We start from the raw sequence: 72,089 nt of genomic DNA, 5'->3' as shown, positions 1-72,089 counted from the left end.
TACTATTTAAATTGCTTTCTTCATTGTGGTGCTGAGTATCAATAGCAGGGTCAACTGACTTCCATGTTACAAGCAAGTCAGATATAGCCTATTTTGTAGCATCTTTCAGTTTCCCCAAGTAGATGAATAACAATCTGCTTGTGTCTGTGCAAGGCACAACCAAAAAGCAATTTATTTTAATGCTGAAGGGAGGGGGAAGTGTGGAAAAGGCTTAATAAAGCCTTTCACTCTGGAAGTGAATCACAGAATCTCAAAGTGGTAGCAGTTGAAAGGGAACTCTAGCAACCATAGAATCATAGAATCACAAAATGGTTTTGGTTGGAAGGGATTTTAAAGATTATCTAGGTTCAACTCACCTGACATGACCAGGGACACCATCCTCTAGACCAGGTTGCTCAAGACCCTATCCAACCTGATCTTGAACACCTCCAGGGAAGGGGCATCCACAAACTTCCTGGACAACTTTTTCCAGTGTTTCATCACTCTCACTGTGAAGGATTTCTTTCATATCACCTAGGGCAGGCCACACAGGAACATATCCAGGTGAGTCTTGAAAGTCTCCAGAGAAGGAGATTCCACAACCTATCTGGGCAGCCTGCTCCAGTGTGGATAAGTAAAGATAAAGAGGGGAAATGCATGAAGGGCTGAAAGATCTGTCAACTGGTGTGTTGCATCATTTTCTCTAGGAAGCATAGGCAAAAGTGAAATGAAGGGAAAAAGGAGCTGTGAACCATGCTGAAGATGATTAAAGAGAGTACAGAGCAGCTGTCACAGCAAATATCAAGCAACATTAATAACTTCATACCACACCAGAAAACTGTCTCAAACCTCCCCAAGAAAACAAGAGCTTTTGTTGCTGCACAGGGTAGATGGAACTAATCCTCCAGTGCAGGTGCTAGTCTTTGCCTGTCAGAGTTACCCCTGTGTCAGTCTAGAGATGAACAAGAGATTTTAATGGCATCAATGTGAAATGAGCTACCAATTGAGATTTCAAAACCTATAGTTACATGGGAAGAACTATCTTCAGTTGGGAATTCATACCTTCCCCCCCCCAAAAAAACCCATAAACAAACCCCACACAAAAATGTGTTTTCTTAGTGCCCTTTCTCCTGTACAGAAAAGAAAAACAATGAGTCTTTGCTGCAAAAGGCTTATTTTTGTAGCTATATAGTTGACAGTCTTCTTTCCCTAAAAGCACAGCAAACTTTCATCTCATGCAAATTTATGAAAAAAAAAAATAAGCTTCAGGCCACAGAGTGGAATTTTGCCCATATTTGCCTTCATTTTAGGCAAACAGCTCTTCTCAGACACACAGGGAGGAGCTTGTCAGAGATTCAGAGGTTAATAGAGTGGTTTGGGTTGGAAGGAACATGAGAGATCATCTGGTTCCAACCCTCTTGCAAGGACACCCTCTACTAGATAAGGTCCAACCTGGCCTTGAATACTTCCAGGGAAGTGTTTCAGTGTCTCACTTACCCTCACTGGCATCCAGTCTAAATTGCATGTCACAGAATCATAGAATCAACCAGGTTGGAAGAGACCTCCAAGATCATCCAGGCCAACCTAGCACCCAGCCCTGGCCAATCAACTAGATCATAGAATCATAGAATCAATCATGTTGGAAGAGACCTCAGAGATCATCCAGGCCAACCTAGCACCTAGGCCTATCCAGTCATCTAGACCATGGCACTAAGTGCCTCAGCCAATCTTTTCTTGAACACCTCCAGGGATGGTGACTCCTCCACTCCCTGGGCAGCCCATTCCAATGCCAATCACTCTCTCTGCTAACAACTTCCTCATAACATCCAGCCTGTATCTCCCCCAGCACAACTTGTTCTGTCGCTGGTTGCCTGGGAGAAGAGACCAACCCCCACCTGGCTACAGCCTCCCTTCAGGTAGCTGTAGACAGCAATGAGGTCACCTCTGAGCGTCCTCTTCTCCAGGCTGCACACCCTCAGCTCCCTCAGCCTCTCCTCACAGGGCTGTGTTCCAGGCCTCTCAGCATCTTCATCACTCTTGTCTGGACATGTTCCAGTATCTCAGCATCCCTCTTCCATTCCCTCTCACACTATAACAACAAGCCCTTGTTAATGGTCTGTTGGTGTGGCTGGAACTTAGTAGCCAGCAAGTTAGGAAAATGTCCTTTCACTCAGATTTCCTGTCTCAGAATGAGTCCTGAATGTGGGTTAAGACAACTATCAACACTGGCCACAGACAAGTGAGTAAAATCATTGCCTTACAAGAATTGTACAAATTGTCTTGAGCCTTTGAAGGATGGCATGCTGTCATCAGTTTGTAAACAGGCATCAGAGATACTCCTTCAAGCTCTTGTGTTCTACATCTCCAGTCACTAATCAACAGAGCCACATGATGTTCTGAGGTGTGTCAGATCATTTATCGTCCACAGCTTGAGATTCTTACAGGTTGAAAAATCTCCCAGAAGGCTATGGTTTGATAGCACATGCACTATGAAACTGGAATGCTTCATGGTTCTGCAGCACAACCATTGGAAAGGGATACACTGATCTGAATGGCTCCTCTGAATATTAAAAGATGAACCTCATCCCTGAAGGTGTTCAAGGCCAGACTGGACAAGGCATTGAGCAACATGATCTAGTAGCAGGTGTCTCTGTCCATGACAGGGGGGTTGGAACCAGATGATCTTTAGAATCATAGAATCATAGAATCAACCAGGCTGGAAGAGACCTCCAAGATCATCCAGTCCAACCTAGCACCCAGCCCTAGCCAGTCAACTAGACCATGGCACTAAGTGCCTCATCCAGGCTTTTCTTGAACACCTCCAGGGATGGTGACTCCATCATCTTCCTGGGCAGCCCATTCCAATGCCAATCACTCTCTCTGGCAACAACTTCCTCCTAACATCCAGCCTATACTTTCCCTGGCACAACTTGAGACTGTGTCCCCTTGTTCTGTTGCTGGTTGCCTGGGAAAAGAGACCAACCCCCACCTGGCTACAATGCCCCTTCAGGTAGTTGTAGACAGCAATGAGGTCACCCCTGAGTCTCCTCTTCTGCAGGCTGCACACCCCCAGCTCCCTCAGCCTCTCCTCATAGGATTTGTGCTCCAGGCCCCTCACCAGCATGTCACCCTTCTCTGGACACATTCCAGCACCTCAACATCTCTCTTGAATTGAGGAGCCCAGAACTGGACACAGGACTCAAAGTGTAGCCTGACCAGTGCTGAGCACAGGGGCAGAAGAACCTCCCTTGTCCTGCTGCCCACACTGCTCCTGATGCAGGCCAGGATGCCATTGGCTTTCTTGGCCACCTGGGCACACTGCTGGCTCATCTTCAGCTACTATCTATCAGTACCCCCAGGTCCCTTTCTTCCTGGCTGCTTTCCAGCCACTTTGTCCCCAGCCTGTAGCACTGCTTGGGGTTGTTGTGGCCAAAGTGCAGAACCCTGCACTTGGCCTTCTTCAATCTCATCCCAGGTCCCTCTGCAGGGCTCTCCTACCTTCCAACAGATCAACACCTGCTCCTAGCTTGGTGTCATCTGCAAATTTACTGATGCTGGACTCGATCCCCTCCACCTTATGATTCTATAAACTATAAGGAAGCTATTCCTGACTGTAGTGATGTCTGGTTTTAATCTCCTTTTCATAGTAAAGAATTTGACTCTGACTCAGATTCAGATGGAATTGTTCCAGGTTAGTCCTCAATTGTGATGAACAACTGAATCTGCTTTCAATGCCCTCCTACTTTGACCTGGCCCTTTCTCCTTCACATCTTCTTAAAAGGAAGTGAGTGATGTAGGAATGCCTGGAGCTGAGAGTAAAATATTTCCTTACAGATACTTTTATGAAGTTCCACAAAAATAGGAAAACAGAATTCTGTCTTTTTCTCCTGGAAATGCCATCTACCTTCTTACCCTCCAGTCCCAATTATGTCCTTCAGATCATAGCTCTGCTATTCTACTCTCTCATTCCTCTGTTGTGTAAAATGGGTTTAAGGGCTAAGCATTCATTTCACACAGAAAGCTGGCTCTTTGTTTTTCCATGAAGATAGGAAGACAGGGGGGAAATTCGTGGTTGTGGAGAGCCCTGGGATATTATTACAACACTATGGGATATATTCTATATTTCCTGAAGTCAAGTTCCTCTTTTGCCCAGTATGCTTCTGCTTCAATTACCTGCCCTTGTGCCAGTGGTGCAAATGGTATCCTGGGGTGCACTAAGAAGAGTACAGCCAGCAGAACAAGGGACTTTCTCCTTCCCTTCTACTCTGCCTTGGTGACACCACATCAGGGATATTGTGTCCAGTTCTGGGCTCCCCATTTTGAGGGGAGCAGGGATATATTATAGAGAGTCCAACAGAGCAATACAAGAAAGATTACAGGACTGAAAGATCTGTTTGATGAGGAAAGGCTGAGAGACCTGGGGCTATTTAGCCTGGAGAAGAGCAGTGAGGGGATCTGATCAATACTTGCAATTACTTGAACAGGGGATGTCAAGAAGGGGCCAGTCTCTTTTCAGTGGTGCCCAGAGATAGGAGGAAAAGCAATGGACCAAACTGGAACACAGGTAGTTCCATCTCAACACAAGGAGAAACTTCTTGGTTGTGAGGGAACTGGAGCCCTGAAGCAGGCTATCCAGAGATGTTGTGGAGTGTCCTTCTCTAGAGGCTTTCAAAACTCTTCTAGGACATATTCCTGTGCGTCCTGCCCTAGATGATCCTTCTTTGGTTGGGGCATTTGACTTGGTGATCTCCAGAAGTCCCTTCTAACCCCTACCTTTCTGTGGTTCTATGATTCACACGTACTGATCAGTGAGTACATCAATATAATGATCAAATGCAAGCCTTTTTAATAAAGAAAATAGAATGCAATACTTCAATCTTTCCACTTGGTGAGCAGTATTAAAATTTGTGGGACTAACCACTAAAACCAGTGAAATGTGAATTATTTGCTGGTACCAAATGAGCTTTTAATAGCTTGTCTGGGCCTCGCAGAAAGAAAGCTTTACTGTTTCTCAGTATGCATCTGCCTCAAGGACTTCTGTCTCTGCTATATACATGTATAATGATTACTTAGAAATAATAAGGATGGTGAAAGGAGAGGATGTTCTTCATTAGAACAAAAAGCTGGTAATCAGAGAGAAAAATGACTATCAGAGATGAAATTCTGGCAACATAAAAGATCACATGGGTTACTCATATATAATTACTCTCTTGAGTCCATATGGTCATGGTGCATTATATTATTCCCACTCAGCATGCTAAAAGGCATTTTATTGGTGTCTTTCCTTGTTATCAACCATATCTGCTTCATTAATCCAAAGTCTTGATATTTTACTTGGAGACTTAACATTTTTAGTGTCCTAAATACCTTATTCTGCATTCTCAGACAGCCCAGTTTCTCACTAGTTGCAATGGGAATAGGGAGTAAAGGAGCCCAGAGGACTTTTTTGTAAGTGATGCAGAATTTTCATTTGATGGAAGAGCATGGAGCCCCCTGCAAATGAGATTTGGGAACCTATCATAAAGTCTCCAAATGGGACTTGAACTGCTTTGTGCCCAGGGGACTTTCAGAAATGTTATGCTAATGGTACTTATTTAGAAGTGTTTTAGCACTTCGGTCCTGTTAACTCCTGTGTCCTTTAGGCTCCCAGGAACTTACATCACATTGGAAAATGGGATTTGGCTTTCTGAGTCTTTTGGGCAAAAGCAGTTTGTGTCCATAAGCCAGATGGATAATTTTTTTTATCCTAACTGGAACAGGTTGCCCAGGGATGCAGTTGAGGCTCCATCCCTGGAGGCATTCAAAATCAGACTTGATGTGGCCCTAGGAAGCCTCATCTAGTTGGAGATGTCCCTGCTGACTGCGAGTGCATTGGATAAGATGATCTTTGAGGGTCACTTCCAACACAGTGCAATCTCTGCAGTTGTGAATTGGAAATTGCTTCCTTCTTTCAAGTGTGTGTAAGGGAAAGTCAGAACTTTGACACAAAACTACCCTTCTAACCTCTTTCTCAGAAGTATTTTCTTACCTTATTTTTAATAGTATCATGAAATACTTCAGTTGATTTTGAGGAGTTTTGACATTTTGAGGAGTTTTGACATTCTGAGGAGTTTTGACATTCTTCCATGCCAGTTTGTTTTTGTGGGATGGATATCTCCTCACAGCTTATGTGGGATACTGTAGTGCAATCAAGTCATGAGGCTTTCAATATGGTTTGAAAAGGTTTTGATGAAAACCAATACAACTTCAGGAACGTTTCAGTGATTTACAGGGTCACACAAGAAGCCATCAGACATTTAGCTTATAAAATATGACTTCTCAACCAGTATGTCTTGGGTGTATTTAAAAGCTGTCTAGCTATGGTGCTGAAATATATGGTGTAGTGGTGTCCCTGGTAGAGTTTGGTAATCATAGAATCAAGCAGGTTGGAAGAGACCTCCAAGATCATCCAGTCCAACCTAGCACCCAGCCCTATCCAGTCAACTAGACCATGGCACTGGACCTGATGATCTTCAAGGTCTTTTCCAACCACAGTGATTCTGTGAATCTGTGTTTTCTTCACAAAGTAGCTGAGTATTGGCAATGCCAATGAACTGTGCTGTCTATTCATGCTGCTTCCTTGTATTTACCCATCAAGAATATGTTACACAGACAAGAGAGATCTGAGAGGACAATACATACAAGCATGTGCCTCTTGCACGTTTCTCTATGTGCACACATTTCACAGTCAGCTACCAAAGACTGACCAAAAGCTCTTTGTTGCTTTTCATTAAATGTAGTCTTCGTTTCATAGTGTAGTTTTGATACCCTCAGTGGTTTAAACAGATAAAAGGAAACTTTCACAAGGCAGTGGGGGACAGTCTCAAGTTGTGCCGGGGTAGGTAGAGGCTGGATGTTAGGAGGAAGTTGTTGCCAGAGAGAGTGATTGGCATTGGAATGGGCTGCCCAGGGAGGTGGTGGAGTCACCATCCCTGGAGGTGTTCAAGCAAAGACTGACTGAGGCACTTAGTGGCATGGTCTGGTTGACTGGCTAGGGCTGGGTACTAGGTTGGACTGGATGATCTCTGAGGTCTCTTCCAACCTGCTTGATTCTATGATTCTATGCTTCTCCTCACAATGAAGAAATGCTTCTTATTCTTTTTTTTTTTAATGATTACTCTTTTTGCTAAGAACATTCCTCTGGGTGGAATCCCTGGTCCCCACCAGGCATGTGCAGTAGCTAATCATAGCCCTGAGGTCACCTGAGAAAGAAAGAAACCCAGCTGTGCTTGGCATTCTTTCCTCATCCCAGGGCTGCCACACTCCCGGGTGTGTTTGGTGTTTTATACAAGGGCTATAAAATAAGACACAGCTGAAAACATTCATCTGGGAGCTTGGCCACAGACTTCAGTGGGAGTCAGAGCGAGAACTTGTTTAAAACTCAAATAAAAACCCCAACCCAAACCAGAGAAAATGTCATATTTTCTAAGAAAAAGAAGCAGCAAATGCAAATTCCTTAATTGCTATTCAGACTAGAGTGGGGGGAGAGCATTATTCACACTGCCAGTCAGAATAATTAACACAAACAAAAGTTTGGGGATCAGGAAAAAGACATCTAACTTCTCTTGTTTTGGAAGGGATTACTCCTGAATGTGCTGCTAATCTGACTAATGCATTTATGCCACACTTTGGGGGTAAAGGGGATTAGGTAGGAGGAATTAAAGAGATTTGATATGGATACTGTATTTGGTAGAACTTCTAATGAGATTACTTTAAAAAAAACCACAAAAAACAACAAAGCCAAAACAGAGGGGGAAAAAAAAGCTGCCTTATGCATAGTCTTCACTAAGTCCAGAGACTAATGAGATCATGTATTCTGTCTCCAGTAAGGTAAATGTTGCCAATTCAGAACTGTGGGAATAGAATCCATTGGGCTCTGACTAACTCAAGTATTGTCACAGTACCCAAACTGGCTCTTAGGATTTCATTTCTCTCGGAGGTCATAAGTAAATAGTGAATAAACAGAATAAAGGACTCAGTTCTGTAACAGACATGGAATGGTAGGGTTTGGAAGGGACTTCTGGAGATCCAGTCAAACCCTCATGGCAAGGTAGGGTCAGCTAAAGAAGGTCACACAGGAGCATGTCCAGGCAGGTTTTGAATGTCTCCAGAGATGGAGATTTCACCACGTCTCTGGAAGCCCCTTCCAGTGCTCCAGCACCCTTCAATTAAAGAAGTTGATCTTTAGATGGAACTTTGTGTTCCATTTGTGCCTGTTACCCCCTGTCCTGTCACCAGGCACCAGTGAAAAAAGACTGGTCTCATTGTCCTGACACTTACCCTTTAAGTATTGATCAACATTGATGAGACCCCACCCCCACCTCAGCCTTCTCTTTTACAGACTAAAAAGACCAAATTCTCTTAGTCTTTCCTAATAAGGTAAATATTTCAGTCCCTTCATCATCCTTGTAGTCCTTTTGTGCACTTTCTCCAGCAACTTCCTATTCTTCTTGAACTGGGGAGGCCAGAACTGGACAAAGTATTTTCTAGATGTGGCCTCACCAGAACAGAGTAGAGGGGCAGGATAACCTCCCTTGACCTGCTGGCCACACTCTTCTTGATGAACACCAGGACGCCACTGGTCTTCTTGGGCACAGGAGCACATTGCTGATTCATGGTCATCCTCTTGTCCACCAAGACATCCAAGTCCTTTTTCACACAGCTGCTGTCTAACAGGTCAGCACTCAATCTGTGTGAATCCAGCACAGGGTCTATACTGCTCTTCCCCAGATGCAGAACTCTCTAGTTGTCCATAGTGAATTTCATTTGATTTTTCCCCACTCAGCTCTGCAGCCTGTCCAAGTCACACTGGATGGCAGTGCAGCCTTCTGGTGTGTCAGCCACTCCTCCCTGTTCAGTATCATCATCAAACCTGCACAGGGCCCACTCTATTCTTTTGTCCAAATCATTGATGACATTGGATAGGGTTGGATCTGCTGCCAACCCCTGGGGGACACCATTAGCCTACAGGCCTCCAACTAGACTATCTCCCACTGACCACAGCTCTCTGAGCCCTGTCCTTCAACCAGTTCCAAATCCACCTCATTCCCCAATCATCCAAACCAGCCCAATAATGATGCATATTTATTTTCCACCAAACTAAATGTCCTGAATATTTTATTTTCCTATTTCTTAAAAATGAGAATTTTTTTTGTTATGGAGCTTTTTGTTTGTTTGTTTGCTTTGTTGTTTGTTTGGGGGGTTTATTATTGTTATTATTTATTTGTTGGTTTTTTTTTTTCAGATGAACTTGGAGTTGAATTAATGGTTTATCTCCTCTGTTCATATGATTTCAGATGCCTAAAGCCACAAGATACGAGGTGGGTTATTAGATATGCCTTTGCAAAAAGAAAATGGTAAGACAAAAAAAAATGGCCTGCCTCAAGTTACAGTTTATAGATTAGAAAAAGGCACAAACAATTAAAAGATGGAGACAGTTAGGGCAAATTACTTGCAATCAAGCTGCAGCTAAATGAGCTTCTTGATGAGGAAACCAAATTTATGTTGTTTGGAACCACAAATAAATGTTCCCAAAACAAACAAAAAAAAATGTTGAAGGTGAGTGAAATGTTAGCACAGTTGGGTACAGATGTGTTGATAAGAGAATTTATGGATGCAATTAAAGTTCTGGTCTTGGGTAAGAAAAACAAATAATAGTAAATACAGAGAGCTTTCCCATTGCATCCAGTGACAAAAAAAGCCTTCACAGATGTAGGGTAGTTTACATCTTCACAGATGGCATCGTGTTGGAAGGGACCTCCCCAGTCCTCTAATCATCTTTGTGGCTCTCCTCTGGACCCTCTCCAGCAGGTCTATGTCCTTCTTTTTCTTAGGGGTCCCATAGATGGACATGGCACTCAAGGTGAGGTCTTGCCAGAGCACAGCAGAGCAAAGTGGCAGAACCACCTCTCTCAACATGCTGGCCATGCTTCTTTAATGCAGCCCAGGATGTCATTGGCCTTCTGGACTGTAAGTGTACATTGCAGGCTTATGTCCAGCTTCTCGCTAACCAGCACCTCCAAGTTCAAGTCTTCAGGGCTTCTCTCAATCTCATCATTCTCCACCCTGTATTGATAACAAGGATTGTCCAGAACTAGGACCTTTCACTTTGTCTTGTTTAACCACATAAGACTCTCCCCAGCCCACCTTTCCAGCCTGTGCAAGTGCCTCTGAATGGCATCCTGTCCTTCAGTCTTATCAACCATACCACTCAGCTTGGTATCACCAGCAAACTTGCTTGTGGTGAACTCAGTTGTGCTGTCTGTGTCATTGACGAAGATACTGAAAAGCACTGGTTCAAATATAGACTGCTGATGGACACCACTTGTCACCTGTCCCACTCTGTTTTTATCTACGTCTAGCAAGCCCAATAATCATTTTTGAGTCCATCCCATCAAAATGTGGCAGCTGAGCACATACATTCTCCAAGAAACAACCATGCATTTAAAGAGAAGAGTGAATGCTAAAGGCAGGGGTGAATGCATTTAACCCTGGAATTAAACATTTTGCTTTCTTTTTTTTTCTCCATAAAAAATGTGAATTAACTCTTCAGAAACTCTTTGCAAAGGTCTTTGAAAAGTTATGTGTATTCAGTGGTGAAGACAGAAAGTCACACAAAAGCCCTGAAGACATGTGAAGGCTTCAGTGTGAAACATTACTCTTTGCATTCAATGTATTCATCTGTTTTACTGAGTGCTAATTGTTGCCTGCTTATATTTATCTGCAAGGAGTGACTTTAAAGACTTTCCAATAATGAAAATGCATTAGGCAAAGCTATCCTGCCCCATTCTTGGTGCATTGGAATGCTAGACATAACACAGTAGAAAAAAACAATAGACAAAAGTGAGGTGTAATAGAGTTTCTTGGAGAAGAGCAGCTCCATGGAGAAGGGCCTTGAAGTCCTGCTGGACAGTAAGTTAGCCAAGGGATAGAAATGTTCTCTTGTGGCCAGGAAGGTCAAGACTGTTCTGCAGTTCATTAAGAAGAATGTGACCAGCAAATCAAGGGAGCTTCTCCTGTCTATCTACTCTGCCTGGAGAGACCACATCTGGAGTATTGTGACCAGTTCTGGGCTGTTCATGAGAGTCCCAGTTCATGAGAGACTGCAAATACTGGAAAGTCCAATGGAGGCTACAAGGATGAAGAAGGGACTGGAACATCTGCCTGATGAGGAAAGGGTGAGTGGGATGTTTAGCTTAGAATCGTAGAATCAACCTGGTTGGAAGAGACCTCCAAGATCATCCAGTCCAACCTAGCACCCAGCCCTAGCCAGTCAACTAGACCATGGCACTAAGTGCCTCAGCCAGGCTTTGCTTGAATACCTCCAGGGATGGTGACTCCACCACCTCCCTGGGCAGCCCATTCCAATGCCAATCACTCTCTCTGCCAACAACTTCCTCCTAACACCCAGCCTATACTTCCCCCGGCACAACTTGGGACTGTGTCCCCTTGTTCTGTTGCTGGTTGTCTGGAAGAAGAGATCAACCCCCACCTGGCTACAACCTCCCTTCAGGTAGTTGTAGACAACAATGACATCCCCCCTGAGCTTCCTCTTCTCCAGGCTAAACAACCCCAGCTCCCTCAGCCTCTCCTCACAGGGTTTGTGTTCCAGGCCCTTCACCAGCTTGGAGAACAAGAGGCTCAGAGGGGATCTGATCAACGTTGCAAATACCTGAAGGTAGGGCATCAAGAAGAAAGGGCCAATCTCTTTTCAGTGGTGCCCTGTGAAAGCACAAGGGGCAATGAATGCAAACTGGAGTTCAGAAAGTTCCACTTGTTTTCTGTGAGGGTGCTGGATCCCTGAAGTAGGCTGCCTGACAAGGCTGAGGGCTCTCCTCTGGAGACTTTCAAAACCCTTTTAGGACACATTCCCATGTATTCTGCCCTAGGTGATCCTTCTTTGGCTGCAGGGGTTGGAGTTGATAATCTCCAGAGATCTCTTCCAACCTCTACCACTATGTGTTTTTTTATGATTCTTATTGACAGTCAGAAAGTACAAGTGTATGTAGGAGATCATATTCTGGTGGCATTTTCCCTTGTGTTGATTCCTTCTGGACTTTGGGGTATATTTCTTGCATTTGGGATTTTTCCCTCCTCTTCAAACATTCATCAGAGTTTGGGAGAGAAAATTATTCTGTGCTGTAATATTACTGCTGCTGTTCCAGCTTTATCACAGAGGTATAGGATTAGCTTTACAAGCCTTAGATTCCATATTCTTATCATACTTTGCTTTATCATAAGAAATGACCTTTTCATAAAGTCCAGGATAGAGGAAGTTGGCTATTTTGAACCACTATAATGTGTTGATGGGTACAAAGAGAAACAGATGTGAGATAAATTCTACCTCATGGATGTCAAAACCAGTATCATTTTCTGGTTGAAGAATAAGATCAATGAGACCATGCAAAATATTAATCTTAGTCTCTATTTGAAAGATGAAGTTTTTATCTGTGATAAAATGCTCAAGGAAAAAGAAAAAGAAATGGTGAAGGAACTTTAAGTAAGGCTTTGGCAAGAGTAAGAAGATGGGAATGAATATGATACAATAACACCTACAAAATGGCAGGTTCAGATCCAAGCTAGACCACTCCTCTGCAGAGATTTAAGAAATGCTGCTATTCCAAGCATCAAAATTGATTCTGGATTATAAAAAAACAGAGTTTTAAAATCTAGGAAGAGCCACAGGAGAGCAAGCAGGTCCTTCACATGTGACTAAGGAGGTATTTTTTTCCCTTTGATTCTCAGGCAAGCTGCTGAGACTGAGAGAAGTCCCATCTGGAATTTCCTGTAAGGACAATCAGAGCTTATGAAAGTCTGTGTCAAAAGAATGGCTTAACATTGTACGCTTCAACATGGATCAGGAGTTAACTGTGAGTGTTTCAGACTTAATTCTACCAACCCCTTTCAGCTACTCCAGGGAGTGCTTTTTTGTGCTTGTATAATCCTCTATCTCGTTTGGAGTGGAGCACAAGCTGTTGAAGTGTCATGGCAAATTTGCACTTTTCTCATGTGTTACAGCAGATTTGTTATGCAGCTGCTCTAAACTTTAAAACAGGTAATGGATTTGTCACCTTTTTATTAGAGAAAGACCAAAAGAGAGGAGAAGGTTAATTTTTTTTTTTTAAGCATCTCGCCTTCACCTTCGTTTCAGAGATCTCTTATCTGTCCTCTCACTCCTCTGTGAGTGTTCTTTCCCCTGTTACTCATTGTTTCATCTGCTGCCTGTGTCTGAAGGATTACACCAGTTCCATTAGCACTTCCTTCTTAATGGGATGTCTGAGTGGGAAGTGCTATTAAAGCAAGGAAGTAGGAAACCAAGGGAATTATATTTACTGAACAAAGGCCACTGTGCTTGGCTCTGGATACTGTGTCCAGTTCTGGGCCTCTCAATTCAAGAAGGATGTTGAGGTGCTGGAACATGTCCAGAGAAGGGCAACAAAGCTGGTGAGGGGCCTGGAACACAAACCCTATGAGGAGAGGTTGAGGGAGCTGGGCCTGTTTAGCCTGGAGGAGGCTCAGGGGTGATCTTATTACTGTCTACAACTACCTGAAGGGGCACTGTAGCCAGGTGGGGGGTGGCCTCTTCTCCCAGGCAACCAGCAACAGAACAAGGGGACACAGTCTCAAGTTGTGCCAAGGTAGGTATAGGCTGGATGTTAGGAAGAAGTTCTTCACAGAGAGAGTGATTGGCATTGGAATGGGCTGCCCAGGGAGGTGGTGGAGGCACCGTCCCTGGAGGTGTTCAAGAAAAGCCTGGATGAGGCACTTGGTGCCATGGTCTAGTTGATTGGATAGGGCTGGGTGCTAGGTTGGACTGGATGATGTTGGAGGTCTCTTCCAACCTGGTTGATTCTATGATTTTATGATTCTGATTCACACTGGTCCTTTTCACCACTCTTCAGTAGGTCCAGCCATTTCAGTGCCATAAGAGGTATCAGAGTAGGTCTCACTCTCTTTGAAGATCTAGGCTTCAAAATGTAGCTGTTACATGCAAAGTGAGACTTGTCTGCAGCCTGTAGCTACATTACCACACCCCTGCAATTTATAATTTTCTCCAATAAACCCAACAAGGACCAGATTTGTCCTCAGTTTCATCGTGGGTGTTGCAGAGCTCCTGTTTCATTGGTGTGATCTCGGGCCACGGGAGTTGCAGCTAGGTTGGGATGGCCTCCCAGAGAGGCAGAGCACATCTGTGTCTTTATCAGTCTGGACAGCTGTCTTTAGACACCACTGGTAAAGGGGTAAAGCCACTATGATTGCTTTACATCCCTTAGCATACAAGACTTGCCATAGTGACAAGTCCTAATCTAATCTTGGAGAGAAGATAACTATTGCTTGATACTGGCTTTGGATGAGATCAAACATAATCACCACAGAGAATCCATTTGACAACAGTTTGGGTGGAGAATGGAAAATGTTGCCTCTGGTGTTTCAGCCAAGCATCCGGGCTTGGTGTAATCAGCAAACAGCTGAACACTCCATCCTCTCATCCAGGTGCTTGATGACAATGTTGAACAAGACTGGACCCAGCACTGACCTTTGAGGAACACCACTATTTATATGTTTCCAACTGGACTCTACACCACTGACCACAAGCCTCTGAGCTCTGTTATTTTTCCAGTTCACAATCCATCTCACTGCCACTCTTCTAATCCAGACTTCTTGAGCTCATCTACAAGGGCGCTATGTGAAGACAGTGTCAAAAGCCTTGCTGAAGTCAAGGTAGACAGCATCAGCTCCTCTCTCCATATCTACCTCTTCAGTCACACCATCACAAAAGGCTATCAGATTAGTCAAATGTGATTTCCCTTTAGTAAATCCATGCTGTCTGCTCCTGATAACCTTCTTTTCATCCATGTGCTTAGAGATGACCTCCAGAATGAGCTGCTGCTTCACATTTCCAGGGTTGGAAGTGACTATTACCACAGCCTGACAACGACAGGCTTGCAAGTGCTGCAACATCCATTCCTCTGGAGATAGTCTGGAGGAAGTGACAAAGAAAGTGTTTTTTCATCTCCAATTCAGAAGAAGGCTGCTCTGCAAAGTTATTTGTAGGCCTTTAGACTGCTTTGAGCAGGAAAAAGAGGACTTCAGAGTGGAAACCATAGAGACATTTAATTACACTAGGAAAAAAATATACACAATAAACAAGTCTATTTTATTTTTTTTTCAGCCAAATACACTAGAGAACCCTAGGGGGAAAATATATTTTAGTACTTTACAGTTACAATTGCAATTTATGCTTGTCTAGTGTCTTTCATATGAGAAGTACCATCTCGTAAAACACTTTACAGTCTGTTTATCAATACAATAAACTGAGAATATTGCTCAATTTACTTTATTAGAACTTGCTGAGAGAGACAAAAATAAAACCAGCTTGAATTGCTGGTGTTTTTTTTCCCTTTTTTAAGCAAGTGAAACATTGGGAAGAGTAAGCATAGCTATATACAGCCTCAGTTGTGAAAGGAAGGGTTTGAAAAAGCTTCAGGTAATGAGAAAGAGTTGATCTGAGGACAGATTTCTCATCAGAGGAAGTCCAAGAAATAACTGGATTGTAAAGCACATCAGGAAATTTTAGTGAAGCTTAGAATCAACTAAAGCCATTATCATCCCACTATTTTTACTTGCTTGAATTGTGGACTGCTACTCAAGTTGCTTTTTTATGGCTGGCACTTGCTGGAGTTTGGTTCATTAAATATGTTTGTGACGCCACAGAAACCTGTGGTAAAGCTCCAGCAAGGTCATTCATACAAAAAAACTCATGACACAAGCAGAAAAAAAAAATCAGAATCACAGAATGGTAGGGGTTGGAAGACACTTCTGGAGATCAAGTCCAATGCCCCTGCCAAAGCAGGGTCACCTAAAGAAGGTCACAGAGAAACACATCCAATCAGGTTTTGAATGTCGCCAGAGATGGAGACTTCACCACCTCTCTGGGCAGCCTGTTCCAGTGCTCCAGCACTCTGCAATTAAAGAAGTTCCTCCTCTTGTTCAGTTGGAACTTCTTATGTTCAAGCTTGTGCCTGTAATTCCTTGTCCTGTCACTGGGCACCACTGTGAAAAGACTGGTCCCTTCCTCTTGGCACCCACCCTTTTAAGTACTGGTCAGCATTCACACAGTATCACAGTATCATCAGGGTTGGAAGAGACCTCATAGATCATCAAGTCCAACCCTTTACCACAGAGCTCAAGGCTAGACCATGGCACCAAGTGCCACGTCCAACCTTGCCTTGAACAGCCCCAGGGACGGCGACTCCACCACCTCCCCGGGCAGCCCATTCCAGTGTCCAATTCATGAGATTCCCTCTTGGTCTGCTCTCTTCCAGACTTCAGTGCTCCACATTGCTCAGCCTTTCTTCATAAGAGGGCTACTCTATTCCTCTTATAATCTTTGTAGCCCTTATCTGTACCCTCTCTAGCAGGTCCCTGTCCTTCTTGAAACAAAGAGTGCAGAAATGGACACAATATTCCAGATGTGGCCTCACCAGGGCGCAGCAGAAGGGGAGAAGAACCTCCCTCAACCTGCTGGCCACACTCTTCTTGATGCACCCCAGCATGCCATTGGCCTGCTTGTCCACTGGGCACACTGCTGGCTCATGATCATCTTGCTATCCACGAGGGCTCCAATGTCCTTTTCCTTGAAGCTGTTTTCCAACCCCCAAAACAACATATTGATAGGTAATTGTTTACCTGTCTCTGTCTAGATTTCCCAAGCACTAATAACTGTCATCAGAGTCACTCAGACAAACATTACAAAATCAATAATTTTTTCATTTGGAAAACACCTCTCTCCTTCCTGGAGGTGCAGATTTCGACTGGATATTAGGAAGAAATTCCTTGCAGTGAGGAAGGTGAGAGACTGGAAAAAAGTCGTTCAGAGAGCTAATGGATGCCCCCTCCCTGAAGGTGTTGAAGACTGCATTGGACAGAGCCTTAAGCAATGTGATCTAAGTGAAAGGTGTCCCTACCCACGGCAGAGGGCTTGGAACTAGATGATCTTTAAGATCCCTTCCAACCCAAACCATTCTATGATTCTATGACCATCACAGTATCACCAAGGTTGGAAGAGACCTCACAGATCATCAAGTCCAACCCTTTTCCACAGAGCTCAAGGCTAGACCATGGCACCAAGTGCCACATCCAATGCAGCCTTGAAGTGCCCCAGGGACGGCGACTCCACCACCTCCCCGGGCAGCCCATTCCAGTGTCCAATGACTCTCTCAGTGAAGAACTTTCTCCTCACCTCCAGCCTAAATTTCCCCTGGCGCAGCCTGAGGCTGTGTCCTCTTGTTCTGGTGCTGGCCACCTGAGAGAAGAGAGCAACCTCCTCCTGGCCACAACCACCCCTCAGGTAGTTGTAGACAGCAATAAGGTCTCCCCTGAGCCTCCTCTTCTCCAGGCTAACCAATCCCAGCTCCCTCAGCCTCTCCTCGTAGGGCTGTGCTCAAGGCCTCTCCCCAGCCTCGTCGCCCTTCTCTGGACACGCTTAAGCATCTCAATGTCCCTCCTAAACTGGGGGGCCCAGAACTGAACACAGTACTCAAGGTGTGGTCTAACCAGTGCAGAGTACAGGGGCAGAATGACCTCCCTGCTCCTGCTGACCACACCATTCCTGATGCAGGCCAGGATGCCACTGGCTCTCTTGGCCACCTGGGCACACTGCTGGCTCATGTTCAGGTGGGTATCAATCAGCACCCCCAGATCCTTCTCTGTCTGGCTGCTCTCCAGCCACTCTGACCCCAGCCTGTATCTCTGCATGGGGTTGTTGTGGCCAAAGTGCAGCACCCTGCACTTGGAGCTATCGAACGCCATCCCCTTGGACTCTGCCCATCTGTCCAATATATACAGAGAAAATTTCCCCAAACTTATTTACAAGTAACCCACACAAATTCTATGATGCAGTTGGTAGCACTGTTTTGCAGAATGTCAAATAGAATCAAATTAAATGATTTAGGAGAAATCTTTAGAAATGTTGATAGCTAGAGAGACTTGCAGCACAAACTGCTGCTAAAAGGTCAGGCATAAACTTTTAGCAGCTTGAATAAAGAGAGTGAGGCTACTCACTGCTCAAAAGTCTCAATGTTTGCACTCCAAAAGCATAAACAGGAAAATATATGTAGTGAAAGCCACGTGGTGGACTTCAGGTGGTAATGATGCAATGTGGCTTTGCTGCTTGTTCAGTCCAAATTGAGTGCACCCTCTGAGAATAGTTTTGACTGCATCATTCGGGCCTGAGTAGACAGGTATGAGTGACATACCTGCCTGCTCAGACCCACAGCTCTCTGTGAAGACAGCAACAGAACAAGGGGACACAGTCTCAAGTTGTGCTGGGGCAGGTCTAGGCTGGATGTGAGGAGGAAGTTCTTCACAGAGAGAGTGATTGGCATTGGAATGGGCTGCCCAGGGAGGTGGTGGAGGCACCGTCCCTGGAGGTGTTCAAGAAAAGCCTGGATGAGGCACTTAGTGCCATAGTCTGGTTGACTGGCTAGGGCTGGGTGCTAGGTTGGACTGGATGATCTTGGAGGTCTCTTCCAACCTGCTTGATTCTATGATTCTATGACAGTGGGAGGGGACAGGGCATTGAGCCCTGGGATGGTGGGGGAGGTTCTGGATGATGTTGGCCTAGAGAGGTTTTGGAAAGCCCAGACTGGAGAGAACTGGGCTGATGCTGAATATGAATGTGGTGCATTTCGTATGGTTTTGTGCTGCTGTGTAGAGTTGTGAACAGTACTTCCTTCTGAACTTCCAATTCTTTCCAATCCTGTGTGGAGTGGTTTCTTTTGCTCCTTTGGGGAGGGGTAAAAGAGTTTCTGTTTGCTCTAAAACTACAGCAGCTGGTGATGCCTTTGTTGATGCAACCCAGCATTCTGTTAGCCTTCTTGCCTGCTGCAGCACCTATTAAGTCAAGTTGAGCTTGTTCTCCACCAGGACCCTCCCCAGCTCCCTTTCCTCAGAGCTGCTCTCCAGCCAGGCAGATCCCAGTCTGAGCTGCACTCCTGGGTTACGTAAAGTCAGTCCTGCAGCCTGAGAAACTCATGTTTTAAAACTTGGGATTTGATTTTTCTAATTGCTTTAGATACCTTCATGCTGTTTAGCAGCTATGTGTGCAGGGAAGGACAGCCTTTTGCAACAGCTTCTAGACAAGAGAACATCAGTGCAACACTACAAGAACTAGAGGACCGTGCAAGCTCTATTTGTGTTTCTGTCAGCATTTAATTGAATTGCTTGTGAGGAATTGCTAGGCCTGGAGCAATTACTATCAGGAGCAGAAGTATCAGTTTAAATCTTCCATACCCTCTTTCTCCTATAGAAACCACTTTTCATAGGACTTGTTTCCTAGAGACAATCATCAGTTTCAGCACAGGCAAGATCAGGTCCCAGGCTGTTGCTGAATAAGCAAAACTGCAATTTTATCAGCCTCAATCTTTTTCAGGATGTTAGTTAAATTCTAGAGCTTGTTTTCCACTTTTCAGGGTTAAGTTGACAAAACATCCATGTTCAATGATCTTTCATGGGAAATGAAATTTGGTGGCTATCAGGTCAGAGTGAAAGGTCAAAAACATCATTTTTTTCAATAAATTGACTATAAACCTATAGACTCTATTAAAAAAAAAAAAGACCTATAGTGATCTACTTAGTTTCAATTATGGTCTGGCTGAGGAAAAAGAAAAATAGTGCTTCTGCCTTCACACTGCTAAGTGGCTCTAAAGTGCAGCATTTAACACCTGCATTTACCTTTGCAGCCCAGATTCTAAAAGTGCTTTGAATAAAAATTGATTTTAAAACACAGGGCAAAAAGCTAATGCAATCTATTGTGGGTGTGCACAATTACTCTTCTTGAGGTTTGCACACGTGAAGGACATAATAGAGTTTCAATCTTTGAGAAAAAGAATCTTCCTTTAGTTTTATTTTTGAGGAATGTTCCTAGAGAGATGGATCAAGAGGTCCTGGGGACTGTTCCCAGCTCTTGCTCAAACATTCCTTGGAGGCAATGGACTTTTCTTCTCTCAGCCTCTCAGAAACTGGGTGACACTCAGGGAGGAGAGAAGGAGGCTAAGGGAAGACTTTCTTTACAACTCACTGAAAGGATGTTGGAGCCTGCCAGGGTTCAATCTCTTCTCCCAAGGAACAAGCAATTGGACAAGAGGAAATGGCCTCGAGTTGTGCAGGGGTAGGTACAGGCTGGGTGTTAGGAGGAAGTTCTTCACAGAGAGAGTGATTTGCCATTGGAATGGGCTGCCCAGGGAGGTGGTGGAGGCACCGTCCCCTGAGGTCTTCAAGCAAAGCCTGGATGAGGCACTTGGTGCCATGGTCTAGTTGACTGGCTAGGGCTGGGTGCTAGGTTGGTCTGGATGATCTTGGAGGTCTCTTCCAACCTGGTTGATTCTATGATTCATCATTGAAAGGGTTCTCAAAGACTGGAACAGGCCCTGCATGGTGGTGATTGAATCCTCATCGCTGGAGGTCTTTAGAAGACACAGAGAGAGATGGTTTAGCACCAGACTTGGCACAGTTAGAGAATGGTTGGACTCCATGATGTTAAAGGTCTTTTCCATGTGAAATAGTTCTGTGATTCCTTGAAGATTGAGATAAAAATAAATAAGGTACTCAAAGAAAGTGGTGACAAAAGAAGTCAAACATTAATCAAGCTTTAAATACTGGTAAAGAGAAGAAGTTTAATGTACCTTCAAAGAAAAACAATTCTGCTATTAAAGTCAAAAGCATCAAAGAAAGAAATGAGAGATTAATCCAGAGGTAAAAAGAAACCATCGTAACAAGGTGGGAAAACCTGGAACAAAAGGTAACAGATAAGAAGTGTTTGTCTTTTGTTCAAATAGAAGTGTGCATGTAGCATTTGGGAATAACAATATTTTCCTTTGAAATTTGCATTAAAATGAAATCTTAATCACAACAGAAGGATAATGAAAGCACATGTAGGGGAAGAAAAAAAGGAACCTAAGCCACACAAAGGAAAAGGAAAATATCAATGACAAATGAAGAGGAAAAACATCAGGAAGGGAGACAGGGTAGGATACTCATGAAAACAGCACAAGTGAATGAGTGAGCATAAAGAAAAGGTTGCACTAGAAACATCTATTCCATGGAAAACCAGAAGGCAAAGATCAGGGTAATAGATGAACGGGAAAGGGAGGCAGAGGAAAATATATGTCAGCAGAAACCTAGCAGGATAGGAACCTGACCACTTACTGACTGTGGGAGGTGGTTTGCTGTAGGAAATATAAACCAACTTCCACTGCACATCTGACTGAGATAAGCTTCTTGTTCGAGTTTAAATGCTTACTTTAACATGGATTTGAAGGCTGTAAGCCTCCTGTCTCAAGATGAGAGAGTGAGGCTGTTCATCCTGGAGAAGAGGAAGCTCAGAGGAGACCTTAGAGTGATCTTCCATTGCCTGAAGAGGGCCTACAAAAAGCTGGAGAGGGACCTTTTACAAGAGCTCGTAGTAATATGATGAGAGGCAATAGATTGAAGCTTGAGGGGGGTAGCTTTAGATTGGATACTAGGAAGAAAGTTTTTACAGTGAGAGTGGTGAGACACTGGAACAGGTTGCCCAAAGACAACCTTGAGGTGCTCAAGGCCAGGTTGGACAAGGTCTTCAGCAACCTGATCTAGTCGAAGGTGTCCCTGCCCATGGCAGGGACGATCTGTTCCAACCCGGCCCATTGTATGATTCTATGAGTAACCTACTCTTTCCTATAAGGAAATACTTACATGTTGTCATCTCAAATGTATGAGAGGCCACTGATAAAAAAAAAGCTGTGTGCTCAAAGACCAGCCTATGCCCAGACACTTTTAGGATCAAAGTTACAACTCTCCACTCCTGCAGAGAGGTGAAAGGATGGAGAAACCTTGTAGATTGAGGGTCTTCCAGTGATTGTCTCCAACCTCTTCAGGCTGGTTTCAAGGATGATGTTTCAATCTGGTTCATGACCTGGTCATGAGTCATCTGGTATTAAGCAGGGAAAAAGATTTAATTACAGAGAATAGATTTGTTCTTATTTGTTCTTTGTTCTTATGCCTTTAAAGCTATCAATTTCTCTAGAGATGCTTTACACATAATAACAGCTTAGCTTTCATTACAGTCTTCTTTTTTTTAAGGCCATATTCTTCTGTCACCACAGAAGCAGCATTGGTTTCATTCATTTAAAGCCATCTTTATGACTACAGGGTATTACATCCTATGTCATTCCCTAGAGTAGCCCTTAGGAATATGTATTTTTCACCTTTATTATTGAAATGACTTCGGCCAGCAAGTGCCCACTGAAGAGAATTGCAAATGATGCATGCAGAAAGCTAGCAGTATGCTGTATTTCTTCTGTGGATATGCTGTGGTTACCCTTAGGAGCAAGGCTAAGACATATTCTAATCTTAATTGTCTTTTGGGGCAAAATCTGGACAAGCTGGAGAGGTGGGTGTAGGAGGACCTCATGAAGTTCAAGGGCTACTGTAGAGTCCTGCTGCTGGGGAGGAATAATACCATATAGCAGTGCAGGTTAGAGATTGAGCTGCTGGGAAGCAGGACCTTGGAGTCCTGATGGACAAGTTGTTCACTGGATAGCAATGTGCCTTTGTAGCCTTAGGTCTCTTGGGGTGCATTTTAAAGAGTATGGCCAGCAGGTCAAGGGAGGTACTCCTCTCCTTCTACTCTGCCATAGTGAGACCACATCAGGAGCTTCATGCCCAGTTCTGGGCTCCTCGTGACAAATGAGAGAGTTGAGGCTCTCATTGAGGTAGTGCAGTGGAAGCTACAAGGATGAAGAGAGGCCTGGAGAGTCTCTGTGGGGACGAAAGTCTGTTTAGCCTGGAGAAGAGCAGAGTCAGCAGGGATCTTCTCAATACTCTCCAAGAGCAAAAGGGTGGAGGTCAAGACAAAAGTGCCAGTCTACTTTTAGTGGTGTCTCATGACAGGGGCAATGGAGACAAACTGGAACACAGGAAGTTCCACCTCAAGATAAGGAGAAACTTTTCTGTTGTGAGAGTTCTGAAACCCTGGAAGAGACTGCCCAGACAGGTTGTAAAGTCTCCATCTCTGGAGATTTTCAAGCCTCAGCTGGATGTCTTGCTGTGTGACCTGCTCTAGGTGATCTTGCCTTGACAGGGGGGGTTGGATTCTATGATGTCTGGAGCTCCCTTCTAACCTTTACCATTCCATAAATCTATGCATGTGCAAGATCTGAAGGAAAAAGCAGGAAACAGTGTTTGCTTCAGAGAGTTGAGGGACTTCTGAAACTCATTCATACATTGTGTTAATTGTCTGGGTGCTTCAGGAAAGTGATGGTGGACAACAGAACGTTTTTCCAGCTTGGATACTGGATTTGTTTAATTTCTACTGCTACCTGGTGGTGACTGCATCAGAGCATCACCTTCGCTTGAAGAAAGTTTCTGACCGAAGGTAAAATCTGCTCTTTAAAATTTGAGTCATGTAGTAAAGCTGGGGAGGGACTTTTCACAAGGGCTTGTTGTGATAGGATGAGAGGGAAGGAATTGAAGCTGGAAGAGGGGAGATTTAGACTAGACATCAAGAAGAGATTCGTAGCAATGGGGATGGTGAGACCCTGGAACAGGTTACCCAGGGAGGTTGTGGATGCTCCCTCACTGGAAGTGTTCAGGCCAGGCTGAATAATGCAGGGGACTCTGGCAGGTGGGGTTGGAACTAGACAATCCCTTACAACCCAAACCACTCTATGAATGTCAGATGGTGTCCTGATTTTGCTGAGACAGAATCCCAGTCCAGCTATGGGCTGCAGAAGATTAGCAACTGAGTTAGCCAGGACAGCTCAGCTGAGCTGGTTCACAGGTGTATACCACACCATGAGCATTGCACTCCATACAAAGCAGAAAGTTTGCTGAGGAGATGAATATTCTTGCTTGGACTTCCTGCTTATCCTTCTCCTCACCTGACTCCTCTTCTTTCTCCTACTCTTCAGGATTGCCTTGCTGAATATTGTGACTGCTGCGTTTTTAGTAGGCTGAGTGTAACTTTCTATGTCTTGTATTGAAATTGGTATTAATTTGGCTATTTCATTAGATATGCTTTCATTTCAACCTGTGGCTCTCCTTTTCCCAATTCTCCTTTTCTACTGGTGGAACGTTGCCAGGTGAGAGACCAACGGCTATAGTTTAGCCCCAGGTAAGTGCTAAATGGAGACAGATGGGAGTTATAATTCATGATGGATTTTCTGTATCTGTAAAAATTCAAAGATAGACACCAAAAAAAAAGGGCAAGTTTTGTGATAACTCTCATTGTTCTGACACACCTTAGAGATTAAGCTATATCAGCATTAACAGTACTACCAGCCTCTCTCTTTCACTCTCTAAGACATGCTGGCTTCAGAGAAGTTTTACCTAGCACTTATGGATGACTAAAGGACTGAGTGTTGAAGGCAGAGTTACCTTGTCTGCCCAGTCAATATTTCCTTCAGGCTGGGATGGTAATCATGTGTAGGGTTATCCTTAGTGCACCTCTGCATGGCTAAACAGTAATCTCCTCTCCCCACCTGCTACTAGGCTGTTGAGAAAGCTGTATTTGCTTTGAGCAAAATCATTTGCAACCTCAGTGCGCCAGAAATAAGGAATCAACAGGTAGTGCTGGGACATCTGCTGGAGGAGTGAAGTGTAGAATGTCTCATCTTAAGCCCAGTTGTCTTGTTTTGTGTTCTTTTGGCATGAACTCTTCAGGATTTCTGGTAAATAGTGTCTGCTGCTACCAGGCTTGGAGAGGATAACTGGAGCATAAACAATGACTTTTTAATGCAATCATTTACTTTGAATTCTTAATGTAATGGGATAAACTGTTGCTCCTTTCTAATTCAGAAAGTCACTTCACTTGCAGTAAGTCTGCTTCTGGGACAGCATTACTGAATGCCTCCTGTAGAAGTCTCCAGTGTTACTTCTCAGGCAGAAGAGAATGGACCCTGAAGTATAACTCACATTGAGTTCTTCTAGTCTGTAGAGAGAAGAAATGTGGTCCCCAACTGCTATACCAGAGAAACAGGAGGTTAATTTCATTTACAATTCTATCAGCTAAGAATCTGTTCTCAGTAGGCAGGTGAGTCGAATCACCAGAGCAGATGGGTTGATGCTCTAAATCCCATGACATGAGACTTATCATCCTTTTCAAACAAAGATGAAGCAGCAGCCCTTTCCTTGAGTTTTGAGTAGTTTTTTTTTTACCTCAGTAGGTTGTAATGCAATCCTATGGAAGACTCCTCAGGTGTTACAACTGCAATATTAAGACTGAAAGGTAAATTTATGACAGGCTCTTGAACTTTTCATCTGTATTCCAGGAAAAAAACAACCCAAAAACAAAACACCATAGCAGACTAGAAGAGCACAGACATGGAAAGAGACACACTTACCTCCTGAATTCCTAACTGAAGTAAATCAGGAACAAAAAGATTGAGCCTCTTAGCCTCTGGATATAGGTGTTCAGTATACTTTTATGCTTCTTCTTTTTTTTTTTCCCCTGTGAGATCATATCTTTTTAAGAAAAAATAATAAGATAAAATTCTGCCTTTTGACAAGGTGTTCTACATTCTTCTGTGTACCAGCTGCAGGCAATGTATCTGTCATACAGAATGAAAGACCTTTTTCTTGGGGGAGGGTTTGTCTGGCGTGAAATACGACGCCAAGATGATGGCAAAGTGTCAAGTCCTCTAATACTCATTCTACAGAAGTCTGTTAGTTTAGAGCAGGTGTCTTGAGGTTTAGCAGGTTAATCAAGTGAGAAATGGGTAGGTTGGCCATCCTTTACTGCTGTAAGAATTTTATTGCTCAAGCAAGTAATTAAATTGTCCACAAACAAACCACCTCACAATAAAAATACATTCTTGGCAAGATAATCTTGTTCTTCTTGATGAACCAGACTGCCAACTCTTTTGCAGACTCTGTGCATATGTAAATTCAGTGTAATTGTACAGTTTGGAAGTTCATAGGATCACAGGATATTAGGGGCTGGAAGGGACCCAAGGCGATCATCGAGTCCAACCCCCCTGCCAGAGCAGGACCACACAATCTAGCACAGATCACAGAGGGATGCATCCAGACAGGCCTTGAAAGTCTCCAGGGAAGAAGACTCCACAACCTCTCTGGGGAGCCTGTGCCAGTGCTCTATTGCCCTTAGAGTAAAGGAGTTCCCCCTCGTGTTGAGGCAGAACCTCTTGTGCTGCAACTTACACCCATTGCTCCTTGTCCTACTACAGGGAGCAAGTGAGGAGAGCCTGTCCCCTGCTTCTGACCAGCCCTCAGATGTTTATAAACATATTATATATACTATTATAGTGCTTGTGTCTGCCAGAGGTGTACAACAACACAGAAAAGTACTCAATGACCAATACTTATATTATAGAGCAATAAGGAGAGTGAGTTGAGAACTACTCCTGTGAGGAGTCAACACACTTTCTAGCCTTGAGCTCTGTGGTAAAGGGTTGGACTTGATGATCTGTGAGGTCTCTTCCAACCCTGATGATACTGTGATACTTTCAAGTACATAGGACTTAAGGGGCTCAAATGTTCAGACAAGTGGCAATCTGGATAACCATAGCTGCACCTAAATTGTCTATATGCAAACATTAACAGTAGGATTCAAAGGTGTGGGTCTTTAAACTACTAACATTTGTGTATTTTCCTAAATGTTGACCAAAAAAAACAACATATCTGTAAGTGGTTCCTTGAACATTTAGCTCTTTTGGCAAGTGCCATTTGGCAGGATCTCCAAATTAAGCATGCCATTTCCTTTAGGTATTTCCAGTCACACCCCTCTCTTAAAATGACACTTTCCACCGTGAGAAAGATTTAAAGGCTCACACCCTACCCCCTCAGCCCCCCTCGCTTCCCTCCTGCTGGAATCTCAGCAATCTCCAAGGAACAAGTCTAAAACTTTCCAGAGTTTGTCTTGGTCATTGAGTCATCCCAGCTCTGCACTCTGATAAAAATCTCAGGCTGTTCTTTCATTTATTTGTCTCTCTGTTTGTCTGCCTCCTGCCCCTGTGGATACAAACGACAGAATTAAGAACGAGTTGCATTATGCCGAAAGCTTCCTCGGAGGGACAAAGCATCTCTGGGCAAAGTGATAACTGGAAAATCCACAAGAGCACAGGATGCTTGCTTTTCCTTCAGAAAATACCACTGCTTTAAAAGCAGTGTGATCAAGGATGTACTGAGTCAAGCCAGAGCTACAGTAAACATTGTTTTGGAGACTCTGTTGCTGGAGCAGCAGACGCTCAACCTGGGCAGACCTATTGCAGTGCTCAGGAGAGTAAAACCAGCACCCTTCATTTACCATGATGATACTTGGAGGTTGGAGAATTTCACCCTGTCTTGGGCCACTGATGGGAAGGATTCTCTCCAAGTTCTCACTTAAGGCTGAACTGTGAGTCCTCAGTACTTGGCCTCCTGACATGGCTCTGGAGAATTACCCAGCAACTCCTCTGGCAACTGCCCCCATGGGGCTGAGCTTGCTGGGGCAGTTGGTCTGTCCTCACAAACAAGGTAACAGTGGAGAGCATGCCACAGACATTATATTCTCCTCATCCCAGGCTCTTACAGGAACCTCTTATTTAGCAGGAGCATGGGGGAAGCAAGAAGTGCCCAGGTTTAGATTGCTTAGAGATGCTAGCTGAAGATTTTTTTTTCTTGAAATATACATTTTCTGGCTGCAGAACTACAGCAGAGACTTTTTGTCCTGTGAATTTAGCTCATATGGTCTATAGATTGTATTTTGTGTCGGGCAGGAAAGATGTGCTTCTGTTGAGGATCTTCCTTTTCTTGCTCTGGGAAGAGCCAGGAGCAGGCCTTGGCCCATGGCAGTGGGCACAAGCATGTTCTTCTTGAGGACCTCTCACTGCACATGAAGGGAGAAGAGGCCATGTGCCTCATGTTTCTGGCTTGCCCTGGCCAACTCTATTGCTGCATTCTCACCCTGTGGTAGGACAGGCAGCAATGGATGCAAACTGGAACACAGAAGTTCCCTGTGATAGGACAGGCAGCAATGGATGCAAACTGGAACACAGAAGTTCCCTGTGATAGGACAGGCAGCAATGGATGCAAACTGGAACACAAGAAGTTCCCTGTGATAGGACAGGCAGCAATGGATGCAAACTGGAACACAGAAGTTCCCTGTGATAGGACAGGCAGCAATGGATGCAAACTGGAACACAGAAGTTCCCTGTGATAGGACAGGCAGCAATGGATGCAAACTGGAACACAGAAGCTCCCTGTGATAGGACAGGCAGCAATGGATGCAAACTGGAACACAGAAGTTCCCTGTGATAGGACAGGCAGCAATGGATGCAAACTGGAACACAGAAGTTCCCTGTGATAGGACAGGCAGCAATGGATGCAAACTGGAACACAGAAGCTCCCTGTGATAGGACAGGCAGCAATGGATGCAAACTGGAACACAGAAGTTCCCTGTGATAGGACAGGCAGCAATGGATGCAAACTGGAACACAGAAGTTCCCTGTGATAGGACAGGCAGCAATGGATGCAAACTGGAACACAGAAGCTCCCTGTGATAGGACAGGCAGCAATGGATGCAAACTGGAACACAGAAGCTCCCTGTGATAGGACAGGCAGCAATGGATGCAAACTGGAACACAGAAGTTCCCTGTGATAGGACAGGCAGCAATGGATGCAAACTGGAACACAGAAGTTCCCTGTGATAGGACAGGCAGCAATGGATGCAAACTGGAACACAGAAGTTCCCTGTGATAGGACAGGCAGCAATGGATGCAAACTGGAACACAAGATGTTCCACCTCAATACGGGGAGAAACATCTTTGCTGTGAGGGTGTTTGAGCTGCCCAGACAGGCTGTGGAGTCTTCTGGACGTGTTGCTGTGTGACCTGCCCCAGATGATCCTGCTTTGTCAGGGGCAGTTGGACTCAATGATCCTAGAGGTCCCTTCCAACCCGAAGCATTCTATGATTCTATATATAGAATTAGAGAATGGTAGGGGTTTGAAGGGAACTTAGACATCATTGGCTGCTGCCCAGGGAGGTGGTGGAGTCACCGTCCCTGAGGGTGTTCAAGCAAAGCCTGGCTGAGGCACTTAGTGCCATGGTCTAGTTGACTGAGTAGGGCTGGTGGATAGGGTGGACTGAATGATCTTGGAGGTCTCTTCCAGACTGGTTGATTCTATACAGCCCTACTGTCATGGGAAAGAACATCTTCCACTAGACTGGGTTGCTGAAAACCCTGTCCAGCTTGGCCTTGAACACCTCCAAAGAGGCAGCATCCATGAATTCTCTGGACAACCCATTCCAATGTCCCACTACTGTCACTGTAAAGAATTTATTTCAAGTATCCAGTCTAAATCTACTCTCCTCAAGCTTAAAGCTGTTGCCATTTGACCTATCTCTAAAGACCTTTTAAAAAGTCCATCTTCAGCTTTCCTGTAAGCCTCTTTCAGGTACTGGAAGGCTGCTAAAAATCTCCCCAGAGTATTCTGTTCTCTAGGCTGGACAGCTGCAACTCTTGTCCTCTATCCCTATAGGGGGAGATACTCCAGCCCTCTGATCATCTTCATGGCCTTCTCTGTAGGAGAAGAGGTTTCAGAGCCTAGCTTTAACTTTGGGCATGTAAACACAGAGCTCAGTACATTCTATGTGTTATGTACCAAGGGTTAGACTGAATGCTATACACATCTGGTTATTTCACTGAGGTGCCAAAAAATGGACCCGGAGTTGTGAAGGGTATAAAGATAAGGGGGGACAGGGACCTGCTTGAGAGAGTCCAATAGAGGGCTGTGAGGATGATTAGGGGACTGGAGCACTGCCTTATGAGGAGAGGCTGAGGGACCTGGGGCTTTTTAGTCTGGAGAAGAGAAGATTGAGAGGGGATTTGATAGATACTTATAAATATCTGAGGGCTGGCTGTCAGGGCGGTGGGGAGAGGAGGCTTTGCTCACTTGCTCCCTGTGATAGGACAAGGAGGAATAGATGCAAGCTGCAGAACAGGAGGTCCCACCTCAACACAAGGGGAAACTTCTTTACTGTAAGGATCACAGAACAATGGAACAGGCTTCCCAGAGTTGTGGAGTCTCCTTCTCTGGAGACTTTCAAGGCCCATCTGGATGTGTTCCTCTGCAACCTAAGATTGTATGGTCCTACTCTGGCAGAGGGGTTTGGACGCAATGATCTCTTTGGGTCCCTTCCAACCCCTAACATCCTGTGAATCACTAGTATATTGTACACAGAGTGTTGAATTTTGCATGCTGAATTAATCCAGGGCACTGCATTACCAAAACAAGGAACAAATAAGAGGGAATTCAGCAGAAAGCAGCAAACACTGGGAATGGAAGGAAGTCAGACAAAATATTATAATGATTTATTAATCCACTGTATCACTAAGTAATGACTAAGGAGAAATGATGTTGTTACAGGCTAGAAATGTTTGAAATGTGCAAATATCCAGGAGTGAAATAACTGTAGTTTGATGTTTTCAAGCACCATCAAGAGGCATGAGGATATAAAACTGAAGTGGATATGCATTTAAGCCAAAAATCAGATGGAGTTTTCAGGTAGGAAGAGATCTGAAGTGTCTTGAATAGGAACTACTGGGCTCCTCAATTCAGGAGAGATGTTGAGGTGCTGGAATGTGTCCAGAGAAGGGCAACAAAGCTGGTGAAGGGCCTGGAACACAAACCCTATGAGGAGAGGCTGAGGGAGCTGGGGTTGTTTAGCCTGGAGAAGAGGAGGCTCAGGGGTGATCTTATTACTGTCTACAACTACCTGAAGGGAGGCTGTAGCCAGGTGGGGATTGGTCTTTTTTCCCAGGCAACCAGCAATAGAACAAGGGGACACAGTCTCAAGTTGTGCTGGGGGAAGTATGGGCTGGATGTTAGGAGGAAATTGGTGCTAGAGAGAGTGATTGGCATTGGAATGGGCTGCCCAGGGAGGTGGTGGAGTCACCATCCCTGGAGGTGTTCAAGCAAAGCCTGGATGAGGCCTTCAGTGCCATGGTCCAGTTGACTGGCTAGGGCTGGGTGCTAGGTTGGACTGGATGATGTTGGAGGTCTCTTCCAACCTGGTTGATTCTACGATTCTAAGAAGCAAAAAGCTCAAACAAAACAAAAAAAAAACCTAACCCAGTTATTGTGACTTCTGGAAGTAGTTTGAACAAAATACTGGTGAATATCCTGTGGAAGACAAACCTGCTCTTCCAGAGACTATATGACAACAAGTCTTCCTACCTAGATTGTGGTATGCCAGACTTTAATTATCTGTAGGGTAACAGGATTTTTTACACATGAGGTGTTGAAGTGAAAGTTTGTTGTACACGTTTGGGTTTTAGTTTGTTTGGTTTGGGTTTTTCACTTTCTGGGTTTGGCTGAACTCTGAAAGGAGGATGCCTTAGGTAGAAGATTATTATCTTCCCACATTTGTAACTGAGCTGCTATGAGACTGCAGGAATGTAGCCTTTACCTTTATGCCACACTTTTCTCCAAAAAATCCAGGTTTAGTTAGGGAAGGAGTCCTGGTGAGCTCAAGTTTGGGTGGCAAGGGAACCAGAGCCACATGATATCCACCTGAGCTGTTGGGCAATCAAGCGCCAAGCTAGGGGCTACACACAGGTGTTGCTTTTCCACCATGGTTATAATAGCCACTATGAGGACTAGCAGCTTCATTTATGATGAGCAAGAGACATGCCACATTACCAGAGTGGAAACTCTCCCAGGCTCCTCTGTCATCAAGACTTGTGTGTTGTGTCACAAGATTTCTGGATGTTGTGAAGGTTATTGCTGCTAGGGGGAGGCTAAAGACTGGGTTTGTTTGTCATATTCATTGTGTTTTCCTTTTAAACCTTAAACAGCAACTGATGGAAATCAAATAGTAAAGGGACATGTTGTGAGAGGGAGGGACTGCAACTCTTGCTCTAACAATGGAACTGCTACCTTAACTCTCAGTACTTTCATGGATGGGAGATTCCAGTAGTAACACTGAGTTGTCCTACCAATAAGCCAAAGTTTGTTTTGCATGACTGTATTCAGGAGCATTGGTGCTCAAGAAATAAGGTGCTTGAATCTTCCACAATTTTATGAAATACCATATTTGGTCTAACCCCTCAAACTACCACATAGCCTCAGATCTCTTATAGTTTGGGATATCAGAAACAGGATGCACCAAAGATCTGCTGCTGTCTACAACTACCTGAGGGGAGGTAGTAGCCAGGAGGAGGTTGCTCTCTTCTCTCAGAACAAGAGGACCCAGCCTCAAGCTACACCAGGGGAAATTTAGGCTTGAGGTGAGGAGAAAGTTCTTCACTGAGAGAGTCATTGGACACTGGAATGGGCTGCCTGGGGAGGTGGTGGAGTCGCCGTCCCTGGAGCTGTTCAAGGGAAGATTGGACGTGGCACTTGGTGCCATGGTCTAGCCTTGAGCTCTGTGGTAAAGGGTTGGACTTGATGATCTGGGAGGTCTCTTCCAACCTTGGTGATACTGTGATACTATGGAAGATGAGTAGATCTTTCCTGTTGCTTCTGATTCCCAAGTCCTGTGAGAGTTTGTTCTGCAAGTGGCAGGATTTGAAACAGCAGAAATAATGGAATCACTGCCCAGCTTTCCAAGATTTAGTATTGGCAGATGGGGTCTTGCCTCCTCCTGATATTTGTTCTGTGCTCTAGAGATAAGCAGCAGTCAAATGTTCTTTCTATTCAATCCACAATTTCTGAATCTAAGACACAATTGTCTCGAGAGGACACAGCCTCAGGCTGCGCCAGGGGAGATTTAGGCTGGAGGTGAGGAGAAAGTTCTTCACTGAGAGAGTCATTGGACACTGGAATGGGCTGCCCGGGGAGGTGGTGGAGTCGCCGTCCCTGGGGCTGTTCAAGGCAAGGTTGGACGTGGCACTTGGTGCCATGGTCTAGCCTTGAGCTCTGTGGTAAAGGGTTGGACTTGATGATCTGTGAGGTCTCTTCCAACCCTGATGATACTGTGATACTGTGATTGATTTGTAGCACCTACAGGCCCTCTACGTTACGGCAATGATTTAAGAACATGCAACAAAAAAAAAAATCAAAGGAAACAGACAAGCAAGCAGAAGCTGGGAAAACCCAACAACAATAAAACCAAACAGAAACAAAAATAAACCCACACCAAAACCTCCCCCCCCCCCCCAACAAAAGAATAATTCCATGAAAGGCTCTCACCAGCATAAAAAAAACCAAAACAACTACACCCCAAAAAACCCCAATTGGAGCAACAAAAAAGTCAACAAGGAACAAAACAGATCAACATGGCTTTATTGATTCCTCCTTCTTCTTCTCCTTACATAATTTCACTACGTGTTAGGTGTCAAGAATATTTCTTTTGTATTCTTTGTAACATAATAATGGGGGAAATTATATTGCTTATTTCTCCTGAAAGGTCTTGTTAAAGGATTCGTGTTTGATTCAAGCGAACAGCAGGGTAACTTGAGCTGTGCAGTTGTTACTTCACCTGTAGGCATAATTACCATTAGCAATTAAAAAACCCACAAACACTGGAAAGTTCTTAGTGCCTGGGTTTGTTCTGTGAACCATATGTTTATTAATTCCCCAATAATTCAGGGAAGCAGGGAATGATAAAAGCATGGGCAGAGGGCATTCATGGTTATTTTCTATGTTTCTCATCGCTCCAGCTCTGTTGGGAGCTGAGCTATCCTGCTACTTATGGTTAAGTGACACATTTGGGTTTGAGGATGGTTCACAAAATTTAGATGCTGACTGGAAATTTCAGGACCTTTTTGTCATCTTACTTTTATTTGTCCACCACCTTTACTCCTCATTTCTGTAAAGAGTCAAATTTCCCTTTCCTCAAGGTATTCTTGAGTAGTTAATCAGTAAATTCAAACTTTTCTGGATCTGGCTCATATGTGAATTTCCAAAGCTGACTTCAGTTTGAAACAAGTTGAATGGTGATTCCCTTTTAAGGACCAAAGAGGAGGATGGGGAGGCAAAAATGTCTTAAATTCTCTTTTCTCTATCTTTGGACTCCTTGCTTTAAACTTTTTGACCTCAGTGTTTTCACTAAGATATCCTTATAGGCATACCTGATTTTTCAGGACAAATTACAATCTAAAGCAAATACAGGCATACAGCATGAGCAGTTGGTAAGGTATTAAAGCAAATAACAGGCATACAGCATGAGGAGTTTGTAAGGTATTAAAGCAAATACAGGCATATAGCATGAGGAGTTTGTAAGGTATTAAAGCAAATACAGGCATATAGCATGAGGAGTTTGTAAGGTGTTAAAGCAAATACAGGCATATAGCATGAGGAGTTTGTAAGGTGTTAAAGCAAATACAGACATATAGCATGAAGAGTTTGTAAGGTGTTAAAGCAAATACAGGCATATAGCATGAGGAGTTTGTAAGGTGTTAAAGCAAATAATGGCATATAGCATGAGGAGTTTGTAAGGTGTTAAAGCAAATACAGGCATATAGCATGAGGAGTTTGTAAGGTGTTAAAGCAAATAATGGCATATAGCATGAGGAGTTTGTAAGGTGTTAAAGCAAATACAGGCATATAGCATGAGGAGTTTGTAAGGTGTTAAAGCAAATACAGGCATATAGCATGAGGAGTTTGTAAGGTGTTAAAGCAAATACAGGCATATAGCATGAGGAGTTTGTAAGGTGTTAAAGCAAATACAGACATATAGCATGAGGAGTTTGTAAGGTGTTAAAGCAAATACAGGCATATAGCATGAGGAGTTTGTAAGGTGTTAAAGCAAATACAGGCATATAGCATGAAGAGTTTGTAAGGTGTTAAAGCAAATACAGGCATATAGCATGGAGAGTTTGTAAGGTATTAAAGCAAATACAGGCATATAGCATGAAGAGTTTGTAAGGTGTTAAAGCAAATACAGGCATATAGCATGAAGAGTTTGTAAGGTGTTAAAGCAAATACAGGCATATAGCATGAAGAGTTTGTAAGGTGTTAAAGCAAATACAGGCATATAGCATGGAGAGTTTGTAAGGTATTAAAGGAAATACAGGCATATAGCATGAGGAGTTTGTAAGGTATTAAAGCAAATACAGGCATATAGCATGGAGAGTTTGTAAGGTGTTAAAGCAAATACAGGCATATAGCATGAAGAGTTTGTAAGGTGTTAAAGCAAATACAGGCATATAGCATGAAGAGTTTGTAAGGTGTTAAAGCAAATACAGGCATATAGCATGAGGAGTTTGTAAGGTGTTAAAGCAAATACAGACATATAGCATGAAGAGTTTGTAAGGTGTTAAAGCAAATACAGGCATATAGCATGGAGAGTTTGTAAGGTACTGGAATTGAGTGTACCCTCAGCAGGTCTGCAGATGATGCCAAGATGTGTGGTCCAGCTGACACATTAGAGGGAAGTATCCAGAGAAATTTGGACAGACTTGAGAAGTGGGCCTAAACCAGCATCATCAAGTTCCACAGGACCATGTGAAAGGTCCTACACGTAGACTGGAGCATCCACAAGCACAAACACAGGCTGGATGAGGAGTGGCTCAAGAGCAGCCTTGAGGAGAAAGAGCTGGGGATGTTAGCTGATGAAAAACTCCTTGTGAGCTGGCAGTGTGCACTTGCAGCCCAGAAGGCAACTGCATCCTAGGCTGCATCAGAAGTGTGAGCAGGAGGAAGGGGGAGGTGATTCTCCCCCTCTACTCTTCTGTGGTGAGATACCATCTTGACTATTGCATCCAGTTCTGGTGTCCCCTGCATTAGAAGGGCATCATACAGCTGGAGTGGGTCCAGAGGAAGACCATAAAGATGATCAGAGGGCTGGAGCACCTTTCCTAGGGGAATAGGCTGGCAGAATTTGGCCTATTCAGACTGGAGAAGAGAAGACTCCAGAAAGACCTTGTAGCAGCCTTCCAGTACCAGAAGGGGGTCAACAGGAAAGCTACTGTTTAGCCTGGAGAAGAGGAGGCTCAGGGGTGACCTTATTGCTGTCTACAACTACCTGAGGGGTGGTTGTGGCCAGGAAGAGGTTGCTCTCTTCTCTCAGGTGGCCAGCACCAGAACAAGAGGACACAGCCTCAAGCTACACCAGGGGAAATTTAGGCTGGAGGTGAGGAGAAAGTTCTTCACTGAGAGAGTCATTGGACACTGGAATGGGCTGCCCGGGGAGGTGGTGGAGTCGCTGTCCCTGGGGCTGTTCAAGGCTGGATTGGACGTGGCACTTGGTGCCATGGTCTAGCCTTGAGCTCTGTGGTAAAGGGTTGGACTTGATGATCTGTGAGGTCTTTTCCAACCTTGGTGATACTGTGATACTGAGAGACTTTTTACAGGGATTTGTAGGGACAGGACAAGAGGCAATGGCTTTAACCCTGAGGAGGATATATTTAGACTGGGTATTGAAAGGAATTCCTTACAGTGAGGGTGCTGAGACATTGGAACAGGTTGCTCAGAGAAGGTGTGAATGCTCTCTCATTTGAGATGTTCAAGGCCAGCTTGGATGAGGTCTCGGGTAAATCCAGTCTAGTGGGAGGCCTCAGGTAATCCAGTCCAGTGGGAGGTGTCCCTGCCCTTGAAGGGGGTTTGGAAGTAGATGGTCTTTAAGGTCCCTTCCAACCCAAACCATTCTATGATTCTTGGCTGCCTCCTTAGTGAGGACCATCAAAGTCACTCTCCTGTCCTGCCCTTTGCAATAAGCCCTGAGCTTTGTTTAAGTCACAGTACAGAATTATAAAGTAAAACCAAAACCAAAATAAAATAAAAGGACTCAGCCTGTGCCCAGTTTTGAAGATAAAGTTTCACATTTCAGGGCTCTCAGTCTAGCAATTTACAGAAGTACTGAACAAACACCCACACACCTAAAGTCATCTCAGGATAGACGTGGAAAAAGGCTGCCACCTCAGATCATATGTCTTCAGCTTGTCAAGGGTCCTGGCTAATCATTTTTTGAGTCACAGTGTAATATTGGGTGTTAATAAATCTGCCAGATCTGATTTATCTGAGTTTGCGTTAGTCAAAGGATGTTTGGGAACTTCTTTTTTTCCTTTTCAATAATATTTCTATTTATTGCTAATTAATAACCCTACCAGCTCAGTGCAGGGCTGACCTAACATGGCCACTTGGGCAAATGGTTTGGACTGCATGACAGAGGCAGTTTGTAAGCATAAGGCTTTATTCGTGTGCAGTGTACCAGTGTCAATTACACCTCCTCGAGAACACCTAATAAACACCATTGTGTTTCCTGGCTTTTGGAAGTGAGGAAAGGTTTGCAGATTATTTGTTTTGGTAATTTCATTGTAAAATCATGGGGCTGCTAAGGTTGGAAGAGACTTTTGAGATCGTCAAGTCCAACCACTCGCCTAGAGCTCATCACAGTATCATCAGGGTTGGAAGAGACCTCACAGATCATCAAGTCCAACCCTTTACCACAGAGCTCAAGGCTAGACCATGGCACCAAGTGCCACGTCCAATCCTGCCTTCAACAGCTCCAGAGATGGCGACTCCACCACCTCCCCGGGCAGCCCATTCCAGTGTCCAATGACTCTCTCAGTGAAGAACTTTCTCCTCACCTCCAGCCTAAATTTCCCCTGGCACAGCCTGAGGCTGTGTCCTCTTGTTCTGGTGCTGGCCACCTGAGAGAAGAGAGCAACCTCCTCCTGGCTACAACCACCCCTCAGGTAGTTGTAGACAGCAATAAAGTCACCCCTGAGCCTCCTCTTCTCCAGGCTAACCAATCCCAGCTCCCTCAGCCTCTCCTCATAGGGCTGTGCTCAAGGCCTCTCACCAGCCTCATCGCCCTTCTCTGGACACGCTCAAGCATCTCAGTGTCCTTCCTAAACTGGGGGGCCCAGAACTGAACACAGTACTCAAGGTGTGGTCTAACCAGTGCAGAGTACAGGGGCAGAATGACCTCCCTGCTCCTGCTGACCACACCATTCCTGATGCAGGCCAGGATGCCACTGGCTCTCTTGGCCACCTGGGCACACTGCTGGCTCATGATCCCACCACTACTGCCAAGCCATCACCACTAAACCATGGCCTTCAACACCACACCCGGTGGGGGGTGGCCTCTTTTCCCAGGCAACCAGCAATAGAACAAGGGGACACAGTCTCAAGTTGTGCCAGGGGAAGTCTTGGCTGGATGTCAGGAGGAAGTTCTTCCCAGAGAGAGTGATTGGCATTGGAATGGGCTGCCCAGGGAGGTGGTGGAGTCACCATCCCTGGAGGTATTCAAGCAAAGCCTGGCTGAGGCACTTAGTGCCATGGTCTAGTTGACTGGCTAGGGCTGGGTGCTAGGTTGGACTGGATAATCTTGGAGGTCTCTTCCAACCTGGTTGATTCTATGATTCTATGATATGATTCTACCTCTAGGAATGGTGTCTATACCCCTTCCCTGTGTAGTCTGTTCCAATTCTTCATAACCCTTTCTGTGAAGAATTTTTTTCCTGATATCCATTTGGACACTTCCCTAGCACAATGTGAGGCCATTGCCTCTTGTCCTGTCATTCATTACCTGAGAGAAGAGACTGACTCCCACTGCACTCCAAACTCCTTGAGGTAGTCAGAGAGGGTGATGAGGTCAGTGCTGTCTATCACAGCTTAGAATGTAGCATCTTTCTTCACCAACCTATAAATAAAAGTTAAAACATGAGGTTTTCAGCAGCATTACAAATTTATGGAACCACCACCTGCCATATTGTGCAGCATGGATAAATGATTTTTGTGACCCACAACAGCACCAGAACTCTTCTGATGATCATTTTCTTTTCCCATTCAAATTATTCAGTACCTGAAGGGGGTCTAAGAGGAAGGCAAGAAGGAACATTTTACAAGGGCTTGCTGTGGTAGGATGAGGTGATATCACGGAATTAACTAGGTTGGAAAAGAGCTTCAAGATCATTTAGTCCAACCTATCACCCAACCCTTCTAATTAACTAAACCATGGCACCAAGTGCCTCATCCAGCTTCCTCTTAAACATCTCCAGGGATGGTGACTCCACCACCTCCCCAGGCAGCCCATTCCAATGGCCAATGACTCTTTCTGTGAAGAACATCTTCCTAACATCCAGCCTGAACCTGCCCTAGCACAAATTGAGACTGTGTCCTCTTGCTCTGTTGCTGGTTGCCTGGCAGAAGAGACCAACTCTCACTTGGCTACAATCTCCTTTCAGGTAGTTGTTGAGGTCTCTCCTGAGCCTCCTCTTCTCTGGGCTGAACAACCCCAGCTCTTTCAGCCTCTCCTTGTAGGGCTTGTGCTCCAGCCCCCTTACCAGCCTTGCTGCCCTTCTCTGGACACGTTCAAGCACCTCAGCATCCAATTCTTGTCACTGATTGAACCTTGGGAAGGGGAGATTTAGACTGGATATTAGTAAAAAAATTCTTTCCAGTGAGGGTGGTGAGACACTGGAACAGGCTGCCCAGGGAGGTTGTGGATGCCCCCTCCCCAGAGGTGTTCAAGACCAGGCTAGGCGAAGCCTTGAGCAACCTGATCTAGCAGAAGGTTTCCCTGGCCAAGGCAGAGCAGTTGCACCTAAATGTTCTTTAAGGTCTCTTCCAATCCAAACTATTCTGTGATAGAACCAAGAGGTTACTCTCACTTTTGTCACACCTTCAGCCTGTTCAGGAGTGCAGAGCTGCCTGTTTCCTAGGGGCTGCCTCTCTCAGATAGCTGCAAACCACACTAAATTGTCCAGGTTCAGGAGAAAGGGGCCAGATACAGGCATTGTCAGCCATCCGTCAGAGTCTTTTTTCACCTTATCTGATTATGGACAGGTTTGTCTACAATTTTCAGTAAGGAGTTAGCGTTATTAAATAGGTGTCTGCCTTAAAACTATGCTTTGTCACTGCAGATTTAACACTTGATTGACATCCCTGGGGACTGGAATCTTCTCCCTCCCCGTGGGAGAATGAAACCACAGGCAGTCACAGGCAACACACATACTCTCACGCCTCTCCTCGAGCGTCTCAGCCTGGGAAACCACGCTGGGAGGAAAGAACAGATTAAATCTTTGGACCTACTAAAAATCTCCAGTAGAAGCTGATGGTTAAGTAGAATATGGCCAAATATTCCCAAGTGAAACATTTTCTTTCTTTTTCCTGACCAACAGAAAGAATCAGAACAGTAGGGGTGGTGAGACACTGGAACAGGTTGCCCAGAGATATCATGGGTGCCCCCTCCCTGGGGGTGTTCAAGGCTGACTTGGATAATGTCAAGTGTAGTTGAAGGTGTCCCTGCCCGTGGCAGGGAGGTTGGAACTAGATGCCCTTTAAAGTCTCTTCCAACTCAAACTGTACTGTGAATCTATGAATAGTCTGTAGAGCAGGAAACACATTCAGCACACCTATACAGCTTCACATTATGAAAATAGAGTTGTTTGGGTTTAATTTGGAGGGGGTTTGGGTCTTTTTGTTTGGGTTTTTTGTTTGTTTGCTTGTTTGTTTTTTTCTGAAGGGAGCTTGAGAGACAGAGAACTAGAGCTGGATGCAGAAATCACAGAATCATAGAATCAACCAGGTTGGAAGAGACCTCCAAGATCATCCAGGCCAACCTAGTACCCAGACCTATCCAATCAACTAGACCATGGCACTAAGTGCCTCATCCAGGCTTTGCTTGAACACCTACAGGGACAGTGACTCCACCACCTCCCTGGGCAGCCCATTCCAATGCCAATCACTCTCTCTGCCAACAACTTCCTCCTAACATCCAGCCTATACTTCCCCTGGCACAACTTCACAGTATCACAGTATCACAGTATCACCAAGGTTGGAAGAGACCTCACAGATCATCAAGTCCAACCCTTTACCACAGTGCCCAAGGCTAGACCATGGCACCAAGTGCCACATCCAACCTTGCCTTGAACTGCCCCAGGGACGACGACTCCACCACCTCCCCAGGCAGCCCATTCCAGTGTCCAATGACTCTCTCAGTGAAGAACTTTCTCCTCACCTCGAGCCGAAATTTCCCCTGGCGCAGCCTGAGGCTGTGTCCTCTTGTTCTGGAGCTGGCCACCTGAGAGAAGAGAGCAACCTCCTCCTGGCCACAACCACCCCTCAGGTAGTTGTAGACAGCAATAAGGTCACCCCTGAGCCTCCTCTTCTCCAGGCTAAACAACCCCAGCTCCCTAAGCCTCTCCTCGTAGGGCTTGTGCTCAAGGCCTCTCACCAGCCTCGTTGCCCTTCTCTGGACACGCTCAAGCATCTCAGTGTCCTTCCTAAACTGGGGGGCCCAGAACTGAACGCAGTACTCGAGGTGTGGTCTGACCAGTGCAGAGTACAGGGGCAGAATGACCTCCCTGCTCCTGCTGACCACACCACTCCTGATACAAGCCAGGATGCCACTGGCTCTCTTGGCCACCTGGGCACACTGCTGGCTCATGTTCAGGCGGGTATCAATCAGTACCCCCAGATCCCTCTCTGTCTGGCTGCTCTCCAGCCACTCCGACCCCAGCCTGTATCTCTGCATGGGGTTGTTGTGGCCAAAGTGCAGCACCCTGCACTTTGAGCTATTGAACCCCATCCCATTGGCCTCTGCCCATCTGTGCAGGCGGTCAAGGTCCCGCTGCAGAGCCCTTCTGCCCTCCAGCTCAGTCACATCTGCCCCCAGCTTAGTGTCATCTGCAAACTTGCTGATGACTGACTCGATGCCCTCATCCAGATCATCTATGAAGATGTTAAAGAGGATGGGGCCCAGCACTGATCCCTGAGGGACACCACTAGTGACTGGCCGCCAGCTGGATGTGGCACCATTCACCACCACTCTCTGGGTCCGGCCCTCCAGCCAGTTCCTAACCCAGCACAGAGTGTTACCATCCAAGCCGCGGGCTGACAGCTTAGCCAGCAGTTTGCTGTGGGGGACAGTGTCAAAGGCCTTGCTGAAGTCCAGATAGACCACATCCACAGGCCTCCCCACATCCACCAAGCGGGTCACCTGATCATAGAAGGAGATCAGGTTAGAAAGGCAGGATCTGCCCTTCCTAAACCCATGCTGGCTGGACTTGAGACTGTGTCCCCTTGTTCTGTTGCTGGTTGTCTGGGAGAAGAGACCAACCCCCACCTGACTATAGCCCCCACACACACACTTTAGAAATCACCCAGACTAGACTCAGCCAGCTCTGGAAATATGAATGAAGCTTATATTTACAGCTGGCACAATATATAAGCAGATATTTGCAGTATATACAGTTATAGACAGAAATAGACAAGGTAAAAGTAATACAGAAACAAAACTCCCCTCCCAGAAACCTGAGTCCCCAGGAGGGCTCTCAACCACCTCTTCACCTTCCCCCTACCCCTTCCAACCTTACCCCAGTCCCAAGGAAGAATGGACATTTGGCCAGGGGGTTAGGAAGCAAAGTGGACTAATCCAAAATGAAGGGTGAGGTTAGAGAGATGCAGCTCAGGCAGCAGCCCCAGTGAGAGTCATTATCTAATGTTTTTATTTCTTGTTCTTATACCTCTCAGCAAGCCTATGAGTGAAGTAGACATCACCATTGTTTTCCTTTCCACAGCCTGTAATCTAGCTCTTCTCACCAAAACATTCTAGCCTGCTTCAGACTAGCAGAGAGTGGCACACCATGCACTGTGGCATCTGTGGGGAAAAAAACCCAGACTTGCCATAACCTTGCATGCAGCTGAACAGAGCAATAATCCAGAGACCACTGCAGGGCGTTTGTATTTTCTGCTCTAGGAGTACAGAAAGAAGCCAGGTATTGGGGGGTGGGGGGAGGTGGGGGAGTGTTGTAGCAGGGGGAATTGTTGGGAAATGATGTAAACCTGTTTTTCTGGACAAGGAACAACAGGTATCTGCACTTTGGCCACAACAACCCCAATCAGAGCTATAGGCTGGGGACTGAGTGGCTGGAGAGCAGCCAGGAGGAAAGGGACCTGGGGGTACTGGTAGATAGTAGCTGAAGATGAGCCAGCAGTGTGCCCAGGTGGCCAAGAGAGCCAATGGCATCCTGGCCTGCATCAGGAACAGTGTGGCCAGCAGGACAAGGGAGGTTATTCTTCCCCTGTACTCAGCACTGGTCAGGCTACACCTTGAGTACTGTGTCCAGTTCTGGGCCCCTCAATTCAAGAAAGATGTTGAGGTGCTGGAACATGTCCAGAGAAGGGCAACAAGGCTGGTGAGGGGCCTGGAGCACAAATCCTATGAGGAGAGGCTGAGGGAGCTGGGGGTGTTTAGCCTGGAGGAGGCTCAGGGGCGATCTTATTACTGTCTACAACTACCTGAAGGGACATTGTAGCCAGGTGGGGGGTGGCCTCTTCTCCCAGGCAACCAGCAATAGAACAAGGGGATACAGTCTCAAGTTGTGCCAGGGTAGGTATAGGCTGGATGTTAGGAAGAAGTTGTTGCCAGAGAGAGTGATTGGCATTGGAATGGGCTGCCCAGGGAGGTGGTGGAGGCACCGTCCCTGGGGGTCTTCAAGAAAAGCCTGGATGAGGCACTTAGTGCCATGGTCTGGTTGACTGGATTGGGCAGGGTGCTAGGTTGGACTGGATGATCTTGGAGGTCTCTTCCAACCTGGCTGATTCTATGATTCTATGAAACAGTTCAGGCTTGCCTAGTCTAAATCTGCTGAGCGGCCGCAGAAGCTCTCACTGACTTTGCCTCACCTTTGCCTGCCCTTTCATCCTGAGCTGCCATATTTTCCATTAGTCTTTCTTCACTCTGCTAATGTCGTTTCTGTAGCTCCACATCCAGTTCCTGAGACCTTCTTGTTCTTATGAAAATCCCTGCTGTTACATGAAGTGACTCTGGTGCTTAAAGACTATGATTTGTTTGTTTCTCTAGCAGTAAATGTTGGCATTGCACTTAGAATGAAATTCCTGTCAGAGATGATGTAAAGCATTCATTCACCCCAAACAAACTGCACTGTAACTAGTGTTGTTGGAGTAGGTCAGTCTGAGTTAAAAGTGACAGGATACTTGGTGTTACTAGGGGGGGAATGGATCTGAGTGTTCTGTTAATCCAGCAGCTAGGAAAAGCTTAGTGAAAAGCCTCCAAACGGCTGCCTTTGTTTCAGGCTGAAGTCAGTTACACTTTCTGGATGAAAAGAATAGAATGAAAAGGCAAAAGGCAACAGAGACTTAGAATAAGAGTTGTTCTCAGGCTGAGATTTCATTATGCTGGTTGTTTTACTGTTTCTCTTGAAGTGGTGCCCCCCTCTACTCTGCTCTCATGAGACCTCACTGACAGTTCTGGAGCATCCAGCATAAGAAGGACATTGAACTGCTGGAGCAGATCCAAATAAGAGCCACAAAGATGATTAGAAGGCTGGAGCATGTCTCCTAAGGGGATGGGCTGGCAGAGTTGGGACTGTTCATTCAAGAGAAAGGAAGGTTCCAGGGAGACTTTATAGCAGCCTTACAGTACCTGAAGTGGGCTAAAAAAATTCTAGGGAGGGACTTTTTACAAGGGCTTGTGATGACAGCACGACAGGGAATGATTTCAAGCTGGAAGAGGGGAGACTTAGACTGGATATTAGGAAAAACTTCTTTACAGCAAGGGTGGTGAGACACTGGAACAGGTTGCCCAGGGAGCTTGTGAATGCCCCCTCCCTGGGAGTGTTCAAAGCCAGGTTGGACATGACCTCGAGCAACCTGGTCTAGTGGGAGGTATCCCTGCCTATGGCAGGGGATTTGAAACTAGATGATCTCCAAGGTCCCTTCCAGCCAAAACCATTCTGTGAATCTATGGATGAGTATCATCCAGCTGACATCAGGGCTTCATTGTGCTAAGGTCTGTCTCACTCTTTGGCTCCAGAGCTGAAGAACTGTTTTCACTGCTTGGGAATAAAAAAATGTCCATCTCTCAATGCAACTGAATATTAGGTGCATAAATGTGTTGTCTGGCATCAGTTCTTGGATTATTTACACAACTGGACATGGTGGTGTCAGGTTGGACTCTAAAGTCTTTCCCAACCAAAGCAGTTTTGTGATGCTGATGCTCTTTACATGACAAATACAAAGAAGTTATTTAAAAACTAAGCAGGTGCTAAGCAATGCTTTTTCTTGTGGCTTTGGAGGCTTCTTTGTCTCTAAGTATTCTCCCAGCAGGAAAAAAAAATAATATTCAACAGACTATTCCTGTAGAACTTCCAATTTCAATGTAATATTTAGCAGTCACAAATCTGGGTGTCTGGGATAATGCACCTATAAATAAGTGGCTTTTTTTTGTTTGGTTTTTTTTTTTTCCTGTGTCATTTCAGAAAAACACATTTCGCTGTTTTATTTGTAGCATTGAAGTGTAAAACTGAGCTCAAACACCTGCATTCTGGTTTGAGGTTTGGTTTTTTTCACCTGTCTGCAAAATGGACCAGAAACTTTCATTTTGTCATCAAAGATGGATGGGATTGGAAGGGCCCCTCTGGTGATGGCTGAGTCCAAAACCCCTGCTAAAGCAGCATCTCCTAGGGCAGGCCACACAGGAATGTGTCCAGGACAGTTTTGAAAGGGAGGGAAGCTCCACAACCTCCCTGGGCACCCTGCCTCAGGGCTCCAGCACCCTCACAGTAAAGTTTTTCCCCATGATGAAGTGGAACATCCTGTCTTCCAGTTTGTGTCCTTTGACCCTTATCATAGAATCATAGAATCAACCAGGTTGGAAGAGACCTCCAAGATCATCCAGGCCAACCTAGCACCCAGCCCTATCCAGTCAACTAGACCATGGCACTAAGTGCCTCAGCCAGGCTTTGCTTGAAGACCCCCAGGGACGGTGACTCCACCACCTCCCTGGGCAGCCCATTCCAATGGGAAATCACTCTCTCTGTGAAGAACTTCTTCCTAATATCCAGCCTATACTACCCTGGCACAACTTGAGACCCCTGTCCTACTGTTGGAAACCGTTTGGTGGAGTGCTATGGGAAGATGACTCTTTGTTCACCAATGTGGCTAGATGGTCAAATCCCCTTTATTTCCATGATACAGTGACTTATATGCACTTCTAGCAAGAGGCATGCTCCACCAAGATTGGTTACAGTCAGAGGGGCCAGAGTTACATGTAAGGTGTGCATAGGTTAACTTATCACAACATTCTAAGGGTCAGCCTCCATCACCACCCACTCCAGCCCCTTTGGTTATCTAGTCTCTGTCCACTGCAGCTGTGGGGGGGGGGGGGTGCTCAGCTGTTTACAGCTCAATTTCCTGGGCTACCAGGGCTCCAAGGACGTTCCCAGCACAGGTTGCTCTTGTTTATCATTTCTTGTGTGCTGTGCTAACAAGAATTTCTCCAACATCCTACCACTGGGCATCACTGAAAAGATGGTCCCAGCTTCTTGACACCCACCCTTCAGATATTCATAGAATCATAGAATGGTTTAGGTTGGAAGAGACCTCAAAGAGCATCCAGTTCCAACCCCCTGTCTTAGGCAGGGACACCTCCCACTAGAGCAGGTCACTCACGGCCTCATCCAACCTGGCCTTGAACACCTCCAGGGAGGGAGCAGCCACAACCTCCCTGGGCAACCTGTGCCAGTGTCTCACCACCCTCACTGGAGAGAACTCTTTCCTAACATCTAGTTTCAATCTCCCCTCTGCCAATATAAACCCATTGCCCCTTGTCCTGTCATTGCAAAACCTTGTCAATAGTCCCTCCCCAGCCTTCCTGTAGGCCCCCTTCAGATAGTGTTAAGCTGCTGTAAGGTCTCCTTGAAGCCTTCTCTCCTCCAGGCTGAAGAGCCCCAACTCTTGTAGCCTGTCCTCACAGCAGAGGTGCTTCAGCCCTCTGAGCATCTTCATGGCCCTCCTCTGGACTCACTCTAACAGTTCCATGTCCTTCTTGTGTTGGGGGCTCCAGGACTGCACACAGTGCTCCAGGTGGGGTCTGATGAGAGCAAAGGGGGAGAATCCCCTCCCTTGCCCTGCTGACAATGCTGCTCTTGCTGCAGCCCAGGACACAGTTGTCTGGGCTTTGTGCACACTGCCAGCTCATGTTGAGCTTTTCATCAACCCAGACCCCCAGGTCCTTTTCCTCAGGGCTGCTCTCCAGCCATTCACCATCCAGCCTGGATTTGTGCTTGGGATTGTGCTGAATCAGGTGCAGGACCTTACACTTGGCCTTGTTGAATGTCATGAGTTTGGCCTAGGCTCACTTCTCCAGCCTGTCCATGTCCCTCTGGATGGATCCCTTCCCTCTAAGAAGTCAACTGTGCCACACAGCTTGATGTCATCTGCAAACTTGCTGAGGGTGCACTCAATTCCTCTGTCCACATCACTGTTACATATTTGTAACCAGTCATCAGATCCCCTCTCAGACTTCTCCAGACTAAACAGCCTCAGGTCTCTCAGCTTTTCCTCATCAGACAGATGTTCCAGTCCTTCATCATCCTCACAGCATCCACTGTCCCTTAAAATGGGGAGCCCAGAAGTGGACACAATACTCGAGCTGTGGTCACACCTGGGCAGAGTAGAGGGGCAAAAGAACCTTTGTCAGCCTGCTGGTGAAACACCATGATCCTGCTGTATGGGCTGGGTAGAGAGCCATTTGAAATAGTTTAGCCAGTGTTGCATGCATGTCACTGGGTGCCCCTGTGTTGATGTTCAAGTGCTATACTTGAAACACTCATTCCCTGAAAAAGCCTTTTTTTCCTTGTGGCTTTCAGATGGGAATATTATTCCCTCTAAAGGAATGGATATAAATAGAGAAACATTCAGGGATGAATTTATTCTTTTCTTCCCTGCAGATGCATAAATTCCTGACAATTTCTTTACATATGAGTGTGAAGACAGCAGGTAATGGGTGAAAGCCCATAATAGATTCAACTCTAAGGAGCAAAGGAAATAGGCATGATATGTTTTCTTCCAGAGCTCTGGATGCTGGTTAAGTGGCATCTTTCCAGTTACAGCCCTTGAAGGCATTTGTGCTTCAGAATGTTGCAGGGACAAAGGGATAAATGAACCTTAGCCGTGGGCTGCGGCAGGGTAAAAGATGCATGAAGGGAGATCCTGCAGAGTTGCTGACATGCTGTGTGTGGCTTTACCTGGAGTAATTTATGCCTGTGTCCTCAAGCGTGAATTGCTCTCCAGTCTTCCTTTTTTTTCCCAGGTTGACACTCATTAACTGCTGACTTAATTCATCTGCTTGTTTAGCTATGGAGTGCAGCCCACAGAGGAAAGGGGGAAAGCAATACTGAACACATGAGCAATGCTGAACTCATGAGCCACCTTTTCTGCTTCACATACTCTGCAGAGGAAAAAAAAGGATTAATACCTCTGGACAACATAACCAGGCACGTCAGAGGTGTGTGGTTATTCTCATCCCTCTGTGGGAATGTGGTCTAGTGACATTCCTGTGGAGTGGAGAGGTACATGAAACTGTGTCCAAACAAAGACTGGGCTCATATTTCAGAAACAGGTTTAAAAAGTCAATCTACCTTCTGCTGCCATTGGTACTCCACAGAGTCCTAATGGACAGTAAGTTATCCGTGGAACAGCAATGTGCCCTTGTGGCCAAGACAGACAAAGATATGTGGTGCAGCAAGAAAAGTGTGTCCAGCAGGTCTAGGGAGGTTTGCCTGCCCCTCTGCTGTGCCCTAGTGAGACCACACCTGGAATGATGTATCCAGTTTTGGGGTTCTCAGTTCAAATCTACTGGAAAGAGTCCAACAGAGGCTGTGAGGATGATTACGAGACTGGAACATCTACCTGATGAGGAAAGGCTGAGAGACCTAGGGCTCGTTAGCCTGGAGAAGAGAAGGCTGGGGAGGGATCTTATTGGCGTTTAAATATCTCAAGGATGGTTGTCAAGATAAAGGTTCCAGTCACTTTTTGGTGGTGCCCAGGAGCAGGATGAGGAATAATGGATATAATCTGGAACACAGGAAGCTCCACCTCAACTGAGGAGAAATTTCTTTGCTGTGAGGGTGCTGGAGCCCTGGAGCAGGCTGCCCAGATCAGTTGTGAAGTCTCCTTCTCTGAAGACTTTCAAAACCCACCTGAACACATTCGGTGTGGCCTGCCCTAGGTGATCCTGCTTGGCAGGGAGGTTTGACTCAGTCTCTAGAGGTCTCTTCCAACCCCTAACATTCTAGGATTCTATGCCAAGATTATTGTTTCCATCTGCTACAGCACTGGACCAAATCATTTGTACATCAGTAACACATCTGCTGTTGAAGAAGTAGCACAATAGATTCTTCAGTCTACCAACCTGCCAACTACATTGTCCTACTCACAGTGCTCAAGTCCTTAATGCTGCTGAGGTCTACTTATGCCTCACTGGGTTCATGTTCTCCAAAATTCAGTGGAGGCCATCCATCAGGAATACAAGCAGTTGGAGGGAAAAGGAGCTGCAAAGGGGCATTGTTTTTCTTCACATTTGTAGCTGAAGAATGATGTTTTGTTTAGACCATGTGGTGTTGAATACTCACTGATTTTTCCATCAGCAGAAGTGACATAAGATTAGATTGTAGTGATGTGGGGGCTGGTCTCTTCTCCCCAGTATCAGGTGACAGAATGAGAGGAAATAGCCTGAAAATGTGCCAAGAGAGATTTAGGTTGGAGATGAAGCAAAAATAATTTCCTGAAATAATTTCCACTGAAATTCCTGAAATAATTTCCACTGAAATTTCCTGAAATAATTTCCACTGGAGCAGGCTGCCCAGGGGGGTGGTAGAGTCACCATCTCTGGAAGTGTTTAAGAAACATGTGGACATGGTTCTCTGTGATATGTTTTAATAGCCATGATGATGTTAGGTTGACAATTGGACTTGATCTTAGAGGTATTTCCCAACCAAACCAGTTCTATGATTCTAAGATCTTTCTTCATCACCCAACTCCTTTTTTTCACTACATTGTAGGAGCTGAATCTCTCCCAGAGCTTTATTCCTTTGTGAAATGTGTTAGAAATTAAGTCTCAGAGATTCCATGGAGAACAAAGAGGGAAGGAGTAACAGGGCTAGATGCACAAATTCATGCTTGTGCCATTAACCACCCCATCTTATAATCCCACGTGTCTTACTTTCCTGGAGTACTTGGCTAAAGTAGATCCAGCTACAAATTCTTTCTGCCTCTGTCTAATGAATTCTTTTTGGAAACACTCTGAGCAGTATTGTGTCCCAAGTCATATTTTAATCTTCAAAATTGGAAATAAGGCACATCAGCAGACCATTACAAAGTTCCTGGGTATGTTTTGTCAGAGAGGAAAAGGTTTCCAAGGACTTTGTCTGCAGTATCTCCATTGTGGGTGTGGGGAAATGCCTCTAATTGTGTATTATCTAGTGTACTCAGAGTGAGGAATAGGTAAGCACTGTCTCTGCCAGATGCTGCTCTAAAGATGCCTTGGTTCCTTGACCTCCCATGAGCACCATTCAATACCAGTCCTTGTTGACCATATGATTAAAGGGAAAAAAATGTATTTTCCTTGCTGGAGCACCAGAGCTTCCTACCTCAAATAGAGGAAACAACTAAATGATTTCAGGATAGGAAGCAATGAAAAAAGGCTATTAACTATTGTTCTTATTGTGTTCGATTTCAATCACATCGAAATGTCTGTGACAAAATAAGCCTCTGGCAATTAATTGTACAGCACTTTGTCAAAAGTAAACAGTCCCAGAGGGAACTCCTTCTTCTTCACCCCCTCCTTGCCTCCACAGACTTGGTTTATTTTGTTTCCTATTTCCCCTCATCATCAGTATTTTCCAGTAAGAGCTCAGTACAACAAAGACATAAACTTGTTGGAGCAGGTCCAGAGGAGGCCACAAAAATTGTCATAGGGCTGGAGCACCTTTGCTATGAGAAAGGCTGAGAGAGTTAGGGCTCTTAAGCCTGGAGAGGAGAAGGCCCTGGGAAGACCTTATAGCAACCTTTGAATATTTGAAGCCTGTAAGAAAGATGGAGGAGACACTCTTTTTAGCAGGGCCTGTTGCAACAGGACAAGGGGCAATGATTTTAAACACAACTAGACTAGATATAAGAGAGAAACCTTATAGTAACCTTTGAATATTTAAGGTCTCTGAGAAAGATGGATGAGACACTCTTTTTAGCAGGGCCTGTTGCAACTGGACAAGGAGCAATGATTTTAAACACAACTAAACTAGATATAAGGAAAAAAAACCTTATAGTAACCTTTGAATATTTAAAGTCTCTAAGAAAGGTGGAGGAGACACTGTTTTTAGCAGGGCCTGTTGCAACTGGACAAGGAGCAATAATTTTAAACACAACTAGACTAGATATAAGGGAGAAACCTTATAGTAACCTTTGAATATTTGAAGCCTGTAAGAAAGATGGAGGAGACACTCTTTTTAGCAGGACCTGTTGCAACAGGAGAAGGAGCAATGATTTTAAACACAACAAGGCTAGATACAAGGGAGAAACCTTATAGTAACCTTTGGATATTTAAGGTCTCTGAGAAAGATGGATGAGACACTCTTTTTAGCAGGGCCTGTTGCAACTGGACAAGGAGCAATGATCTTAAACACAACTAAACTAGATATAAGGAAAAAAACCTTATAGTAACCTTTGAATATTTAAAGTCTCTAAGAAAGATGGAGGAGACACTGTTTTTAGCAGGACCTGTTGCAAAAGGACAAGGGGCAATGATTTTGAACACAACTAGACTAGATATAAGGGAGAAACATTATAGTAACCTTTGAATATTTAAGGTCTCTGAGAAAGATGGATGAGACACTCTTTTCAGCAGGACCTGTTGCAACTGGACAAGGAGCAATGATTTTAAACTCAACTAGACTAGATATAGGGGAGAACATTTTTACACTGAGAGTGGTGAAATACTGGAACAGGTTGTCTAGAGAGGTAGCAGAAGCCTCTCTAGACTAGGAAACACTGGCCAGGTTGAATGAGGCTCTGAGCAATGTGATCTACTTGAGGATGTAGATGGGCTGTAGGAAGGATGGTGTGGACAAGATGAACTTTAAAGATCTCTTCCAACCCAAAGTATTCTTTCATTGTATCATCATGAAAAGGAGAGCTGAGATAGAAAAAAAAAAGCAAAGAGAAGGGGGTTATTTTAAAGTGATCATATTCCCTTCATAGAATCATAGAATCATAGAATCAACCAGGTTGGAAGAGACCTCCAAGATCATCCAGTCCAACCTAGCACCCAGCCCTATCCAGTCAACTAGACCATGGCACTAAGGTGCCTCAGCCAGTCTTTTCTTGAACACCTCAAGGGATGGTGCCTCCACCACCTCCCTGGGCAGCCCATTCCAATGCCAATCACTCTCTCTGGGAAGAACTTCAGTAACTTGTTTTTAAAATGTGGGACATAGCTGTTGGTTGAGAGGAGCAGGACAAAAAGAGTTATTACAAACGATATTAAAAATTAGAGCATTAACTTCCAACTTGTCAAGATTTTTGTCTTTGTGGAAAAGACTTAAGGATCAAAGTAATTATCTTCCCTATTGCAATGTAGTTCAGTGCAGAAAGCTTTCATATTAGATATCCCCATTTTTTTTTAGTCTAATTACAGTCCACAATAGCTCTATCTCCAATCAAACCAGTTTGTTCTGAGTTATTTCAGTGCTTGCTGAAAAGGAGTAAGTTGTCTTTTTTGTGCTTTTATTCAGACTATAGAGATAAGATGTGCCTTGTTGGCAGGGGGGGGCTGGCCTGAAATCAGTTTAGTCCTCAGGGCTTTTTTTTTTTTTTCAGTGGGTTTTTTTTTTGTTGGATCCATTTTTTTCATATGTTTGTTTAGTTGCTGAATTCCATTTTTAGGTCTTATCGCCTTCGTTCTGATAGCCTTGCCTCACCACTGCCAAGGAGACTTGAAGTCTGAGCTGCTGAGCTGGCTGCTATGGGAAGACAAATGCTTCTGATTCAGAGAAGAATGTGAAGCATGTCCAGGCTTTATTGTTGGTTTTGTTTGGGGTTTCGATTCAGGTTTGTTTGGGGTTTTTGTTTTGTTTTGTAGTTGTTTGGGGGTTTGTTCTTTTGTTTGTTTGTTTTGTTGGGTTTTGTTTTCATTTTCTTTTCCTGGTGTTTTATCTTCTCTTTATTTTTGCTTCCTAATGCATTAGTGCAATGTCAATATCCTTTACTGAAGCATTTGTAGCTGGGATTTGATGAGGAGCCAATTGATGTGAAAAGATAATTTGTGCTGAGCTGGAGCAGACATTTATTTAAGACTTTGCATTGCTATAAAGTTCTGAGTTCACTTTTTCCAGGGACAGATCACAGGAGCTACAATTTCACATGACTAGGGAGATATTGGTGTCAGCATCCAGTATTTAACAAACACGTAGAGCTTTGTGTCTGGGATTTGGCCCAGCTTTGCTCACATCAAAACTGGAATGCTGGTGATTTTCCTGGAACTAAAGCATAGCCCAGCAAAAAAAGCTTTTGAAAGTCTGTTTGGCTAAAAGTGGTCTGGAGTTGGGGAGGTAGGGTGTGTGGAATTCCTGGTGTAAGTTGTATACATTTTTGTGAGCTGTATTTGCAAGCATTAGCAGGGCTTGAGCCATATGGACTAAAACTGGATATCACAGAATCATAGAATCAGCCAGGCTGGAAGAGAACTCCAAGATGTGTCCAGTTCTGGGCCCCTCAATTCAAGAGAGATGTTGAGGTGCTGGAGCGTGTCCAGAGAAGGATGACAAAGCTGGTGAGGGGCCTGGAACACAAACCCTATGAGGAGAGGCTGAGGGAGCTGGGGTTGTTTGGCCTGGAGAAGAGGAGGCTCAGGGGTGACCTCATTGCTGTCTACAACTACCTGAAGGGAGGTTGTAGCCAGGTGGGGGTTGGTCTCTTCTCCCAGGCAACCAGCAACAGAACAAGGGGACACAGTCTCAAGTTGTGCTGGGGTAGGTATAGGCTGGATGTTAGGAGGAAGTTGTTGCCAGAGAGAGTGATTGGCATTGGAATGGGCTGCCCAGGGAGATGGTGGAGTCACCATCCCTTGAGGTCTTCAAGAAAAGCCTGGCTGAGGCACTTAGTGCCATGGTCTAGTTGACTGGATAGGGCTGGGTGCTAGGTTGGACTGGATGACCTTGGAGGTCTCTTCCAACCTGGTTGATTCTATGATTCTATGATAATCCAGTCCAACCTAGCACCCAGCCCTGGCCAGGCTGTGAGGGTGACTGGAGCACTGGAACAGGCTGCCTAGAGAGGTTGTGGAGCCTCCTTCTCTGGAGACTTTCAAAACTCACCTAGACATGTTCCTGTGCAACCTGCTCTAGATGAACCTGTGGTAGCAGTGGGATTGAGCTCGATGATCTTCAGCGGTCCCTTCCAACACCTACCATTCTATGTCTGGTACACTCTGGTCATACAGTGCAGGTGTTCCCCAGATTATCCTCTTTCACTGTATCCTACAGGACACGCTTTTTGTTCTGGTTTAAAAAACAAAACAAAACAAACCCAAAATAAAATAGAAGAGAGATGAGGAAATCATGGGTGTGGGGGGATGACTTTCCACATTTTCCTTTCTTCACCACTTAATCTTCAGCATCCAGCAGCTACCCTCCTCATGCATGGTCCTGAGTCCTGCTTATATCTGATGTAACTAAGCTACACAATTCACCTGGATCTGGTGTAATTTAAATGACTAGTACAGCTTGCACAGAGCTAGCGAGATCTTTCAAGTAGAGAAAGCAGATGGTGCATGGAAGCACCTCAGAGATAATAGAGGAAATGGACCTAGCAGCACCTAGGAGGATAGTTGGTGGAGAGAGTTTTCTCTAGTGCATGCCACTGGCCTGCAATACTTCTTCGGTCTTGAGGAGGGAATGAAAATTCCTTTCATTTTTCAGCTGTGAGGTGCCTGTTGGATTGAGTGGTCTCTTTCAGCCTGGTGGTTGTTTCAGAGAGGTGCCAGCAGAGACTGCTACATGATCATGTGGTGAGGAAACAGTGCTCAAGGTGCATTCCTGAGCGCAGAAAGCCAGGCTTGGTATGGTCCATGTCTATTGTCAACATCCAAAGTAAATACTAGAGACAGCTACCCCGAGGTAATCCTAGAGCTCTTCCTGGAGGGAGTGGGTTGTCATACTCCAGCCTGAAGCCAGGGAACAGTTGGGTATGCTGTTACCAGGCTTGACTTGCCTGCAACCTCTCAGGCTGAAGTGCTTTTACCTTCTGTGGACCATTATTATCTTAGTCTGTTTAGTCTGGATAAGAGCAAACCAAGAAGGTATCTTATTAATGTTCATAACTATCTGAAGGGTGGGTGTCAAGAGGAAAGGGCCAATCTCTTTTCTATGGCATCCTGTGGTAGGACAAGGGGCAATGAGCACAAACTGAAACACAGAGAGCTCCAACAGAACACGAGGAAAGCTTGTTTGTTGTGAGTGTAACAGAGCACTGGACTAGGCTTCCCAAAGAGGTTGTGGAGTCTTCTTCTCTGGAGACTGTCAAAACCCAACTGGACACACTCCTGTGTGACCTGCCCTACATGACACTGATGGCAGGGGGATTGACTCAATGATCTCCAGAGGTCCTTCCCAATCCCTACCATTCTGTGATTGTGTGATTCTCTGTTGAGTCACAGGAACGAGCCACTAGAAAAGAGGCATTTCCAGAGGGCTGGAAAAATATTTAGGTGCCTGCAGCCCGACTCACTAAACTTGCTGAATAAAAACTCCTGATTGGCTTTGTCACCATCAAGGATACAAATGTGTACGAGTGCTTCTCGAACGCTGCTGGGACATGTTACAGCATCTCTGCAGCGCCTATTGATGACCACATATTTCCTGAGACCTTGTGCAACTCAAGGAAGGAGATGTAATCAGGCTTAAAAGAGAAACAGATTCACCAGTTTCTTGAAATTCCTCTGTTGGGACCTATAGCCTGCTGTAAGAATTTCACAGCATGAATCTGGGCTGTGAGAGCAGTTGTCACCATGCTAAATGCGGCCAAGAAGAAGGAGCAACTCCAGGAGCAACGTAAGAGTATTTTCTGAGAAAATGTGAGGCATTCAGCATAGCCATTTTTTTTGGTTTATGGTGAGGAGGCACCACAGGTTACCATGCACTTACTCTTGTGAAAATATATTAAGACATGATTGGTTTAGAAAGATTCTCTCCCACTTTTAGCGATGTCTGCTGCGTCTTTGGATAACAAATATCAGAGTCGGGTTTTGCCTGCCCTCATGAGGAGTATGAGAAATAGGTGCTGTTTGCAATGTGGCAACTGATCTTCATTTCTGCTGCCTCTTAAGGCAACTGAAAATAAGGCTCTACTGCTTTAGTGGTGGTACATATAAGTAAATTTCTGGGTTTGATATATCTTAAAGCCATTTTTCGTGAGAATAATATGCAGGCTTGTGGCAGGTATCATAGAATCATAGAATCATAGAATCAACCAGGTTGGAAGAGACCTCCAAGATCATCCAGTCCAACCTAGCACCCAGCCCTAGCCAGTCAACTAGACCATGGCACTAAGTGCCTCAACTAGACTGAGGAAAAGCTGCAGCTCATTGATCACTGCATTTTTTCCCCGTAATATTCATCAGTGAAATTCAATTATGCATTCTTCTGGCATTTGAAACACAGGAAAAGTTACAGTTCTCACCTGAGCACATCCATGCATCTGAGTCAAGGCAATCCCAAGCACAACTCCAGTCTGGGCAGTGAGTGGCTGGAGAGCAGCCCTGAAGAGAGGGACTTGGGGGTGCTGGTGGACCAGAAGCTCAACAGGAGCCATCAGTGTGCACTTGCAGCCAGAAAGCCAAGCAGAGCCTGGGCTGCAGCAGAAGTGTGGCCAGCAGGGCCAGGAAGGTGATTCTCCCCCTCTACTGTGCTCTGGTGAGACTCCACTTGGAGTACTGCATCCAGTTCTGGAGACCCTATTTTAAGAGGGATGTGGAGATGCTGGAGTGTGCCCAGAGCAGGTAGATTCAGACTAGATGATAGAAAGAAGGTCTTTGCAGTGAGGATGGTGAGACACTGGAACAGGTTGCCCAGAAAGGTTGTGGATGCTCCCTCCCTGGAAGTTTTTAAGACCAGCTTGGATGAGGCCTTGAGCAACCTGGTCTCGGGATAGGTGTCCCTGCCCATGGCACGAGGGTTGGAAAGATGATCTTTAAGAACCCCTCAAAGCATTTTGTGATGTTATGATGATTCTGTGTAATTCATGTGTAGCTCACAAAAAAATCAATTTATGGCCCCCCAGCTGCACTAACAGTATCTGATCAACATTTGCCAAGTGTTATTTCAAAACTCTGAAGTGAAAATGAGTGTAGCTTAGAATGAAGTAAAATGCAACTTTCCAAAGTGTCCAATTTATGGCTAGCATTAAGTCCCTGAATTATAGGATCCCTCTTACTCTAGTAGTGGATGGATAAGGGCTGTGTAAGATATGGTTCTTAGAATATCTTTTCATGTATTAAAGCTCTAGTAATCACAGAATGATAGGGGCTGGAAAGGACCTCTGGAGATCAAGTCCAATCCTTCTACCAAAGCAGGCTCACCTGGAGAAGGTCACACAGGAGCACACCTAGGCAGATTTTAGATGTCTCTGGAGAAGAAGACTCCCCTATCTCTCTGGGCAGCCTGTCCCAGTGCTTCAGCACCTTTAAGTTAAAGAAGTTCCTGTTCTTGTTTAGACAAAGCATATGTTCAAGTTTGTGCCTTTCAAGTTTGTGCCTGTTACATCTCGTCCTGTCACTGGGCACCACTGAAAACAGATTGGTCCCATCTGCCTGACACTTACCCTTTAATCAGCATTGATGAGATCATAGAATCACTCTTTTCCAAACTAAAAAGCCCACATTCTCCCAATCTTTCATCATAAGAGATATGTTCCAATTCCCTCAGCATCTTTGTAGCCCTTTTCTGTACCTTCTCTATCAAGTCCCTGTCTGTAAACCAGAGAGCCCAGAAGAGGACGCAGTATTCAAGACGTGGCCTCACAAGGGCAGACTAGGGGAGGGAGGACAATAATAGAATTATTCAGGTGTTTAGAGGAGATCATTATAAATGTCTCCATTGTTTTCTAAAATAAAAACCCCAAACATTTAGACTTGGATGCATGCTGTGGACTTCAGTGCCAACAACAGGTATGCAGAAACCACCTACTTGAGGAGCCTTCTTAGTAAATGACCATCAACAGGAGAACGTATGTTACAGGTGTGCTTGTTCCAGCTTGTTCCAAATAGTTGCTGATTTATAAAATGCCCAGCTGAAGCAATCAAAGAGCACCTTAATTCTTTAATTGTATAGCCAATCTCAATCAATACTAAGCACTGTTGGAAAATCTAACACTTCCTCTTCAAAGTCTTGTCTTGATGATTAACATAATCAATAGCTGGACATGTAGCTGCAACAGCTGATAGTAATGAAAGGACATTTAACACTTGTGGAGTGCTGTGTAACTCCAGATTTACTGCAAACATTTACCTCTTGAGCTAGAGTGTTAATTCTTTCTCTATTTCTCTTGAAATCTCCTTTGGATTTTTTGAAGTCAGGTTATGTTTAAAAAATTTAGCCACCCCCTTTCCTACCTCCCCTCCTTGCTAAAGTGAGGAGGAGGGAGGAAAATTAAACTTTTCTGTTTTGGTTTTCTTTTTCACCCCTTCTCATTTTCCAACACAGCTTCTGATCAATTCATAGAATGGCTGGAGAAGAGGAGGCTCAGGGCTGACCTCATTGCTGTCTACAACTATCTGAAGGGAGGTTGTAGCCAGGTGGGGGTTGGTCTCTTCTTCCAGGCAACCAGCAATAGACCAAGGGAACACAAGCTGTGCCAGGGGAAGTATAGGCTGGATGATAGGAGGAAGTTGTTGCCAGAGAGAGTGATTGGCATTGGAATGGGCTGCCCAGGGAGGTGGTGGAGTCACCATCCCTCGAGGTGTTCAAGAAAAGCCTTGATAAGGCATTTAGTGCCATGGTCTAGTTGACTGGATAGGGCTGGTTACTAGGTTGGACTGGATGATCTTGGAGGTCTCTTCCAACCTGGTTGATTCCATGATTCTATAATTCTATGATCAGAGAAACTTCCCACCAGGTCAAATTGCTCAAAGCTTTATCTAGCCTGGTCTTAACACTTCCAAGGATGAGGCATCCACAACTTCTCTGGACAACCCATTTCAGTTTTTGACCACCCACACTGTAAAGAACTTCTTCCTAATGTCTAATCTAAAACTACTCTGTTTTAATTCAAAACCATTACTCCTTGTCTTATCATCATGTCTTCATAATATTCCCTCTCTTACCTTCCTGTAGCTGCCTTCCCTTATGCTTCTCTATAGTTTAGTATGGAGAAAGGAAGGCTGAGATAAGACCTTGTTGCTTTCTATGACAACCTGAAAGGAGGCTGTAGTGAGGTAGGTATTGGTCTATTCTCCCTACTATCAGGGGATAGGATGAGAGGAAATGGCTCAAAAGTGTGTCAGGAGTGGTTTAGGCTGGATATTAGAAAAATTTCTTTGCTGCAAGAATGATCAGGCATTGGAACAGGCTGCCCAGGGAGATGGTTGGGTCACCACCCCTGGAGGTGTTCAAGCAATGTGTGGATATGGTTTAATGGCCGTGGTGGTGCTATGTCAGTGGTTGGACTCAATTTTAGAAGTATTTTCCAGCCAAACTAATTCTGTGATTCTATCTGAATTCTGGGGCAGGTGAGGTGGGTGGGGGGCTGGGACAGAGTGCAGAATTTGTCAGCCCCTGGACTCTGCAACTACCTGAAAGGAGGTTGTAGCCAGGCGGAAGTTGGTCTCTTCTCCCAAGCACCCAGTGACAGAACAAGAGGACACAGCCTCAAGCTGTGCCAGGGCAGGTTTAGGATGGACGTCAGGAAGAAACTGTTCACAGAAGGAATGATTGGCATTGTAATGGGCTGCCCAGGGAGGTGGTAGAGTCACCTTCCAATCCCTGGCATCCTGTGATCCTAGAAGTCTTTTACAACCTGGTTAATTCTGTGATTATGTGATTGTCTACAAGAGCAAAGTATGGCAGATGTATCTTGATTGAATTCATGGAGATCTTACTCTCTGTAAGGTAGTTGCTGGTAGCATAGAATCATAGAATCATAGAATCAACCAGGTTGGAAGAGACCTCCAAGATCATCCAGTCCAACCTAGCACCCAGCCCTGTCCAGTCAACTAGACCGAGTGCCTCATCCAGGCTTTTCTTGAACACCTCCAGGGATGGTGACTCCACCACCTCCCTGGGCAGCCCATTCCAATGCCAATCACTCTCTCTGGCAACAACTTCCTCCTAACATCCAGCCTAGACCTCCCCCGGCACAACTTGAGACTGTGTCCCCTTGTTCTATTGCTGGTTGCCTGGGAGAAGAGACCAACCCTCACCTGGCTACAACCTCCCTTCAGGTAGTTGTGGACAGCAATGAGGTCACCCCATGTGAGTGTCTCTCATCAAACCCTAGAAAGCTCAGACTGAACTTGATGGAAGCACTTTCCACTTGAAAGTAGCCTAAAACGTGTTAATGACCTCATTTACTCCCCACATTCAAGAATTGCCAAGAAAAAAAACAAACAACAACATTTTGGTTTGCATGCAGGTGTTAAAATAAAGACATTGCTTTTTCTGTCTGACTTTTTTCTGTCTGTTTGCATGCTGGATTCACTCCTTCCATCAGTGAGATGATATCTGCTACTGCCATGTGAACAGAAGCATAAAATCCTTTCCTGGGATTAAGTAGCACCTATCTGGAGGTAGCATTATGTTTATTAGATTTTACTCAGTTAATATATTTTCCTCTTTCTTTCATGTTCCTTACTGTGGAGTGGAAAATGTGCTGATTCAACCTCCGTTCAGTTAATGGTTGTTATATTCACTGATATCATAATTGGCCAAATAATTAAGTTTTATGCTTGCAAGAGAATTACAACAGTGCAAAAATCACCTTAAAATTTTGCTTTAAAGGGTGCAGGAAAACAGCTGTGAAATGAAGTTGCTTTTTTGTGATACAAACCTACCTGCTGCAACGCCAAGTCCTCCTAAAACATTGTACTTTAAGAACTGACAGGCAAATAAGAGACTGAAACGTGTGTTTGCTTCAGGACTGTTGGGGCAGGTCCAGAGGAGACTACAAAAATGATCAGAGGGTTAGAGCACCTCCCCCATGAGGGCAACCTGCTAGTAGAGTTAGGGCTCTTCAGCCCAAAAAAGAGAAGGCTCCAGAGAGAACATGTAGCAGCCTTCTAGTACCTGAGGGGGCTACAGGGAAACTGAGGAGGGACTTTTTACAAGGGCTTGAAATGGTAAGAGTAGGGGGAATGATGTGGAGCTGGAAGGAGGTAGATTTAGGAAGAAATTCTTTACAGTGAGGGTGGTGAGACACTGGAACAGGTTGCCCACGGGGGTTGTGGATGCCCCCTCCCTGGAAGTGTTCAAGGCCAGGTCGGACAGGGTCTTGAGCAATCTGGATTAGTGAGAGGCATTTCTGCCCAAGGCACAGGGATTGGAGCTAGATAATCATAGAATCATAGAATCATAGAATCAACCAGGTTGGAAGAGACCTCCAAGATCATCCAGTCCAACCTAGCACCCAGCCCTATCCAATCAACTAGACCATGGCACTAAGTGCCTCATCCAGTCTTTTCTTGAAGACCCCCAGGGACGGTGCCTCCACTACCTCCCTGGGCAGCCCATTCCAATGGGAAATCACTCTCCAACCCAACCTATTCTATGGCTGCTGAAAGCCAAGGGGAGTGGCCAGTCAAGGCAGGAGGGCAGCAGAGTGTCTCCCCACATTATGGCTTTGTATAGGGAGCTTAACACCAGATAATTTAAGAACAACTTACAACAGATTCAATACCTGGCCAAATGGTGGTGGTAGAACAGCAGAAGAGACAGAGTCTTTGACCCTCCTGCCCAGTGTTTTTCACCAGGTCTCAGTGCCTGGCTGCTACTCAAAGGGGCTCCTCTTAGACAGCTCTTTACAAAGCACCACGAGTTAGAGCTCAGTAAATAGTAAATGGTCCTTGTAATATTGAGACCATTTAGGGAAGTCTGTGCATCTGAACTTTTTGTTACTGGAGGGATAGAAATGGATTAGCTTGAGGACTTAGTAGACCTAGTATATTTTATTCTCAACTGTGGAATAAATGCAGTGAGGTGTGAATTGTCTAGGTCTGATTTCAGTTTCAAATGCTAGGGTGCTACTGTCTAAATGGATTGTGAAAAGAGAGAGAGAATGCTATCTGATGTTTCAAAGCAGACATCCTCTCAAGGTGTCTTAGAGTTAGACATTTAGGTCTAGTGGCTGAAGGACATAAAATGTCTAAGTATGTCACACTTCTAAGAGAATTCTGGTTAAAGCTTGGTTCTGCATAAAAGGAATTGCTTTGGAAGCTTCTTAGTTTCTTTGTCCTTGTTAAATTAGCACCTTGATTTTTCTCAGACTCACCAAAAGCAAAGCTAGGTAATTTGGAAGTATCAAGAAGGAAAAGGATGGTCTAGGGTGTTTCCCTGGTGTAGATTGTGTAATTAACAGGATTTGTGGCTTCCTCTATCATCTTTGCTACCTGTTTTCCATCAGTTTCGGTTGAGGATTGTGAGTGAGGGTGGTGAGACACTGGAACAGATTGCCCATGGAGGTTGGGGATGTTCCCTTCCTGAAGTGTTCAAGGCCAAGTTAGACAAGGCTTTGGGCAATCCAGTCTAGTGAAAGGTGTCCAGGCCCATGGCAGTGAGGTTGGAATTTTATAACCTTTAAGATCCCTTCCAAGCCAAATCGTTCTATGATTCCAACTAGGAGAACACTTTGCTACTTAAAGGAACAAAGAGAAGGGAAACCCCCCCAAGCCAGCAGCACCATACTTTGGAGGAGGCCCATGAAAAAGAACCCACACCAATAACCAAGGAAGGTGTGAAATGAACCATTTAATCCTCTCCGTTTCTGCAGCCTGGTAGGTGAGGCACTTTTTTTTTTGCTCAGTGCAGGCAGCAAATGTTTTTCTTATCTATACTGCTGTCTGGGTAGGGAGGGAAAAAAAACCCACAGAAGTGGATGGTGTGATATTCAACTTTGTGACTACATCTGCCAAATACTTTAGGTTAGATATGCTACCTAATAATTCACAGCCTTGTATTGCCGTGTGCCTTGAATATAATTCAAGCTTTTCTTGTATTGGGTGTAACAGCTGTAATAATAGAGTCCCTTCAAACAGCCCAATTGAAGATGATGACCATGATTAAGTGAATGCAATAGAAGAGATGAAGTGACTTACCCAAGATAGAGACACCAGGTCTCCTGGCTCTCTGCCACCAGCGTTGCTTCCCAGGCATCACACAGTAAATGTCAGTCATGCAGGCAGGGGTAATGGATGGTATAAATTAAATGGCTGTAAGAAAGGAATTTTCATGCTGAATTTGCATAGTCTTGAGTACAAAAAGTGGAAAACAAAATGAGGCATCACAGCTTCAGTATCAGAGACTGTAAAGGGAGATTTGGTTAAGATCACTAAGCCTGGCTTCCTGAATTTTCACTTCATGCAGGGAGCCCAATACTGAGTTTTGAGTTAGTTTTAACTGATGTTCAGCTTTAAACTTTCTCCCAGTTGCACCAATATTGAGTTTTTAATTTGAACCAAACTAGAATTTGTGTAATTTCCTATGAAGGCCTCCAGATTCACAGAATCACAATATGGTGGGGTTGGAAGTGACCTCTGGAGATCGAGTCTAACACCATATAGCAAGGCAGGGTCACCTAAAGAAGGTCACACAGGAATACATCCAGGTGGGTTGTGAATGTTTCCAGAATGTTTCCTCTCTGGGCAGCCTGTTCCAGTGCTCTGTCACCCTTAAATTAAAGTACTTCCTTGTGTTTAAATGGGACTAGGTCCTCTCCAATCCAAACCATTCTATGGAGCTATGAATCTCACTTGTGATGCAGGCTTTTCTGTTAAGGAAGCTGACTCATCTGCAAGCCAAGAGCTTCCACGTGGATGGTGAAATGCTCTCTAGCTTTACAAGTCCTGGCTAAATTGCAAGGTAATGCCTTAGTCCCTTTGTGCCTTGAAGCAAAATCCTGAGTGTACCTTTATCAGTGTCCTTCTGCCTAATTGCAACAGATAGGGCTTGTCTATTACCTGGGGTGGTTGACTCTCTGACCAGCAGAGATATTTGGAGCATTTTGCCTTTGCTGCTGATCCTCAGGCTGAGTTCCAGGAACCCTGTGAGGAAATGGAAGTCAGATTTGGAAGGAGATACTACCACAATGGTACAGCCTCAGGTCACCTGATGAAATAGTTCGGAGCTCTTGCTTCAACAGCAGTGTTTAAAGAGTGAGTAGGCAGCTACACTGGGCATTGATTAGCTTTGGTATCTGGCTTGCATTGAATCTTCAGAGTTTGTGAATGAAATCCTGACCTTGGGAAAGATGGAGGCACATTTTTTTTTCCTAACAGTGGAAAATGTCCAGCCCTGCATACTAATCAGCACAGCAATTGGCCCCCAATGTCTACATCTTCCTGCAAGACCCATAGCTGACAAACTACAAGGTTATGCTAATTCTGTCATTGAGCACACGGTGTACAGAGCTTCGGTGGCCAGCTTACACTTAGAAGTGCTCCAGGTATTGCCAGGTTGACAGGAGCTGGATGGGGAGCCTCTGAAAAACACCTGTCACAGCTTTCCTTGCACTCTGCACAACAGAGACTCTGTTTCCAAAGCAGCAGGCCTGCCATGTTCCAGCAAAATCCTTTCTTGCTTTCCTCCTTTGTATAAAAAGCCCTGAGAATTTTCTCTTAGGAACTCAACTTATTACCTTTTGAGATTTGATTCTTTTGCTATTATTATTACTCAGTTAAATACAAGTAATAAGTAATCTCTCAACACCAAGGGGAAAACAAATAACAACAACAACAACAAAAAAAGCACTCCAGCTGCCTGAAAAGACTTGAGAAAAGAGTGAAAAGAACTGAAAGTGTTTTCTTAAATTAAATTCATGGCAATGGATCCTTGTGCATACTATCATGGGTAACATAATGCAAATTGCCAAGGCTGACAAAGCTGCTGTAGAGCCAGAAGCTTTTTGCTTTCAATCCTCAAGTGAAATGGAGATTGATCTCAACTCCCAGCTTAATAGTTAAACAGATTTTGCCAATCTTTGTTCCTTATCAAATCAAAATAAAAATGACACATTCCTTCCTAATAATGTAGAAATGTAAATTTCTGTGAAATTGAAACCTAACCAAATTAACTACTCCTAAATGGATGCATAATACCAAGTAAATATATAAGGAAACAAAACCATTAATTGATTTGGCTTCTTATGGCAACAAAACTGTTTGCAAGGATTAACAGTTCCTTTCTGAAACACTGAACTCTGACACAGTGTTTACATTCCCATATATTTTTAACGATCACACAGTTTGCCATTTGAATAAAACAGCACCATATGCTTTAGCTGTATTAAGGACTGCAAACATTGAACATTAAACATGGAATAAATTATCTTGTAAAGATCGTTAATATTAGCGAGTCCTTCATAATATGCCACATTGCTTTAGTGCCAATATGCCAAGACTCTGCTAAAATGAAATGCCTCTTCTTATTAACTGTGAAATGAAAATGTTTAATAGAAACTCTGGGAAAAGCTTAGGCTGGACACCTCTCCATTTTGTTTAAAAGAAAAAAAAAAAGAAGAGAAAACATTTCTACTTTCTAATACAAATAAAAGCATTTTCGTGGCTTGGTTTTGTCACAGGATTTATTTTAAGTGCAAGTGGGAAATTATTTTATTTAGATTTGCTTTCAGAGCAAAGAGTGCAACTGTGCAAGCCTCAAGTTGTGCTGGGGGAGGTCTAGGCTGGATGTTAGGAGGAAGTTGTTGGCAGAGAGAGTGATTGGCATTGGAATGGGCTGCCCAGGGAGGTGGTGGAGTCACTGTCCCTGGGGGTCTTCAAGAAAAGACTGGATGAGGCACTTAGTGCCATGGTCTAGTTGACTGGATAGGGCTGGGTGCTAGGTTGGACTGGATGATCTTGGAGGTCTCTTCCAACTTGCTTGATTCTATGACTCTATAAACGCAGCACAGACAGGCTGGGCTTTGACAGGGAGGGTGGGTTCTGTAGTTTCACTGAAGCATGACTTGAGCAACCTGGTCTAGTGAAAGGTGTCCCTGCCTGTGGCAGGGGGGTTGGAACTAGATGATCTTTAAGGTCCATTCCAACACAAACCATTCTATGGTCAGGAGTAAGTCACTGGAAAGGTACTGAAAATCTAGTTTCTTTAGCAGCAGTCTGGTAGGGCTGGATGATGGGTTAGACTGGATGATCTTGGAGGTCTCTTCCAACCTCATTGATTCTATGATTCTATGATTGTTTTTCTATCATCATAGGCTCATGGTAGGTAGTGCCTTTATTTTAGAACTGCCCAGTGCAGCCTAGAAACAATTTTCAGTACCTGGCCAGGAGACTTGCATTTTTATGGTACTGAAGGGATAGAACTTAGTAAAAAAGTGTCTAGCTAGCACTCCTTTATTGATGAAAGATGTTCTTCTTTTCAACTCTCCTGGCTTTTGGGGTTCTGCCTTTGAGAGAAAATGTCAAGGAGCAGCATAATAGAATCATTGATTGGTCTGGATTGGAAGAGACCTTAAAGGTCATCTAGTTTCAACCCCCCTGCCATGGGTAGGGACACCTGCCACTAGATCAGGTTGCTCAAGGCCTTGTCCAACCTGGCCTTGAACACCTCCAGGGAGGGGGCATTTTCAATCTCCCTGGATAACCTTGTTCCAGTGTCTCACCACTCTTCATGTAAAGAATTTCTTTCTAATATCCATTCTGAATCTCTCATCTTCCAGCTTTTATCCTTTCCCTCTTGTCCTATCATTACAAGCCCTTGTAAAAAGTCCCTCCCCAGCTTTCTTGCAGGCCCCCTTCAGGTACTGGAAAGCCACTCTAAGGTCTCCCTGGAACCTTCTCCAGTGCAGAAGGAAGAACATGAGGGAATGTGGGACTCTGTTCATTCCCTTTTGAACCTGCCAAGCAGACCTTGACACCAAATATGTCTTTGAAAGAAATGACATTTAACCAAAAGCTTGATCTGTAATGGGACACTATCTAAATCCTATAATGGAAGTAATTTACCAGATTGGTTTGGAGGCATATTAAGGCAATCCAGGAGCCATGGTCTGCATCGTTGATAATGTTATCCATGCACTTGCTAGTCCATTAGCAAAGTGATTCATCTGAGAGCTGCAAAAGGTCCAGACCACTCTTCTAAACATACAAATATCTAGACAAAATAGATCACAGAAGCAACTAAGCAGCTGTTCTCTTTTCTGCCATACCTGCTGCTGGCATATGATGGAGCAAATGGTCATTAGGGTTCCTGCTTTTAACAAGATTGCATGTGCCTCTTTTGAAAAATGCCTTTGTAAATGAATGTGTTTTGCTAGCATATATTACATGTAGCTGCAGTTCCCAAGCTTGCTGTTCAGTTAAGGACAGATCTCAAACAAAATATGCAGCTGCAAACTACTGAACTTAGCCTGGCATTAGGCAGCATTAGAAAGGCATGCTCTGGTAACTCCAGCAAGCTGAGGAGGTTATTGAAGGGTGTGGATTCTTTGTCTCGTACAATCACTGAGATTATTTCTTGCTATCTCTTCCTTCTCTTCCCCACCCAGAACTAGATTGCAGCTGTGGGAACACCAGCTGCCTTGGCAGAGGCAGGCACAGCTCCAGGCTCAGGACTGCTGCAAGTTGTAGGGTGTCATGGGTCCCACCCTGCAGCCTAAAAAGAGCCTGTCTAGATGAGGAGCAAGGTTAAAGGTTTGTGCCAGGGGAGGTTTAGGTTGAATATTAGGGAACATTTGTTTCCTGCAAGAGTGGTCAGGCATTGGGACAAACTGTTTAGGCATATGGTGGAGTCATCATCCCTGGGAGGTGCTCAGGAAATGTGTGGACATGGCACCTGGGGATATGGTTTAATCACTGTGATGGTGTAAGGCCAATGGTTGGATTTGATGATCTTAATGGTCTTTTCCAGTCTTAATGATTCTGTGATTCTACCACCACTTTCACTACTGGTTATAAGGTCAGTACACAATTCAGCTGTAGTTCAGCTACAAGGAAACCAACAGAGACTGCCTTCTTTCACTGTCTATGTTATAACCAATAAGAAAAAAGACAGATAGGCTGCAGAGACCTGCCATATGTGCAAAAGGCTGAGAGAACTGCATTTGTTCAGCCATGAGAAGACAAGGCTTAGAAGAGACCTTGTTGCCATGGACCAAGCACATCAAAGGTGGCTACCAGAATGATGGAGACTCCTTTTATCCAGGGAGTCATATGACAAAGAAAAGGTGCAATGGGTACAAGTTACTCATGGGGAAAATCCAGCTATACCATCACCCAGAAAGGTTGGACCAGATAATCCTGCGGCTCTCTTTCAACCAGGCATTCTTTGATTCCTTGTCAGTGCAATATGAATAATACAATAAAATGGGTTCAGTTCAGTTTGTTCAAAGTGAGGATTTTTGTAAAGGTACACACAAAAAGAAGAACAGTTCATCAGCCTGAGTATACCATAAAAATCCACTTCAAATACATATAAATAGCAATGCTGAAATAATTCCTGAAGTGTCTGTAGTTTATTGAGAACACCCTGAGTATCACCATCACTATGGGCAGGGAGAGATAAGTGGATTAGTTCTGGGTAGGAGCATCTGAACTTATACTTCACTGCTCAACTTCATACCTACTGAATTTGAGTCTATCATCATGTTGTAGAGCTCAGCTAGCAAAATTTTGCTATGGTTTAACCTGTCCAAGATATTTTAAGGGGGAAAAAAACTTGCAGAGGGATACAGATGTTCTTTCTTTGATAGAGAGGGGGAACTTCTTCTAATCTCCTGGTAATATTACAGCTGTTCCTATCTATTTGTTTCTAACAACCAGGAAACACTGCTTAATTTGCCATGGCCAGAGTGCTGACTCTCCCATTATTTGGTTTTGTTCTGCCTGTCTCTGTTTATCTGCATGCCCCTAGTAACTGTGACATGTGTTCCAACAGTGTAGGCAGTTCTGTTTTCTGCTTCTCACTAAACAAAGCAGGTGACAAGCAGCACTGTTCTCTAGCAGGATTGATGCAGATATGAGGGTGACTTGGTGTCTTGCATTGCTTGATACCCATTCTCTACAAACCATTTCAATGCCTGATAAGAGGTTTCTTGTTTAATATTTTTCTTCTTTTCCCTTTCATTCTAAAAATGCTGTGTGGCCATTGAGCAAGACCTGGACAGGCTGGAGAGCTAGGGAAAGTGAACCTAATGAGGTTCAACACTAAGTGTAGAGTCCTGAGGAGGAATAACTGCATGCACCAGTATAGGTTAGAGGTTGACCTGATGGAAAGCAGCTCCGAGGAGAATGACTGGTGGACAATAAGTAGACCAAGAAAGAGCAATGTGCCCTTGTGGCAGAGAAGGCCAATGGTATCCTGAGGTCTAGTAAGAAAAGTGTGTCCAGCAGACCAAGGCAGGTTCTCCTTCCCTGTTTGCCCTGGTGAGACCACATCTGGAATAATACTGTGTCCAGTTCTGGACTCCCCAGTTCAAGATGGACATGATAGACTACAGAGGCTAGGAGGATGATGAAGGGACTGGACCATCTGCCAGATGAAGAAAGACTGAGAGACATGGAGTTGTTTAGTCTGCAGAAGAGAAGACACAGAGGAGACCTTATTGATGTCTATAAATACCTTAAGGGTGGGTGTCAAGAAGGGGAGGCCAATCTCTTTTCACTGGTGCCAGTGATAGAATGAGGGGCAATGGACACAAACTGGAACCCAGAAAGTTGCACCTCAACTTGATGAAAATTTCTTTGCTGTGAGGGTGCTGAAGCACTGGAGCAAGCTGCCCAGAGAGGTTGTGGAGTCTCCTGCTCTGGAGATTTCCAAGACCTGTCTGGACACATTCCTGTCTGGCCTGCCCTTGATTTCCAGAGATCTTTTCCAGCTCTTATTATTCTATGACTCTATGATATCTACTGAATTTAGGCCTATTATCAACTATTACTATGTTGGAGATACAATATCTACAGAAAATGCCTATGCTCAATCTCCATTTTTGTGTCTGCATCTTCTTATAATGCTTTCTCTTGACAGCAAGAACTAATTGTCTCCACCAAAAAAAATAGATCTCTGCCTAACTGGATCCAGAATAGTTTTGCTTTGCCACCAGACAGACCCTTTTCACTTGTTTTGTTTTATATCTTAGAATCATAGAATCAATCAGGTTGGAAGACAAGATCATCCAGCCCAACCCATCACCCAGCCCTGTCCAATCAACTAGACCATGGCACCAAGTGCCTCAGCCAGGCTTTGCTTGAACACCTGCAGAGATGGTGCCTCCACCACCTCCCTGGGCAGCCCATTCCAATGCCAATCACTCTCTCTGGCAAGAACTTCCTCCTAACATCCAGCCTATACTTCGCCCGACACAACTTGAGACTGTGTCTCCTATTTCTTCTCTTTTCAAATACTGGGAACAGTTCTTCACTGTAAACTCCCCTTCTGCTTATTGGGAAGTCTCTCCTTGATTTTTGAATTATTTTTCCTGCTTGATCCTGTCTGTATTACAGGAGTCTCTGTAATGTCAGGATATCATTCTCTGGCTTCATACTGGGTTAGATTTCTTTTCTGAACTGGAGAATGCTGGAAGTTGGTTCAAGATTCTAAACCAAGACCTTTTTTATTTTGAGTGCCCTAGTCTTTTAGGCTACATCAGCTACAAACATAGCCAGTGACCAGATTTGAAAGAAATGATTTTTTTTCTCCTGACTCAACTCTTTACACGAAGGTATAAGGTGTGCAGCACAGTGTGGAGCAGTGCCAGGAGGGCAGCTGGCAATGGCACTCAATGGGCACCATCAAGGTCAAGATGTCTCAATGACATAAGCTTTCCACAAAGAGAAATACCCACTGGCCACCAAACCAGTGTCAGTGCCTACCAGGTGCACACTAGGAGATACCTCCTGCAGGAGCTCTTCTCAAGCCAGTTCTCCTCAATGAGCACCTCTGCCTGCTCAAAATCCCAGCAGGATGGTTTGTGGCACATGGGCCCAACAAGAGCGCTGCCCAACAATGCTGCTAATGTGGAGCTCAAACTAAGGACAGTTTTGAGCTCTTCTGTCTCTCTTCTTTCTCCTAGCACCTGCTTGTTTTCAACCTTACTTTGCTCACTTTCATGCAAACTGTTCCAAATGCTTTAATGGTTTCACTGTCAGCCTTTTTAAAGTTGATTGGAAACTGGAAAACACTAAGTGCTTCAGAACCTGCTGTTGTCAGAAGTCAGGGTACCTCCTGGCAGTTTTCCTTTTGGCTGGTCTATTGAGTCAGCAAAAACCCTCTGCTTGCAGACTTTCCATGCTGTTTCAGTTCTGGATAGGCTTTTAAATGCTGTGCACTCTGGAACTGCTTAGGGCACTAGGTACAGCATATTTGATGCATAGGCTTGTGGTTTAGGTATTTCTGATGGCTGCTAAGCTAGCCCACAAGGAGAAAGTTTCTTGAACTGGCAAGGCTATTGCCAGCCACTGCTTACTGTCTGAGAAAAGGATGAACACTGTACATCCTCCCATAGTTTCACAGAACAATGGAACTGTGGCAGCTAGAAAAGACCTTTGAGATCAAGTCCAACTGCTCACCTAGAGCTTACAATCCCACCACTACTGCTAAGCCACTACCACTAAGTCATGTCCCTCAGCAAAACATCCATGCCTCTTTGAAATACCTCCAGGTATGGCAAGGCTCCCATCTCCCTGGGTAGCCTGTTCCACAGCATGACAATCTTCTCTGTGAAGGCATTTTCCAAACATCCAACCTGAAACATCCCTGGCACAACCTGAGGCTGTTTCCTCTTGTCTGGTCACTTGTTGCATGTGAGAAGAGGTCGATCTCCACCTTGCTCCAACCTCCTTCTCAAAGGTACTTGCAGACAGCAATGAGGTCTCCCCTCTGCCTCCTCTTCTCCAGACTCAACAATCCCCAGTTCCTTCAGCTATGCCTCACACCATGTGTTGTGAGGGCCCTTCACTGGCTTTGTTGCTCTTCTTTGATCATGCTGCAGCACTTCAATATCCTTCTTGGAGTGAGGGAGGAGAAAGTTCTCTTTTATTCTGCTGAGTAGTAACAAGCAGGTGTATGTTTTTCATTCAGATGAGTGACAGGTGGAATTGCAGCTGGGGACCTTGACTTTCTGTGCAGTACTGGTTGCTGTAAACAATGCAGCACCATCCACAGTTCATGCTTACTTGCTGACACTTAGG

The 72,089-nt window shown here is 44.8% G+C and overlaps 1 long non-coding RNA gene across 1 annotated transcript; it reads right to left on the bottom strand.

Annotated features, from left to right (window-relative positions):
- Positions 1-49,082: 49,082 nt before the first annotated feature.
- On the bottom strand, positions 49,083-63,984 carry LOC135175261 (uncharacterized). Its single transcript, XR_010302306.1, has 3 exons — positions 63,906-63,984; positions 63,045-63,158; positions 49,083-49,423 (listed from the first exon to the last, which is right to left on the bottom strand). It is a non-coding gene; the product is annotated as an uncharacterized LOC135175261 (long non-coding RNA).
- Between the last annotated feature and the right edge of the window lie 8,105 nt (positions 63,985-72,089).

This window comes from Pogoniulus pusillus, chromosome 5 (assembly GCF_015220805.1).
Source record: "Pogoniulus pusillus isolate bPogPus1 chromosome 5, bPogPus1.pri, whole genome shotgun sequence".
Lineage (NCBI taxonomy): Eukaryota > Metazoa > Chordata > Aves > Piciformes > Lybiidae > Pogoniulus > Pogoniulus pusillus.
The sequence above is the reverse complement of the archived record's forward strand: the minus strand, read 5'-3'. Positions and strand labels throughout refer to the sequence as shown.